The following is a 72089-nucleotide window of genomic DNA, read 5'->3' as shown; positions in this document are numbered from 1 at the left end:
ATTCCTTTTCATAGAACAGTTTTGAAACACTCTTTTTGTAGAATGTGTAAGTGAAAACTTGGAGTGCTTTGAGGTCTCTGGTGAAAAAGGAAATATCTTCCCTCAAAAACTTGACAGAATAATTCTCAGAAAGACCTTTGTGATGTGTGTACTCAACTCACAGAGTTGAACTTTCCTTCTCATAGATCAGATTGGAAACCCTCTTTTTGTGGACTCCACAAGTGCATATTTGGATAGCTTTGAGGATTTTGTTGGAAACGGGAATATCTTCCCAAAAAAACTAGACAGAATTATTCTCAGAAACTTGTTTGTGATGTGTGTACTCAACTAACAGAGTTGAACCTTTATTTTCATAGAGCAGTTTTGAAACACTCTTCTTGTGGAATCTGCAAGTGGATATTTGGATAGCTTTGAGGATTTCGTTGGAAACGGGAATATCTTCGTATAAAAAGTAGTCAGAAGCATTCTCAGAAACATCTTTGTGATTTCTGCATTCAAGTCACAGCGTTGAACATTCCCTTTCATAGAGCAGTTTTAAACACTCTTTTTGTAGTATCTGGAAGTGGACATTTATAGCGCTTGGTGGCCTATGGTGAAAAAGGAAATATCTTCCCATAAAAACTAGACAGAAGCATTCTCAGAAACTTGTTTGTGATGTGTGTACTCAACTAACAGATTTGAACTTTTCTTTTGATAGAACAGTTTTGAAACACTCTTTTTGTAGAACGTGCAAGTGGATATTTGGATAGCTTTGAGGATTTCGTTGGAAACGGGAATATCTTCATATAAAAAGTAGACAGAAGCATTCTCAGAAACTTCTTTGTGATGTTTGCATTGAAGTCACAGAGTTGAACATTCCCTTTCATAGAGCAGGTTTGAAACACTCTTTTTGTAGATTCTGGAGTTGGACACTTGGAACACATTGATTCGTATCGTGAAAAAGGAAATATCTTCCCATAAAATCTAGACAGAAGCATTCTCTGAAACTTCATTGTGCTGTGTGTACTCAACTCGCAGAGTTGAAGTTTTCTTCTCAAAGACCAGATTTGAAACCCTCTTTTTGTAAGGTCTGCAAGTGCATATTTGGATAGCGTTGAGGATTTTGTTGGAATCAGGAATATCTTCACATAAAAACTAGACAGAAGCATTCTCTGAAACTACTTTGTGATGTGTGTACTCAACTCACAGAGTTGATCTTTTCTTCTCATAGATCAGATTTGAAACCCTCTTTTTGTACAGTCTGCAAGTGCATATTTGGCTAGCTTTGAGGATTTCATTGGAAACGGGAATATCTTCCCATAAAAACTAGACAGAAATATTCTCAGAAACTTCTTTGTGATGCTTGCAGTCAACTCACAGAGTTGAACATTCCTTTTCATACAGCAGTTTTGAAACACTCTCTTTGTAGTATCTGGAAGTGGACACTTGCTGCGCTTTGAGGCCAATGGTGAAAAAGGAAATATCTTCACCTAAAAAGTAGACAGAAGCGTGCTCAGAAACTTATTTCTGCTGTGTGTACTCAACTCATAGAGTTGAAGCTTTCTTTAGATACAGCAGTTTTGTAACACTCTTTTTATAGAATCTGCACGTGGATATAAGGATAGCTTGATTCTTTCGTTGGAAACGGGAATATCTTCAAGTAACAACTAGACAGAAGCATTCTCAGAAACTTCTTTGTGATGCTTGCATTCAAGCCACAAAATTGAAAATTCCTTTTCATAGAACAGTTTTGAAACACTCTTTTTGTAGAATGTGTAAGTGAAAACTTGGAGTGCTTTGAGGTCTCTGGTGAAAAAGGAAATATCTTCCCTCAAAAACTTGACAGAATAATTCTCAGAAAGACCTTTGTGATGTGTGTACTCAACTCACAGAGTTGAACTTTCCTTCTCATAGATCAGATTGGAAACCCTCTTTTTGTGGACTCCACAAGTGCATATTTGGATAGCTTTGAGGATTTTGTTGGAAACGGGAATATCTTCCCAAAAAAACTAGACAGAATTATTCTCAGAAACTTGTTTGTGATGTGTGTACTCAACTAACAGAGTTGAACCTTTATTTTCATAGAGCAGTTTTGAAACACTCTTCTTGTGGAATCTGCAAGTGGATATTTGGATAGCTTTGAGGATTTCGTTGGAAACGGGAATATCTTCGTATAAAAAGTAGTCAGAAGCATTCTCAGAAACATCTTTGTGATTTCTGCATTCAAGTCACAGCGTTGAACATTCCCTTTCATAGAGCAGTTTTAAACACTCTTTTTGTAGTATCTGGAAGTGGACATTTATAGCGCTTTGTGGCCTATGGTGAAAAAGGAAATATCTTCCCATAAAAACTAGACAGAAGCATTCTCAGAAACTTGTTTGTGATGTGTGTACTCAACTAACAGATTTGAACTTTTCTTTTGATAGAACAGTTTTGAAACACTCTTTTTGTAGAACGTGCAAGTGGATATTTGGATAGCTTTGAGGATTTCGTTGGAAACGGGAATATCTTCATATAAAAAGTAGACAGAAGCATTCTCAGAAACTTCTTTGTGATGTTTGCATTGAAGTCACAGAGTTGAACATTCCCTTTCATAGAGCAGGTTTGAAACACTCTTTTTGTAGATTCTGGAGTTGGACACTTGGAACACATGGATTCGTATCGTGAAAAAGGAAATATCTTCCCATAAAATCTAGACAGAAGCATTCTCTGAAACTTCATTGTGCTGTGTGTACTCAACTCGCAGAGTTGAACTTTTCTTCTCAAAGACCAGATTTGAAACCCTCTTTTTGTAAGGTCTGCAAGTGCATATTTGGATAGCGTTGAGGATTTTGTTGGAATCAGGAATATCTTCACATAAAAACTAGACAGAAGCATTCTCTGAAACTACTTTGTGATGTGTGTACTCAACTCACAGAGTTGATCTTTTCTTCTCATAGATCAGATTTGAAACCCTCTTTTTGTACAGTCTGCAAGTGCATATTTGGCTAGCTTTGAGGATTTCATTGGAAACGGGAATATCTTCCCATAAAAACTAGACAGAAATATTCTCAGAAACTTCTTTGTGATGCTTGCAGTCAACTCACAGAGTTGAACATTCCTTTTCATACAGCAGTTTTGAAACACTCTCTTTGTAGTATCTGGAAGTGGACACTTGCTGCGCTTTGAGGCCAATGGTGAAAAAGGAAATATCTTCACCTAAAAAGTAGACAGAAGCGTGCTCAGAAACTTATTTCTGCTGTGTGTACTCAACTCATAGAGTTGAAGCTTTCTTTAGATACAGCAGTTTTGTAACACTCTTTTTATAGAATCTGCACGTGGATATAAGGATAGCTTGATTCTTTCGTTGGAAACGGGAATATCTTCAAGTAACAACTAGACAGAAGCATTCTCAGAAACTTCTTTGTGATGCTTGCATTCAAGCCACAAAATTGAAAATTCCTTTTCATAGAACAGTTTTGAAACACTCTTTTTGTAGAATGTGTAAGTGAAAACTTGGAGTGCTTTGAGGTCTCTGGTGAAAAAGGAAATATCTTCCCTCAAAAACTTGACAGAAGAATTCTCAGAAAGACCTTTGTGATGTGTGTACTCAACTCACAGAGTTGAACTTTCCTTCTCATAGATCAGATTGGAAACCCTCTTTTTGTGGACTCCACAAGTGCATATTTGGATAGCTTTGAGGATTTTGTTGGAAACGGGAATATCTTCCCAGAAAAACTAGACAGAATTATTAAACTTGTTTGTGATGTGTGTACTCAACTAACAGAGTTGAACCTTTATTTTCATAGAGCAGTTTTGAAACACTCTTTTTGTGGAATCTGCAAGTGGATATTTGGATAGCTTTGAGGATTTCGTTGGAAACGGGAATATCTTCGTATAAAAAGTAGTCAGAAGCATTCTCAGAAACATCTTTGTGATTTCTGCATTCAAGTCACAGCGTTGAACATTCCCTTTCATAGAGCAGTTTTAAACACTCTTTTTGTAGTATCTGGAAGTGGACATTTATAGCGCTTGGTGGCCTATGGTGAAAAAGGAAATATCTTCCCATAAAAACTAGACAGAAGCATTCTCAGAAACTTGTTTGTGATGTGTGTACTCAACTAACAGAGTTGAACTTTTCTTTTGATAGAGCAGTTTTGAAACACTCTTTTTGTAGAACGTGCAAGTGGATATTTGGATAGCTTTGAGGATTTCGTTGGAAACGGGAATATCTTCATATAAAAAGTAGACAGAAGCATTCTCAGAAACTTCTTTGTGATGTTTGCATTGAAGTCACAGAGTTGAACATTCCCTTTCATACAGCAGGTTTGAAACACTCTTTTTGTAGATTCTGGAGTTGGACACTTGGAACACATGGATTCGTATCGTGAAAAAGGAAATATCTTCCCATAAAATCTAGACAGAAGCATTCTCTGAAACTTCATTGTGCTGTGTGTACTCAACTCGCAGAGTTGAACTTTTCTTCTCAAAGACCAGATTTGAAACCCTCTTTTTGTAAGGTCTGCAAGTGCATATTTGGATAGCTTTGAGGATTTTGTTGGAATCAGGAATATCTTCACATAAAAACTAGACAGAAGCATTCTCTGAAACTACTTTGTGATGTGTGTACTCAACTCACAGAGTTGATCTTTTCTTCTCATAGATCAGATTTGAAACCCTCTTTTTGTACAGTCTGCAAGTGCATATTTGGCTAGCTTTGAGGATTTCATTGGAAACGGGAATATCTTCCCATAAAAACTAGACAGAAATATTCTCAGAAACTTCTTTGTGATGCTTGCAGTCAACTCACAGAGCTGAACATTCCTTTTCATACAGCAGTTTTGAAACACTCTCTTTGTAGTATCTGGAAGTGGACACTTGCTGCGCTTTGAGGCCAATGGTGAAAAAGGAAATATCTTCACCTAAAAAGTAGACAGAAGCGTGCTCAGAAACTTATTTCTGCTGTGTGTACTCAACTCATAGAGTTGAAGCTTTCTTTAGATACAGCAGTTTTGTCACACTCTTTTTATAGAATCTGCACGTGGATATATGGATAGCTTGATTCTTTCGTTGGAAACGGGAATATCTTCAAGTAACAACTAGACAGAAGCATTCTCAGAAACTTCTTTGTGATGCTTGCATTCAAGCCACAAAATTGAAAATTCCTTTTCATAGAACAGTTTTGAAACACTCTTTTTGTAGAATGTGTAAGTGAAAACTTGGAGTGCTTTGAGGTCTCTGGTGAAAAAGGAAATATCTTCCCTCAAAAACTTGACAGAAGAATTCTCAGAAAGACCTTTGTGATGTGTGTACTCAACTCACAGAGTTGAACTTTCCTTCTCATAGATCAGATTGGAAACCCTCTTTTTGTGGACTCCACAAGTGCATATTTGGATAGCTTTGAGGATTTTGTTGGAAACGGGAATATCTTCCCAAAAAAACTAGACAGAATTATTCTCAGAAACTTGTTTGTGATGTGTGTACTCAACTAACAGAGTTGAACCTTTATTTTCATACGGCAGCTTTGAAACACTCTTTTTGTGGAATCTGCAAGTGGATATTTGGATAGCTTTGAGGATTTCGTTGGAAACGGGAATATCTTCGTATAAAAAGTAGTCAGAAGCATTCTCAGAAACATCTTTGTGATTTCTGCATTCAAGTCACAGCGTTGAACATTCCCTTTCATAGAGCAGTTTGAAACACTCTTTTTGTAGTATCTGGAAGTGGACATTTATAGCGCTTTGTGGCCTATGGTGAAAAAGGAAATATCTTCCCATAAAAACTAGACAGAAGCATTCTCAGAAACTTGTTTGTGATGTGTGTACTCAACTAACAGAGTTGAACTTTTCTTTTGATAGAGCAGTTTTGAAACACTCTTTTTGTAGAACGTGCAAGTGGATATTTGGATAGCTTTGAGGATTTCGTTGGAAACGGGAATATCTTCATATAAAAAGTAGACAGAAGCATTCTCAGAAACTTCTTTGTGATGTTTGCATTGAAGTCACAGAGTTGAACATTCCCTTTCATAGAGCAGGTTTGAAACACTCTTTTTGTAGTTTCTGGAGTTGGACACTTGGAACACATTGATTCGTATCGTGAAAAAGGAAATATCTTCCCATAAAATCTAGACAGAAGCATTCTCTGAAACTTCATTGTGCTGTGTGTACTCAACTCGCAGAGTTGAACTTTTCTTCTCAGAGACCAGATTGGAAAACCTCTTTTTGTAAGGTCTGCAAGTGCATATTTGGATAGCTTTGAGGATTTTGTTGGAATCAGGAATATCTTCACATAAAAACTAGACAGAAGCGTTCTCGGAAACTACTTTGTGATGTGTGTACTCAACTCACAGAGTTGATCTTTTCTTCTCATAGATCAGATTTGAAACCCTCTTTTTGTACAGTCTGCAAGTGCATATTTGGCTAGCTTTGAGGATTTCATTGGAAACGGGAATATCTTCCCATAAAAACTAGACAGAAATATGCTCAGAAACTTCTTTGTGATGCTTGCAGTCAACTCACAGAGTTGAACATTCCTTTTCATACAGCAGTTTTGAAACACTCTCTTTGTAGTATCTGGAAGTGGACACTTGCTGCGCTTTGAGGCCAATGGTGAAAAAGGAAATATCTTCACCTAAAAAGTAGACAGAAGCGTGCTCAGAAACTTATTTCTACTGTGTGTACTCAACTCATAGAGCTGAAGCTTTCTTTAGATACAGCAGTTTTGTAACACTCTTTTTATAGAATCTGCACGTGGATATATGGATAGCTTGATTCTTTCGTTGGAAACGGGAATATCTTCAAGTAACAACTAGACAGAAGCATTCTCAGAAACTTCTTTGTGATGCTTGCATTCAAGCCACAAAATTGAAAATTCCTTTTCATAGAACAGTTTTGAAACACTCTTTTTGTAGAATGTGTAAGTGAAAACTTGGAGTGCTTTGAGGTCTCTGGTGAAAAAGGAAATATCTTCCCTCAAAAACTTGACAGAATAATTCTCAGAAAGACCTTTGTGATGTGTGTACTCAACTCACAGAGTTGAACTTTCCTTCTCATAGATCAGATTGGAAACCCTCTTTTTGTGGACTCCACAAGTGCATATTTGGATAGCTTTGAGGATTTTGTTGGAAACGGGAATATCTTCCCAAAAAAACTAGACAGAATTATTCTCAGAAACTTGTTTGTGATGTGTGTACTCAACTAACAGAGTTGAACCTTTATTTTCATACAGCAGCTTTGAAACACTCTTTTTGTGGAATCTGCAAGTGGATATTTGGATAGCTTTGAGGATTTCGTTGGAAACGGGAATATCTTCGTATAAAAAGTAGTCAGAAGCATTCTCAGAAACATCTTTGTGATTTCTGCATTCAAGTCACAGCGTTGAACATTCCCTTTCATAGAGCAGTTTGAAACACTCTTTTTGTAGTATCTGGAAGTGGACATTTATAGCGCTTTGTGGCCTATGGTGAAAAAGGAAATATCTTCCCATAAAAACTAGACAGAAGCATTCTCAGAAACTTGTTTGTGATGTGTGTACTCAACTAACAGAGTTGAGCTTTTCTTTTGATAGAGCAGTTTTGAAACACTCTTTTTGTAGAACGTGCAAGTGGATATTTGGATAGCTTTGAGGATTTCGTTGGAAACGGGAATATCTTCATATAAAAAGTAGACAGAAGCATTCTCAGAAACTTCTTTGTGATGTTTGCATTGAAGTCACAGAGTTGAACATTCCCTTTCATAGAGCAGGTTTGAAACACTCTTTTTGTAGTTTCTGGAGTTGGACACTTGGAACACATTGATTCGTATCGTGAAAAAGGAAATATCTTCCCATAAAATCTAGACAGAAGCATACTCTGAAACTTCATTGTGCTGTGTGTACTCAACTCGCAGAGTTGAAGTTTTCTTCTCAAAGACCAGATTTGAAACCCTCTTTTTGTAAGGTCTGCAAGTGCATATTTGGATAGCTTTGAGGATTTTGTTGGAATCGGGAATATCTTCACATAAAAACTAGATAGAAGCATTCTCTGAAACTACTTTGTGATGTGTGTACTCAACTCACAGAGTTGATCTTTTCTTCTCATAGATCAGATTTGAAACCCTCTTTTTGTACAGTCTGCAAGTGCATATTTGGCTAGCTTTGAGGATTTCATTGGAAACGGGAATATCTTCCCATAAAAACTAGACAGAAATATTCTCAGAAACTTCTTTGTGATGCTTGCAGTCAACTCACAGAGTTGAACATTCCTTTTCATACAGCAGTTTTGAAACACTCTCTTTGTAGTATCTGGAAGTGGACACTTGCTGCGCTTGGAGGCCAATGGTGAAAAAGGAAATATCTTCACCTAAAAAGTAGACAGAAGCGTGCTCAGAAACTTATTTCTGATGTGTGTACTCAACTCATAGAGTTGAAGCTTTCTTTAGATACAGCAGTTTTGTAACACTCTTTTTATAGAATCTGCACTTGGATATATGGATAGCTTGATTCATTCGTTGGAAACGGGAATATCTTCAAGTAACAACTAGACAGAAGCATTCTCAGAAACTTCTTTGTGATGCTTGCATTCAAGCCACAAAATTGAAAATTCCTTTTCATAGAACAGTTTTGAAACACTCTTTTTGTAGAATGTGTAAGTGAAAACTTGGAGTGCTTTGAGGTCTCTGGTGAAAAAGGAAATATCTTCCCTCAAAAACTTGACAGAATAATTCTCAGAAAGACCTTTGTGATGTGTGTACTCAACTCACAGAGTTGAACTTTCCTTCTCATAGATCAGATTGGAAACCCTCTTTTTGTGGACTCCACAAGTGCATATTTGGATAGCTTTGAGGATTTTGTTGGAAACGGGAATATCTTCCCAAAAAAACTAGACAGAATTATTCTCAGAAACTTGTTTGTGATGTGTGTACTCAACTAACAGAGTTGAACCTTTATTTTCATAGAGCAGTTTTGAAACACTCTTCTTGTGGAATCTGCAAGTGGATATTTGGATAGCTTTGAGGATTTCGTTGGAAACGGGAATATCTTCGTATAAAAAGTAGTCAGAAGCATTCTCAGAAACATCTTTGTGATTTCTGCATTCAAGTCACAGCGTTGAACATTCCCTTTCATAGAGCAGTTTTAAACACTCTTTTTGTAGTATCTGGAAGTGGACATTTATAGCGCTTGGTGGCCTATGGTGAAAAAGGAAATATCTTCCCATAAAAACTAGACAGAAGCATTCTCAGAAACTTGTTTGTGATGTGTGTACTCAACTAACAGATTTGAACTTTTCTTTTGATAGAACAGTTTTGAAACACTCTTTTTGTAGAACGTGCAAGTGGATATTTGGATAGCTTTGAGGATTTCGTTGGAAACGGGAATATCTTCATATAAAAAGTAGACAGAAGCATTCTCAGAAACTTCTTTGTGATGTTTGCATTGAAGTCACAGAGTTGAACATTCCCTTTCATAGAGCAGGTTTGAAACACTCTTTTTGTAGATTCTGGAGTTGGACACTTGGAACACATTGATTCGTATCGTGAAAAAGGAAATATCTTCCCATAAAATCTAGACAGAAGCATTCTCTGAAACTTCATTGTGCTGTGTGTACTCAACTCGCAGAGTTGAACTTTTCTTCTCAAAGACCAGATTTGAAACCCTCTTTTTGTAAGGTCTGCAAGTGCATATTTGGATAGCGTTGAGGATTTTGTTGGAATCAGGAATATCTTCACATAAAAACTAGACAGAAGCATTCTCTGAAACTACTTTGTGATGTGTGTACTCAACTCACAGAGTTGATCTTTTCTTCTCATAGATCAGATTTGAAACCCTCTTTTTGTACAGTCTGCAAGTGCATATTTGGCTAGCTTTGAGGATTTCATTGGAAACGGGAATATCTTCCCATAAAAACTAGACAGAAATATTCTCAGAAACTTCTTTGTGATGCTTGCAGTCAACTCACAGAGTTGAACATTCCTTTTCATACAGCAGTTTTGAAACACTCTCTTTGTAGTATCTGGAAGTGGACACTTGCTGCGCTTTGAGGCCAATGGTGAAAAAGGAAATATCTTCACCTAAAAAGTAGACAGAAGCGTGCTCAGAAACTTATTTCTGCTGTGTGTACTCAACTCATAGAGTTGAAGCTTTCTTTAGATACAGCAGTTTTGTAACACTCTTTTTATAGAATCTGCACGTGGATATAAGGATAGCTTGATTCTTTCGTTGGAAACGGGAATATCTTCAAGTAACAACTAGACAGAAGCATTCTCAGAAACTTCTTTGTGATGCTTGCATTCAAGCCACAAAATTGAAAATTCCTTTTCATAGAACAGTTTTGAAACACTCTTTTTGTAGAATGTGTAAGTGAAAACTTGGAGTGCTTTGAGGTCTCTGGTGAAAAAGGAAATATCTTCCCTCAAAAACTTGACAGAATAATTCTCAGAAAGACCTTTGTGATGTGTGTACTCAACTCACAGAGTTGAACTTTCCTTCTCATAGATCACATTGGAAACCCTCTTTTTGTGGACTCCACAAGTGCATATTTGGATAGCTTTGAGGATTTTGTTGGAAACGGGAATATCTTCCCAAAAAAACTAGACAGAATTATTCTCAGAAACTTGTTTGTGATGTGTGTACTCAACTAACAGAGTTGAACCTTTATTTTCATACAGCAGCTTTGAAACACTCTTTTTGTGGAATCTGCAAGTGGATATTTGGATAGCTTTGAGGATTTCGTTGGAAACGGGAATATCTTCGTATAAAAAGTAGTCAGAAGCATTCTCAGAAACATCTTTGTGATTTCTGCATTCAAGTCACAGCGTTGAACATTCCCTTTCATAGACCAGGTTTGAAACACTCTTTTTGTAGTATCTGGAAGTGGATATTTATAGCGCTTTGTGTCCTATGGTGAAAAAGGAAATATCTTCCCATAAAAACTAGACAGAAGCATTCTCAGAAACTTGTTTGTGATGTGTGTACTCAACTAACAGAGTTGAACTTTTCTTTTGATAGAGCAGTTTTGAAACACTCTTTTTGTAGAACGTGCAAGTGGATATTTGGAAAGCTTTGAGGATTTCGTTGGAAACGGGAATATCTTCATATAAAAAGTAGACAGAAGCATTCTCAGAAACTTCTTGGTGATGTTTGCATTGAAGTCACAGAGCTGAACATTCCCTTTCATAGAGCAGGTTTGAAACACTCTTTTTGTAGTTTCTGGAGTTGGACACTTGGAACACATTGATTCGTATCGTGAAAAAGGAAATATCTTCCCATAAAATCTAGACAGAAGCATTCTCTGAAACTTCATTGTGCTGTGTGTACTCAACTCGCAGAGTTGAAGTTTTCTTCTCAAAGACCAGATTTGAAACCCTCTTTTTGTAAGGTCTGCAAGTGCATATTTGGATAGCTTTCAGGATTTTGTTGGAATCGGGAATATCTTCCCATAAAAACTAGATAGAAGCATTCTCTGAAACTACTTTGTGATGTGTGTACTCAACTAACAGAGTTGAACCTTTATTTTCATAGATCAGATTTGAAACCCTCTTTTTGTACAGTCTGCAAGTGCATATTTGGATAGATTTGAGGATTTCGTTGGAAACGGGAATATCTGCGTATAAAAAGTAGTCAGAAGTATTCTCAGAAACACCTTTGTGATTTCTGCATTCAAGTCACAGCGTTGAACATTCCCTTTCATAGACCAGGTTTGAAACACTCTCTTTGTAGTATCTGGAAGTGGACATTTATAGCGCTTTGTGGCCTATGGTGAAAAAGGAAATATCTTCCCATAAAAACTAGACAGAAGCATTCTCAGAAACTTGTTTGTGATGTGTGTACTCAACTAACAGAGTTGAACTTTTCTTTTGATAGAGCAGTTTTGAAACACTCTTTTTGTAGAACGTGCAAGTGGATATTAGGATAGCTTTGAGGATTTCGTTGGAAACGGGAATATCTTCATATAAAAAGTAGACAGAAGCATTCTCAGAAACTTCTTTGTGATGTTTGCATTGAAGTCACAGAGTTGAACATTCCCTTTCATAGAGCAGGTTTGGAACACTCTTTTTGTAGTTTCTGGAGTTGGACACTTGGAACAAATTGATTCGTATCGTGAAAAAGGAAATATCTTCCCATAAAATCTAGACAGAAGCATTCTCTGAAACTTCATTGTGCTGTGTGTACTCAACTCGCAGAGTTGAACTTTTCTTCTCAAAGACCAGATTTGAAACCCTCTTTTTGTAAGGTCTGCAAGTGCATATTTGGATAGCTTTGAGGATTTTGTTGGAATCAGGAATATCTTCACATAAAAACTAGACAGAAGCATTCTCGGAAACTACTTTGTGATGTGTGTACTCAACTCACAGAGTTGATCTTTTCTTCTCATAGATCAGATTTGAAACCCTCTTTTTGTACAGTCTGCAAGTGCATACTTGGGTAGCTTTGAGGATTTCATTGGAAACGGGAATATCTTCCCATAAAAACTAGACAGAAATATTCTCAGAAACTTCTTTGTGATGCTTGCAGTCAACTCACAGAGTTGAACATTCCTTTTCATACAGCAGTTTTGAAACACTCTCTTTGTAGTATCTGGAAGTGGACACTTGCTGCGCTTTGAGGCCAATGGTGAAAAAGGAAATATCTTCACATAAAAAGTAGACAGAAGCGTGCTCAGAAACTTATTTCCGCTGTGTGTACTCAACTCATAGAGTTGAAGCTTTCTTTAGATACAGCAGTTTTGTAACACTCTTTTTATAGAATCTGCACGTGGATATATGGATAGCTTGATTCCTTCGTTGGAAACGGGAATATCTTCAAGTAACAACTAGACAGAAGCATTCTCAGAAACTTCTTTGTGATGCTTGCATTCAAGCCACAAAATTGAAAATTCCTTTTCATAGAACAGTTTTGAAACACTCTTTTTGTAGAATGTGTAAGTGAAAACTTGGAGTGCTTTGAGGTCTCTGGTGAAAAAGGAAATATCTTCCCTCAAAAACTTGACAGAATAATTCTCAGAAAGTACTTTGTGATGTGTGTACTCAACTCACAGAGTTGAACTTTCCTTCTCATAGATCAGATTGGAAACCCACTTTTTGTGGACTCCACAAGTGCATATTTGGATAGCTTTGAGGATTTTGTTGGAAACGGGAATATCTTCCTAAAAGAACTAGACAGAATTATTCTCAGAAACTTGTTTGTGATGTGTGTACTCAACTAACAGAGTTGAACCTTTATTTTCATAGAGCAGTTTTGAAACACTCTTTTTGTGGAATCTGCAAGTGGATATTTGGATAGCTTTGAGGATTTCGTTGGAAACAGGAATATCTTCGTATAAAAAGTAGTCAGAAGCATTCTCAGAAACATCTTTGTGATTTCTGCATTCAAGTCACAGCGTTGAACATTCCCTTTCATAGAGCAGTTTTAAACACTCTTTTTGTAGTATCTGGAAGTGGACATTTATAGCGCTTTGTGGCCTATGGTGAAAAAGGAAATATCTTCCCATAAAAACTAGACAGAAGCATTCTCAGAAACTTGTTTGTGATGTGTGTACTCAACTAACAGAGTTGAACTTTTCTTTTGATAGGGCAGTTTTGAAACACACTTTTTGTAGAACGTGCAAGTGGATATTTGGATAGCTTTGAGGATTTCGTTGGAAACGGGAATATCTTCATATAAAAAGTAGACAGAAGCATTCTCAGAAACTTCTTTGTGATGTTTGCATTGAAGTCACAGAGTTGAACATTCCCTTTCATAGAGCAGGTTTGAAACACTCTTTTTGTAGTTTCTGGAGTTGGACACTTGGAACACATTGATTCGTATCGTGAAAAAGGAAATATCTTCCCATAAAATCTAGACAGAAGCATTCTCTGAAACTTCATTGTGCTGTGTGTACTCAACTCGCAGAGTTGAACTTTTCTTCTCAAAGACCAGATTTGAAACCCTCTTTTTGTAAGGTCTGCAAGTGCATATTTGGATAGCTTTGAGGATTTTGTTGGAATCAGGAATATCTTCACATAAAAACTAGACAGAAGCATTCTCTGAAACTACTTGGTGATGTGTGTACTCAACTCACAGAGTTGATCTTTCCTTCTCATGGATCAGATTTGAAACCCTCTTTTTGTACAGTCTGCAAGTGCATATTTGGGTAGCTTTGAGGATTTCACTGGAAACGGGAATATCTTCCCATAAAAACTAGACAGAAATATTCTGAGAAACTTCTTTGTGATTCTTGCAGTCAACTCACAGAGTTGAACATTCCTTTTCATACAGCAGTTTTGAAACACACTCTTTGTAGTATCTGGAAGTGGACATTTGCTGCGCTTTGAGGCCAATGGTGAAAAAGGAAATATCTTCACCTAAAAAGTAGACAGAAGCGTGCTCAGAAACTTATTTCTGCTGTGCGTACTCAACTCATAGAGTTGAAGCTTACTTTAGATATAGCAGTTTTGTAACACTCTTTTTGTAGAATCTCCACGTGGATATATGGATAGCTTGATTCTTTCGTTGGAAACGAGAATATCTTCAAGTAACAACTAGACAGAAGCATTCTCAGAAACTTCTTTGTGATGCTTGCATTCAAGCCACAAAATTGAAAATTCCTTTTCATAGAACAGTTTTGAAACACTCTTTTTGTAGAATGTGTAAGTGAAAACTTGGAGTGCTTTGAGGTCTCTGGTGAAAAATGAAATATCTTCCCTCAAAAACTTGACAGAATATTTCTCAGAAAGACATTTGTGATGTGTGTACTCAACTCACAGAGTTGAACTTTCCTTCTCATAGATCAGATTGGAAACCCTCTTTTTGTGGACTCCACAAGTGCATATTTGGATAGCTTTGAGGATTTTGTTGGAAACGGGAATATCTTCCCAAAAAAACTAGACAGAATTATTCTCAGAAACTTGTTTGTGATGTGTGTACTCAACTAACAGAGTTGAACCTTTATTTTCATAGAGCAGTTTTGAAACACTCTTTTTGTGGAATCTGCAAGTGGATATTTGGATAGCTTTGAGGATTTCGTTGGAAACGGGAATATCTTCGTATAAAAAGTAGTCAGAAGCATTCTCAGAAACATCTTTGTGATTTCTGCATTCAAGTCACAGCGTTGAACATTCCCTTTCATAGACCAGGTTTGAAACACTCTTTTTGTAGTATCTGGAAGTGGACATTTATAGCGCTTTGTGGCCTATGGTGAAAAAGGAAATATCTTCCCATAAAAACTAGACAGAAGCATTCTCAGAAACTTGTTTGTGATGTGTGTACTCAACTAACAGAGTTGAACTTTTCTTTTGATAGAGCAGTTTTGAAACACTCTTTTTGTCGAACGTGCAAGTGGATATTTGGATAGCTTTGAGGATTTCGTTGGAAACGGGAATATCTTCATATAAAAAGTAGACAGAAGCATTCTCAGAAACTTCTTTGTGATGTTTGCATTGAAGTCACAGAGTTGAACATTCCCTTTCATAGAGCAGGTTTGAAACACTCTTTTTGTAGTTTCTGGAGTTGGACACTTGGAACACATTGATTCGTATCGTGAAAAAGGAAATATCTTCCCATAAAATCTAGACAGAAGCATTCTCTGAAACTTCATTGTGCTGTGTGTACTCAACTCGCAGAGTTGAACTTTTCTTCTCAAAGACCAGATTTGAAACCCTCTTTTTGTAAGGTCTGCAAGTGCATATTTGGATAGCTTTGAGGATCTTGTTGGAATCAGGAATATCTTCACATAAAAACTAGACAGAAGCATTCTCTGAAACTACTTTGTGATGTGTGTACTCAACTCACAGAGTTGATCTTTTCTTCTCATAGATCAGATTTGAAACCCTCTTTTTGTACAGTCTGCAAGTGCATATTTGGCTAGCTTTGAGGATTTCATTGGAAGCGGGAATATCTTCCCATAAAAACTAGACAGAAATATTCTCAGAAACTTCTTTGTGATGCTTGCAGTCAACTCACAGAGTTGAACATTCCTTTTCATACAGCAGTTTTGAAACACTCTCTTTGTAGTATCTGGAAGTGGACACTTGCTGCGCTTGGAGGCCAATGGTGAAAAAGGAAATATCTTCACCTAAAAAGTAGACAGAAGCGTGCTCAGAAACTTATTTCTGCTGTGTGTACTCAACTCATAGAGTTGAAGCTTTCTTTAGATACAGCAGTTTTGTAACACTCTTTTTATAGAATCTGCACGTGGATATATGGATAGCTTGATTCTTTCGTTGGAAACGGGAATATCTTCAAGTAACAACTAGACAGAAGCATTCTCAGAAACTTCTTTGTGATGCTTGCATTCAAGCCACAAAATTGAAAATTCCTTTTCATAGAACAGTTTTGAAACACTCTTTTTGTAGAATGTGTAAGTGAAAACTTGGAGTGCTTTGAGGTCTCTGGTGAAAAAGGAAATATCTTCCCTCAAAAACTTGACAGAATAATTCTCAGAAAGACCTTTGTGATGTGTGTACTGAACTCACAGAGTTGAACTTTCCTTCTCATAGATCAGATTGGAAACCCTCTTTTTGTGGACTCCACAAGTGCATATTTGGATAGCTTTGAGGGTTTTGTTGGAAACGGGAATATCTTCCCAAAAAAACTAGACAGAATTATTCTCAGAAACTTGTTTGTGATGTGTGTACTCAACTAACAGAGTTGAACCTTTATTTTCATAGAGCAGTTTTGAAACACTCTTTTTGTGGAATCTGCAAGTGGATATTTGGATAGCTTTGAGGATTTCGTTGGAAACGGGAATATCTTCGTATAAAAAGTAGTCAGAAGCATTCTCAGAAACATCTTTGTGATTTCTGCATTCAAGTCACAGCGTTGAACATTCCCTTTCATAGAGCAGTTTTAAACACTCTTTTTGTAGTATCTGGAAGTGGACATTTATAGCGCTTTGTGGCCTATGGTGAAAAAGGAAATATCTTCCCATGAAAACTAGACAGAAGCATTCTCAGAAACTTGTTTGTGATGTGTGTACTCAACTAACAGAGTTGAACTTTTCTTTTGATAGAGCAGTTTTGAAACACTCTTTTTGTAGAACGTGCAAGTGGATATTTGTATAGCTTTGAGGATTTCGTTGGAAACGGGAATATCTTCATATAAAAAGTAGACAGAAGCATTCTCAGAAACTTCTTTGTGATGTTTGCATTGAAGTCACAGAGTTGAACATTCCCTTTCATAGAGCAGGTTTGAAACACTCTTTTTGTAGTTTCTGGAGTTGGACACTTGGAACACATTGATTCGTATCGTGAAAAAGGAAATATCTTCCCATAAAATCTAGACAGAAGCATTCTCTGAAACTTCATTGTGCTGTGTGTACTCAACTCGCAGAGTTGAACTTTTCTTCTCAAAGACCAGATTTGAAACCCTCTTTTTGTAAGGTCTGCAAGTGCATATTTGGATAGCTTTGAGGATCTTGTTGGAATCAGGAATATCTTCACATAAAAACTAGACAGAAGCATTCTCTGAAACTACTTTGTGATGTGTGTACTCAACTCACAGAGTTGATCTTTTCTTCTCATAGATCAGATTTGAAACCCTCTTTTTGTACAGTCTGCAAGTGCATATTTGGCTAGCTTTGAGGATTTCATTGGAAACGGGAATATCTTCCCATAAAAACTAGACAGAAATATTCTCAGAAACTTCTTTGTGATGCTTGCAGTCAACTCACAGAGTTGAACATTCCTTTTCATACAGCAGTTTTGAAACACTCTCTTTGTAGTATCTGGAAGTGGACACTTGCTGCGCTTTGAGGCCAATGGTGAAAAAGGAAATATCTTCACCTAAAAAGTAGACAGAAGCGTGCTCAGAAACTTATTTCTGCTGTGTGTACTCAACTCATAGAGTTGAAGCTTTCTTTAGATACAGCAGTTTTGTAACACTCTTTTTATAGAATCTGCACGTGGATATATGGATAGCTTGATTCTTTTGTTGGAAACGGGAATATCTTCAAGTAACAACTAGACAGAAGCATTCTCAGAAACTTCTTTGTGATGCTTGCATTCAAGCCACAAAATTGAAAATTCCTTTTCATAGAACAGTTTTGAAACACTCTTTTTGTAGAATGTGTAAGTGAAACCTTGGAGTGCTTTGAGGTCTCTGGTGAAAAAGGAAATATCTTCCCTCAAAAACTTGACAGAATAATTCTCAGAAAGACCTTTGTGATGTGTGTACTCAACTCACAGAGTTGAACTTTCCTTCTCATAGATCAGATTGGAAACCCTCTTTTTGTGGACTCCACAAGTGCATATTTGGATAGCTTTGAGGATTTTGTTGGAAACGGGAATATCTTCCCAAAAAAACTAGACAGAATTATTCTCAGAAACTTGTTTGTGATGTGTGTACTCAACTAACAGAGTTGAACCTTTATTTTCATACAGCAGTTTTGAAACACTCCTTTTGTGGAATCTGCAAGTGGATATTTGGATAGCTTTGAGGATTTCGTTGGAAACGGGAATATCTTCGTATAAAAAGTAGTCAGAAGCATTCTCAGAAACATCTTTGTGATTTCTGCATTCAAGTCACAGCGTTGAACATTCCCTTTCATAGACCAGGTTTGAAACACTCTTTTTGTAGTATCTGGAAGTGGACATTTATAGCGCTTTGTGGCCTATGGTGAAAAAGGAAATATCTTCCCATAAAAACTAGACAGAAGCATTCTCAGAAACTTGTTTGTGATGTGTGTACTCAACTAACAGAGTTGAACTTTTCTTTTGATAGAGCAGTTTTGAAACACTCTTTTTGTAGAACGTGCAAGTGGATATTTGGATAGCTTTGAGGATTTCGTTGGAAACGGGAATATCTTCATATAAAAAGTAGACAGAAGCATTCTCAGAAACTTCTTTGTGATGTTTGCATTGAAGTCACAGAGTTGAACATTCCCTTTCATAGAGCAGGTTTGAAGCACTCTTTTTGTAGTTTCTGGAGTTGGACACTTGGAACACATTGATTCGTATCGTGAAAAAGGAAATATCTTCCCATAAAATCTAGACAGAAGCATTCTCTGAAACTTCATTGTGCTGTGTGTACTCAACTCGCAGAGTTGAACTTTTCTTCTCAAAGACCAGATTTGAAACCCTCTTTTTGTAAGGTCTGCAAGTGCATATTTGGATAGCTTTGAGGATCTTGTTGGAATCAGGAATATCTTCACATAAAAACTAGACAGAAGCATTCTCTGAAACTACTTTGTGATGTGTGTACTCAACTCACAGAGTTGATCTTTTCTTCTCATAGATCAGATTTGAAACCCTCTTTTTGTACAGTCTGCAAGTGCATATTTGGCTAGCTTTGAGGATTTCATTGGAAACGGGAATATCTTCCCATAAAAACTAGACAGAAATATTCTCAGAAACTTCTTTGTGATGCTTGCAGTCAACTCACAGAGTTGAACATTCCTTTTCATACAGCAGTTTTGAAACACTCTCTTTGTAGTATCTGGAAGTGGACACTTGCTGCGCTTTGAGGCCAATGGTGAAAAAGGAAATATCTTCACCTAAAAAGTAGACAGAAGCGTGCTCAGAAACTTATTTCTGCTGTGTGTACTCAACTCATAGAGTTGAAGCTTTCTTTAGATACAGCAGTTTTGTAACACTCTTTTTATAGAATCTGCACGTGGATATATGGATAGCTTGATTCTTTCGTTGGAAACGGGAATATCTTCAAGTAACAACTAGACAGAAGCATTCTCAGAAACTTCTTTGTGATGCTTGCATTCAAGCCACAAAATTGAAAATTCCTTTTCATAGAACAGTTTTGAAACACTCTTTTTGTAGAATGTGTAAGTGAAACCTTGGAGTGCTTTGAGGTCTCTGGTGAAAAAGGACATATCTTCCCTCAAAAACTTGACAGAATAATTCTCAGAAAGACCTTTGTGATGTGTGTACTCAACTCACAGAGTTGAACTTTCCTTCTCATAGATCAGATTGGAAACCCTCTTTTTGTGGACTCCACAAGTGCATATTTGGATAGCTTTGAGGATTTTGTTGGAAACGGGAATATCTTCCCAAAAAAACTAGACAGAATTATTCTCAGAAACTTGTTTGTGATGTGTGTACTCAACTAACAGAGTTGAAGCTTTATTTTCATACAGCAGCTTTGAAACACTCTTTTCGTGGAATCTGCAAGTGGATATTTGGATAGCTTTGAGGATTTCGTTGGAAACGGGAATATCTTCGTATAAAAAGTAGTCAGAAGCATTCTCAGAAACATCTTTGTGATTTCTGCATTCAAGTCACAGCGTTGAACATTCCCTTTCATAGACCAGGTTTGAAACACTCTTTTTGTAGTATCTGGAAGTGGACATTTATAGCGCTTTGTGGCCTATGGTGAAAAAGGAAATATCTTCCCATAAAAACTAGACAGAAGCATTCTCAGAAACTTGTTTGTGATGTGTGTACTCAACTAACAGAGTTGAACTTTTCTTTTGATAGAGCAGTTTTGAAACACTCTTTTTGTAGAACGTGCAAGTGGATATTTGGATAGCTTTGAGGATTTCGTTGGAAACGGGAATATCTTCATATAAAAAGTAGACAGAAGCATTCTCAGAAACTTCTTTGTGATGTTTGCATTGAAGTCACAGAGTTGAACATTCCCTTTCATAGAGCAGGTTTGAAGCACTCTTTTTGTAGTTTCTGGAGTTGGACACTTGGAACACATTGATTCGTATCGTGAAAAAGGAAATATCTTCCCATAAAATCTAGACAGAAGCATTCTCTGAAACTTCATTGTGCTGTGTGTACTCAACTCGCAGAGTTGAACTTTTCTTCTCAAAGACCAGATTTGAAACCCTCTTTTTGTAAGGTCTGCAAGTGCATATTTGGATAGCTTTGAGGATCTTGTTGGAATCAGGAATATCTTCACATAAAAACTAGACAGAAGCATTCTCTGAAACTACTTTGTGATGTGTGTACTCAACTCACAGAGTTGATCTTTTCTTCTCATAGATCAGATTTGAAACCCTCTTTTTGTACAGTCTGCAAGTGCATATTTGGCTAGCTTTGAGGATTTCATTGGAAACGGGAATATCTTCCCATAAAAACTAGACAGAAATATTCTCAGAAACTTCTTTGTGATGCTTGCAGTCAACTCACAGAGTTGAACATTCCTTTTCATACAGCAGTTTTGAAACACTCTCTTTGTAGTATCTGGAAGTGGACACTTGCTGCGCTTTGAGGCCAATGGTGAAAAAGGAAATATCTTCACCTAAAAAGTAGACAGAAGCGTGCTCAGAAACTTATTTCTGCTGTGTGTACTCAACTCATAGAGTTGAAGCTTTCTTTAGATACAGCAGTTTTGTAACACTCTTTTTATAGAATCTGCACGTGGATATATGGATAGCTTGATTCTTTCGTTGGAAACGGGAATATCTTCAAGTAACAACTAGACAGAAGCATTCTCAGAAACTTCTTTGTGATGCTTGCATTCAAGCCACAAAATTGAAAATTCCTTTTCATAGAACAGTTTTGAAACACTCTTTTTGTAGAATGTGTAAGTGAAACCTTGGAGTGCTTTGAGGTCTCTGGTGAAAAAGGACATATCTTCCCTCAAAAACTTGACAGAATAATTCTCAGAAAGACCTTTGTGATGTGTGTACTCAACTCACAGAGTTGAACTTTCCTTCTCATAGATCAGATTGGAAACCCTCTTTTTGTGGACTCCACAAGTGCATATTTGGATAGCTTTGAGGATTTTGTTGGAAACGGGAATATCTTCCCAAAAAAACTAGACAGAATTATTCTCAGAAACTTGTTTGTGATGTGTGTACTCAACTAACAGAGTTGAAGCTTTATTTTCATACAGCAGCTTTGAAACACTCTTTTCGTGGAATCTGCAAGTGGATATTTGGATAGCTTTGAGGATTTCGTTGGAAACGGGAATATCTTCGTATAAAAAGTAGTCAGAAGCATTCTCAGAAACATCTTTGTGATTTCTGCATTCAAGTCACAGCGTTGAACATTCCCTTTCATAGAGCAGTTTGAAACACTCTTTTTGTAGTATCTGGAAGTGGACATTTATAGCGCTTTGTGGCCTATGGTGAAAAAGGAAATATCTTCCCATAAAAACTAGACAGAAGCATTCTCAGAAACTTGTTTGTGATGTGTGTACTCAACTAACAGAGTTGAACTTTTCTTTTGATAGAGCAGTTTTGAAACACTCTTTTTGTAGAACGTGCAAGTGGATATTTGGATAGCTTTGAGGATTTCGTTGGAAACGGGAATATCTTCATATAAAAAGTAGACAGAAGCATTCTCAGAAACTTCTTTGTGATGTTTGCATTGAAGTCACAGAGTTGAACATTCCCTTTCATAGAGCAGGTTTGAAGCACTCTTTTTGTAGTTTCTGGAGTTGGACACTTGGAACACATTGATTCGTATCGTGAAAAAGGAAATATCTTCCCATAAAATCTAGACAGAAGCATTCTCTGAAACTTCATTGTGCTGTGTGTACTCAACTCGCAGAGTTGAACTTTTCTTCTCAAAGACCAGATTTGAAACCCTCTTTTTGTAAGGTCTGCAAGTGCATATTTGGATAGCTTTGAGGATCTTGTTGGAATCAGGAATATCTTCACATAAAAACTAGACAGAAGCATTCTCTGAAACTACTTTGTGATGTGTGTACTCAACTCACAGAGTTGATCTTTTCTTCTCATAGATCAGATTTGAAACCCTCTTTTTGTACAGTCTGCAAGTGCATATTTGGCTAGCTTTGAGGATTTCATTGGAAACGGGAATATCTTCCCATAAAAACTAGACAGAAATATTCTCAGAAACTTCTTTGTGATGCTTGCAGTCAACTCACAGAGTTGAACATTCCTTTTCATACAGCAGTTTTGAAACACTCTCTTTGTAGTATCTGGAAGTGGACACTTGCTGCGCTTTGAGGCCAATGGTGAAAAAGGAAATATCTTCACCTAAAAAGTAGACAGAAGCGTGCTCAGAAACTTATTTCTGCTGTGTGTACTCAACTCATAGAGTTGAAGCTTTCTTTAGATACAGCAGTTTTGTAACACTCTTTTTATAGAATCTGCACGTGGATATATGGATAGCTTGATTCTTTCGTTGGAAACGGGAATATCTTCAAGTAACAACTAGACAGAAGCATTCTCAGAAACTTCTTTGTGATGCTTGCATTCAAGCCACAAAATTGAAAATTCCTTTTCATAGAACAGTTTTGAAACACTCTTTTTGTAGAATGTGTAAGTGAAACCTTGGAGTGCTTTGAGGTCTCTGGTGAAAAAGGACATATCTTCCCTCAAAAACTTGACAGAATAATTCTCAGAAAGACCTTTGTGATGTGTGTACTCAACTCACAGAGTTGAACTTTCCTTCTCATAGATCAGATTGGAAACCCTCTTTTTGTGGACTCCACAAGTGCATATTTGGATAGCTTTGAGGATTTTGTTGGAAACGGGAATATCTTCCCAAAAAAACTAGACAGAATTATTCTCAGAAACTTGTTTGTGATGTGTGTACTCAACTAACAGAGTTGAAGCTTTATTTTCATACAGCAGCTTTGAAACACTCTTTTCGTGGAATCTGCAAGTGGATATTTGGATAGCTTTGAGGATTTCGTTGGAAACGGGAATATCTTCGTATAAAAAGTAGTCAGAAGCATTCTCAGAAACATCTTTGTGATTTCTGCATTCAAGTCACAGCGTTGAACATTCCCTTTCATAGAGCAGTTTGAAACACTCTTTTTGTAGTATCTGGAAGTGGACATTTATAGCGCTTTGTGGCCTATGGTGAAAAAGGAAATATCTTCCCATAAAAACTAGACAGAAGCATTCTCAGAAACTTGTTTGTGATGTGTGTACTCAACTAACAGAGTTGAACTTTTCTTTTGATAGAGCAGTTTTGAAACACTCTTTTTGTAGAACGTGCAAGTGGATATTTGGATAGCTTTGAGGATTTCGTTGGAAACGGGAATATCTTCATATAAAAAGTAGACAGAAGCATTCTCAGAAACTTCTTTGTGATGTTTGCATTGAAGTCACAGAGTTGAACATTCCCTTTCATAGAGCAGGTTTGAAGCACTCTTTTTGTAGTTTCTGGAGTTGGACACTTGGAACACATTGATTCGTATCGTGAAAAAGGAAATATCTTCCCATAAAATCTAGACAGAAGCATTCTCTGAAACTTCATTGTGCTGTGTGTACTCAACTCGCAGAGTTGAACTTTTCTTCTCAAAGACCAGATTTGAAACCCTCTTTTTGTAAGGTCTGCAAGTGCATATTTGGATAGCTTTGAGGATCTTGTTGGAATCAGGAATATCTTCACATAAAAACTAGACAGAAGCATTCTCTGAAACTACTTTGTGATGTGTGTACTCAACTCACAGAGTTGATCTTTTCTTCTCATAGATCAGATTTGAAACCCTCTTTTTGTACAGTCTGCAAGTGCATATTTGGCTAGCTTTGAGGATTTCATTGGAAACGGGAATATCTTCCCATAAAAACTAGACAGAAATATTCTCAGAAACTTCTTTGTGATGCTTGCAGTCAACTCACAGAGTTGAACATTCCTTTTCATACAGCAGTTTTGAAACACTCTCTTTGTAGTATCTGGAAGTGGACACTTGCTGCGCTTTGAGGCCAATGGTGAAAAAGGAAATATCTTCACCTAAAAAGTAGACAGAAGCGTGCTCAGAAACTTATTTCTGCTGTGTGTACTCAACTCATAGAGTTGAAGCTTTCTTTAGATACAGCAGTTTTGTAACACTCTTTTTATAGAATCTGCACGTGGATATATGGATAGCTTGATTCTTTCGTTGGAAACGGGAATATCTTCAAGTAACAACTAGACAGAAGCATTCTCAGAAACTTCTTTGTGATGCTTGCATTCAAGCCACAAAATTGAAAATTCCTTTTCATAGAACAGTTTTGAAACACTCTTTTTGTAGAATGTGTAAGTGAAACCTTGGAGTGCTTTGAGGTCTCTGGTGAAAAAGGACATATCTTCCCTCAAAAACTTGACAGAATAATTCTCAGAAAGACCTTTGTGATGTGTGTACTCAACTCACAGAGTTGAACTTTCCTTCTCATAGATCAGATTGGAAACCCTCTTTTTGTGGACTCCACAAGTGCATATTTGGATAGCTTTGAGGATTTTGTTGGAAACGGGAATATCTTCCCAAAAAAACTAGACAGAATTATTCTCAGAAACTTGTTTGTGATGTGTGTACTCAACTAACAGAGTTGAAGCTTTATTTTCATACAGCAGCTTTGAAACACTCTTTTCGTGGAATCTGCAAGTGGATATTTGGATAGCTTTGAGGATTTCGTTGGAAACGGGAATATCTTCGTATAAAAAGTAGTCAGAAGCATTCTCAGAAACATCTTTGTGATTTCTGCATTCAAGTCACAGCGTTGAACATTCCCTTTCATAGAGCAGTTTGAAACACTCTTTTTGTAGTATCTGGAAGTGGACATTTATAGCGCTTTGTGGCCTATGGTGAAAAAGGAAATATCTTCCCATAAAAACTAGACAGAAGCATTCTCAGAAACTTGTTTGTGATGTGTGTACTCAACTAACAGAGTTGAACTTTTCTTTTGATAGAGCAGTTTTGAAACACTCTTTTTGTAGAACGTGCAAGTGGATATTTGGATAGCTTTGAGGATTTCGTTGGAAACGGGAATATCTTCATATAAAAAGTAGACAGAAGCATTCTCAGAAACTTCTTTGTGATGTTTGCATTGAAGTCACAGAGTTGAACATTCCCTTTCATAGAGCAGGTTTGAAGCACTCTTTTTGTAGTTTCTGGAGTTGGACACTTGGAACACATTGATTCGTATCGTGAAAAAGGAAATATCTTCCCATAAAATCTAGACAGAAGCATTCTCTGAAACTTCATTGTGCTGTGTGTACTCAACTCGCAGAGTTGAACTTTTCTTCTCAAAGACCAGATTTGAAACCCTCTTTTTGTAAGGTCTGCAAGTGCATATTTGGATAGCTTTGAGGATCTTGTTGGAATCAGGAATATCTTCACATAAAAACTAGACAGAAGCATTCTCTGAAACTACTTTGTGATGTGTGTACTCAACTCACAGAGTTGATCTTTTCTTCTCATAGATCAGATTTGAAACCCTCTTTTTGTACAGTCTGCAAGTGCATATTTGGCTAGCTTTGAGGATTTCATTGGAAACGGGAATATCTTCCCATAAAAACTAGACAGAAATATTCTCAGAAACTTCTTTGTGATGCTTGCAGTCAACTCACAGAGTTGAACATTCCTTTTCATACAGCAGTTTTGAAACACTCTCTTTGTAGTATCTGGAAGTGGACACTTGCTGCGCTTTGAGGCCAATGGTGAAAAAGGAAATATCTTCACCTAAAAAGTAGACAGAAGCGTGCTCAGAAACTTATTTCTGCTGTGTGTACTCAACTCATAGAGTTGAAGCTTTCTTTAGATACAGCAGTTTTGTAACACTATTTTTATAGAATCTGCACGTGGATATATGGATAGCTTGATTCTTTCGTTGGAAACGGGAATATCTTCAAGTAACAACTAGACAGAAGCATTCTCAGAAACTTCTTTGTGATGCTTGCATTCAAGCCACAAAATTGAAAATTCCTTTTCATAGAACAGTTTTGAAACACTCTTTTTGTAGAATGTGTAAGTGAAACCTTGGAGTGCTTTGAGGTCTCTGGTGAAAAAGGACATATCTTCCCTCAAAAACTTGACAGAATAATTCTCAGAAAGACCTTTGTGATGTGTGTACTCAACTCACAGAGTTGAACTTTCCTTCTCATAGATCAGATTGGAAACCCTCTTTTTGTGGACTCCACAAGTGCATATTTGGATAGCTTTGAGGATTTTGTTGGAAACGGGAATATCTTCCCAAAAAAACTAGACAGAATTATTCTCAGAAACTTGTTTGTGATGTGTGTACTCAACTAACAGAGTTGAAGCTTTATTTTCATACAGCAGCTTTGAAACACTCTTTTCGTGGAATCTGCAAGTGGATATTTGGATAGCTTTGAGGATTTCGTTGGAAACGGGAATATCTTCGTATAAAAAGTAGTCAGAAGCATTCTCAGAAACATCTTTGTGATTTCTGCATTCAAGTCACAGCGTTGAACATTCCCTTTCATAGAGCAGTTTGAAACACTCTTTTTGTAGTATCTGGAAGTGGACATTTATAGCGCTTTGTGGCCTATGGTGAAAAAGGAAATATCTTCCCATAAAAACTAGACAGAAGCATTCTCAGAAACTTGTTTGTGATGTGTGTACTCAACTAACAGAGTTGAACTTTTCTTTTGATAGAGCAGTTTTGAAACACTCTTTTTGTAGAACGTGCAAGTGGATATTTGGATAGCTTTGAGGATTTCGTTGGAAACGGGAATATCTTCATATAAAAAGTAGACAGAAGCATTCTCAGAAACTTCTTTGTGATGTTTGCATTGAAGTCACAGAGTTGAACATTCCCTTTCATAGAGCAGGTTTGAAGCACTCTTTTTGTAGTTTCTGGAGTTGGACACTTGGAACACATTGATTCGTATCGTGAAAAAGGAAATATCTTCCCATAAAATCTAGACAGAAGCATTCTCTGAAACTTCATTGTGCTGTGTGTACTCAACTCGCAGAGTTGAACTTTTCTTCTCAAAGACCAGATTTGAAACCCTCTTTTTGTAAGGTCTGCAAGTGCATATTTGGATAGCTTTGAGGATCTTGTTGGAATCAGGAATATCTTCACATAAAAACTAGACAGAAGCATTCTCTGAAACTACTTTGTGATGTGTGTACTCAACTCACAGAGTTGATCTTTTCTTCTCATAGATCAGATTTGAAACCCTCTTTTTGTACAGTCTGCAAGTGCATATTTGGCTAGCTTTGAGGATTTCATTGGAAACGGGAATATCTTCCCATAAAAACTAGACAGAAATATTCTCAGAAACTTCTTTGTGATGCTTGCAGTCAACTCACAGAGTTGAACATTCCTTTTCATACAGCAGTTTTGAAACACTCTCTTTGTAGTATCTGGAAGTGGACACTTGCTGCGCTTTGAGGCCAATGGTGAAAAAGGAAATATCTTCACCTAAAAAGTAGACAGAAGCGTGCTCAGAAACTTATTTCTGCTGTGTGTACTCAACTCATAGAGTTGAAGCTTTCTTTAGATACAGCAGTTTTGTAACACTCTTTTTATAGAATCTGCACGTGGATATATGGATAGCTTGATTCTTTCGTTGGAAACGGGAATATCTTCAAGTAACAACTAGACAGAAGCATTCTCAGAAACTTCTTTGTGATGCTTGCATTCAAGCCACAAAATTGAAAATTCCTTTTCATAGAACAGTTTTGAAACACTCTTTTTGTAGAATGTGTAAGTGAAACCTTGGAGTGCTTTGAGGTCTCTGGTGAAAAAGGACATATCTTCCCTCAAAAACTTGACAGAATAATTCTCAGAAAGACCTTTGTGATGTGTGTACTCAACTCACAGAGTTGAACTTTCCTTCTCATAGATCAGATTGGAAACCCTCTTTTTGTGGACTCCACAAGTGCATATTTGGATAGCTTTGAGGATTTTGTTGGAAACGGGAATATCTTCCCAAAAAAACTAGACAGAATTATTCTCAGAAACTTGTTTGTGATGTGTGTACTCAACTAACAGAGTTGAAGCTTTATTTTCATACAGCAGCTTTGAAACACTCTTTTCGTGGAATCTGCAAGTGGATATTTGGATAGCTTTGAGGATTTCGTTGGAAACGGGAATATCTTCGTATAAAAAGTAGTCAGAAGCATTCTCAGAAACATCTTTGTGATTTCTGCATTCAAGTCACAGCGTTGAACATTCCCTTTCATAGAGCAGTTTGAAACACTCTTTTTGTAGTATCTGGAAGTGGACATTTATAGCGCTTTGTGGCCTATGGTGAAAAAGGAAATATCTTCCCATAAAAACTAGACAGAAGCATTCTCAGAAACTTGTTTGTGATGTGTGTACTCAACTAACAGAGTTGAACTTTTCTTTTGATAGAGCAGTTTTGAAACACTCTTTTTGTAGAACGTGCAAGTGGATATTTGGATAGCTTTGAGGATTTCGTTGGAAACGGGAATATCTTCATATAAAAAGTAGACAGAAGCATTCTCAGAAACTTCTTTGTGATGTTTGCATTGAAGTCACAGAGTTGAACATTCCCTTTCATAGAGCAGGTTTGAAGCACTCTTTTTGTAGTTTCTGGAGTTGGACACTTGGAACACATTGATTCGTATCGTGAAAAAGGAAATATCTTCCCATAAAATCTAGACAGAAGCATTCTCTGAAACTTCATTGTGCTGTGTGTACTCAACTCGCAGAGTTGAACTTTTCTTCTCAAAGACCAGATTTGAAACCCTCTTTTTGTAAGGTCTGCAAGTGCATATTTGGATAGCTTTGAGGATCTTGTTGGAATCAGGAATATCTTCACATAAAAACTAGACAGAAGCATTCTCTGAAACTACTTTGTGATGTGTGTACTCAACTCACAGAGTTGATCTTTTCTTCTCATAGATCAGATTTGAAACCCTCTTTTTGTACAGTCTGCAAGTGCATATTTGGCTAGCTTTGAGGATTTCATTGGAAACGGGAATATCTTCCCATAAAAACTAGACAGAAATATTCTCAGAAACTTCTTTGTGATGCTTGCAGTCAACTCACAGAGTTGAACATTCCTTTTCATACAGCAGTTTTGAAACACTCTCTTTGTAGTATCTGGAAGTGGACACTTGCTGCGCTTTGAGGCCAATGGTGAAAAAGGAAATATCTTCACCTAAAAAGTAGACAGAAGCGTGCTCAGAAACTTATTTCTGCTGTGTGTACTCAACTCATAGAGTTGAAGCTTTCTTTAGATACAGCAGTTTTGTAACACTCTTTTTATAGAATCTGCACGTGGATATATGGATAGCTTGATTCTTTCGTTGGAAACGGGAATATCTTCAAGTAACAACTAGACAGAAGCATTCTCAGAAACTTCTTTGTGATGCTTGCATTCAAGCCACAAAATTGAAAATTCCTTTTCATAGAACAGTTTTGAAACACTCTTTTTGTAGAATGTGTAAGTGAAACCTTGGAGTGCTTTGAGGTCTCTGGTGAAAAAGGACATATCTTCCCTCAAAAACTTGACAGAATAATTCTCAGAAAGACCTTTGTGATGTGTGTACTCAACTCACAGAGTTGAACTTTCCTTCTCATAGATCAGATTGGAAACCCTCTTTTTGTGGACTCCACAAGTGCATATTTGGATAGCTTTGAGGATTTTGTTGGAAACGGGAATATCTTCCCAAAAAAACTAGACAGAATTATTCTCAGAAACTTGTTTGTGATGTGTGTACTCAACTAACAGAGTTGAAGCTTTATTTTCATACAGCAGCTTTGAAACACTCTTTTCGTGGAATCTGCAAGTGGATATTTGGATAGCTTTGAGGATTTCGTTGGAAACGGGAATATCTTCGTATAAAAAGTAGTCAGAAGCATTCTCAGAAACATCTTTGTGATTTCTGCATTCAAGTCACAGCGTTGAACATTCCCTTTCATAGAGCAGTTTGAAACACTCTTTTTGTAGTATCTGGAAGTGGACATTTATAGCGCTTTGTGGCCTATGGTGAAAAAGGAAATATCTTCCCATAAAAACTAGACAGAAGCATTCTCAGAAACTTGTTTGTGATGTGTGTACTCAACTAACAGAGTTGAACTTTTCTTTTGATAGAGCAGTTTTGAAACACTCTTTTTGTAGAACGTGCAAGTGGATATTTGGATAGCTTTGAGGATTTCGTTGGAAACGGGAATATCTTCATATAAAAAGTAGACAGAAGCATTCTCAGAAACTTCTTTGTGATGTTTGCATTGAAGTCACAGAGTTGAACATTCCCTTTCATAGAGCAGGTTTGAAGCACTCTTTTTGTAGTTTCTGGAGTTGGACACTTGGAACACATTGATTCGTATCGTGAAAAAGGAAATATCTTCCCATAAAATCTAGACAGAAGCATTCTCTGAAACTTCATTGTGCTGTGTGTACTCAACTCGCAGAGTTGAACTTTTCTTCTCAAAGACCAGATTTGAAACCCTCTTTTTGTAAGGTCTGCAAGTGCATATTTGGATAGCTTTGAGGATCTTGTTGGAATCAGGAATATCTTCACATAAAAACTAGACAGAAGCATTCTCTGAAACTACTTTGTGATGTGTGTACTCAACTCACAGAGTTGATCTTTTCTTCTCATAGATCAGATTTGAAACCCTCTTTTTGTACAGTCTGCAAGTGCATATTTGGCTAGCTTTGAGGATTTCATTGGAAACGGGAATATCTTCCCATAAAAACTAGACAGAAATATTCTCAGAAACTTCTTTGTGATGCTTGCAGTCAACTCACAGAGTTGAACATTCCTTTTCATACAGCAGTTTTGAAACACTCTCTTTGTAGTATCTGGAAGTGGACACTTGCTGCGCTTTGAGGCCAATGGTGAAAAAGGAAATATCTTCACCTAAAAAGTAGACAGAAGCGTGCTCAGAAACTTATTTCTGCTGTGTGTACTCAACTCATAGAGTTGAAGCTTTCTTTAGATACAGCAGTTTTGTAACACTCTTTTTATAGAATCTGCACGTGGATATATGGATAGCTTGATTCTTTCGTTGGAAACGGGAATATCTTCAAGTAACAACTAGACAGAAGCATTCTCAGAAACTTCTTTGTGATGCTTGCATTCAAGCCACAAAATTGAAAATTCCTTTTCATAGAACAGTTTTGAAACACTCTTTTTGTAGAATGTGTAAGTGAAACCTTGGAGTGCTTTGAGGTCTCTGGTGAAAAAGGACATATCTTCCCTCAAAAACTTGACAGAATAATTCTCAGAAAGACCTTTGTGATGTGTGTACTCAACTCACAGAGTTGAACTTTCCTTCTCATAGATCAGATTGGAAACCCTCTTTTTGTGGACTCCACAAGTGCATATTTGGATAGCTTTGAGGATTTTGTTGGAAACGGGAATATCTTCCCAAAAAAACTAGACAGAATTATTCTCAGAAACTTGTTTGTGATGTGTGTACTCAACTAACAGAGTTGAAGCTTTATTTTCATACAGCAGCTTTGAAACACTCTTTTCGTGGAATCTGCAAGTGGATATTTGGATAGCTTTGAGGATTTCGTTGGAAACGGGAATATCTTCGTATAAAAAGTAGTCAGAAGCATTCTCAGAAACATCTTTGTGATTTCTGCATTCAAGTCACAGCGTTGAACATTCCCTTTCATAGAGCAGTTTGAAACACTCTTTTTGTAGTATCTGGAAGTGGACATTTATAGCGCTTTGTGGCCTATGGTGAAAAAGGAAATATCTTCCCATAAAAACTAGACAGAAGCATTCTCAGAAACTTGTTTGTGATGTGTGTACTCAACTAACAGAGTTGAACTTTTCTTTTGATAGAGCAGTTTTGAAACACTCTTTTTGTAGAACGTGCAAGTGGATATTTGGATAGCTTTGAGGATTTCGTTGGAAACGGGAATATCTTCATATAAAAAGTAGACAGAAGCATTCTCAGAAACTTCTTTGTGATGTTTGCATTGAAGTCACAGAGTTGAACATTCCCTTTCATAGAGCAGGTTTGAAGCACTCTTTTTGTAGTTTCTGGAGTTGGACACTTGGAACACATTGATTCGTATCGTGAAAAAGGAAATATCTTCCCATAAAATCTAGACAGAAGCATTCTCTGAAACTTCATTGTGCTGTGTGTACTCAACTCGCAGAGTTGAACTTTTCTTCTCAAAGACCAGATTTGAAACCCTCTTTTTGTAAGGTCTGCAAGTGCATATTTGGATAGCTTTGAGGATCTTGTTGGAATCAGGAATATCTTCACATAAAAACTAGACAGAAGCATTCTCTGAAACTACTTTGTGATGTGTGTACTCAACTCACAGAGTTGATCTTTTCTTCTCATAGATCAGATTTGAAACCCTCTTTTTGTACAGTCTGCAAGTGCATATTTGGCTAGCTTTGAGGATTTCATTGGAAACGGGAATATCTTCCCATAAAAACTAGACAGAAATATTCTCAGAAACTTCTTTGTGATGCTTGCAGTCAACTCACAGAGTTGAACATTCCTTTTCATACAGCAGTTTTGAAACACTCTCTTTGTAGTATCTGGAAGTGGACACTTGCTGCGCTTTGAGGCCAATGGTGAAAAAGGAAATATCTTCACCTAAAAAGTAGACAGAAGCGTGCTCAGAAACTTATTTCTGCTGTGTGTACTCAACTCATAGAGTTGAAGCTTTCTTTAGATACAGCAGTTTTGTAACACTCTTTTTATAGAATCTGCACGTGGATATATGGATAGCTTGATTCTTTCGTTGGAAACGGGAATATCTTCAAGTAACAACTAGACAGAAGCATTCTCAGAAACTTCTTTGTGATGCTTGCATTCAAGCCACAAAATTGAAAATTCCTTTTCATAGAACAGTTTTGAAACACTCTTTTTGTAGAATGTGTAAGTGAAACCTTGGAGTGCTTTGAGGTCTCTGGTGAAAAAGGACATATCTTCCCTCAAAAACTTGACAGAATAATTCTCAGAAAGACCTTTGTGATGTGTGTACTCAACTCACAGAGTTGAACTTTCCTTCTCATAGATCAGATTGGAAACCCTCTTTTTGTGGACTCCACAAGTGCATATTTGGATAGCTTTGAGGATTTTGTTGGAAACGGGAATATCTTCCCAAAAAAACTAGACAGAATTATTCTCAGAAACTTGTTTGTGATGTGTGTACTCAACTAACAGAGTTGAAGCTTTATTTTCATACAGCAGCTTTGAAACACTCTTTTCGTGGAATCTGCAAGTGGATATTTGGATAGCTTTGAGGATTTCGTTGGAAACGGGAATATCTTCGTATAAAAAGTAGTCAGAAGCATTCTCAGAAACATCTTTGTGATTTCTGCATTCAAGTCACAGCGTTGAACATTCCCTTTCATAGAGCAGTTTGAAACACTCTTTTTGTAGTATCTGGAAGTGGACATTTATAGCGCTTTGTGGCCTATGGTGAAAAAGGAAATATCTTCCCATAAAAACTAGACAGAAGCATTCTCAGAAACTTGTTTGTGATGTGTGTACTCAACTAACAGAGTTGAACTTTTCTTTTGATAGAGCAGTTTTGAAACACTCTTTTTGTAGAACGTGCAAGTGGATATTTGGATAGCTTTGAGGATTTCGTTGGAAACGGGAATATCTTCATATAAAAAGTAGACAGAAGCATTCTCAGAAACTTCTTTGTGATGTTTGCATTGAAGTCACAGAGTTGAACATTCCCTTTCATAGAGCAGGTTTGAAGCACTCTTTTTGTAGTTTCTGGAGTTGGACACTTGGAACACATTGATTCGTATCGTGAAAAAGGAAATATCTTCCCATAAAATCTAGACAGAAGCATTCTCTGAAACTTCATTGTGCTGTGTGTACTCAACTCGCAGAGTTGAACTTTTCTTCTCAAAGACCAGATTTGAAACCCTCTTTTTGTAAGGTCTGCAAGTGCATATTTGGATAGCTTTGAGGATCTTGTTGGAATCAGGAATATCTTCACATAAAAACTAGACAGAAGCATTCTCTGAAACTACTTTGTGATGTGTGTACTCAACTCACAGAGTTGATCTTTTCTTCTCATAGATCAGATTTGAAACCCTCTTTTTGTACAGTCTGCAAGTGCATATTTGGCTAGCTTTGAGGATTTCATTGGAAACGGGAATATCTTCCCATAAAAACTAGACAGAAATATTCTCAGAAACTTCTTTGTGATGCTTGCAGTCAACTCACAGAGTTGAACATTCCTTTTCATACAGCAGTTTTGAAACACTCTCTTTGTAGTATCTGGAAGTGGACACTTGCTGCGCTTTGAGGCCAATGGTGAAAAAGGAAATATCTTCAGCTAAAAAGTAGACAGAAGCGTGCTCAGAAACTTATTTCTGCTGTGTGTACTCAACTCATAGAGTTGAAGCTTTCTTTAGATACAGCAGTTTTGTAACACTCTTTTTATAGAATCTGCACGTGGATATATGGATAGCTTGATTCTTTCGTTGGAAACGGGAATATCTTCAAGTAACAACTAGACAGAAGCATTCTCAGAAACTTCTTTGTGATGCTTGCATTCAAGCCACAAAATTGAAAATTCCTTTTCATAGAACAGTTTTGAAACACTCTTTTTGTAGGATGTGTAAGTGAAACCTTGGAGTGCTTTGAGGTCTCTGGTGAAAAAGGACATATCTTCCCTCAAAAACTTGACAGAATAATTCTCAGAAAGACCTTTGTGATGTGTGTACTCAACTCACAGAGTTGAACTTTCCTTCTCATAGATCAGATTGGAAACCCTCTTTTTGTGGACTCCACAAGTGCATATTTGGATAGCTTTGAGGATTTTGTTGGAAACGGGAATATCTTCCCAAAAAAACTAGACAGAATTATTCTCAGAAACTTGTTTGTGATGTGTGTACTCAACTAACAGAGTTGAAGCTTTATTTTCATACAGCAGCTTTGAAACACTCTTTTCGTGGAATCTGCAAGTGGATATTTGGATAGCTTTGAGGATTTCGTTGGAAACGGGAATATCTTCGTATAAAAAGTAGTCAGAAGCATTCTCAGAAACATCTTTGTGATTTCTGCATTCAAGTCACAGCGTTGAACATTCCCTTTCATAGAGCAGTTTGAAACACTCTTTTTGTAGTATCTGGAAGTGGACATTTATAGCGCTTTGTGGCCTATGGTGAAAAAGGAAATATCTTCCCATAAAAACTAGACAGAAGCATTCTCAGAAACTTGTTTGTGATGTGTGTACTCAACTAACAGAGTTGAACTTTTCTTTTGATAGAGCAGTTTTGAAACACTCTTTTTGTAGAACGTGCAAGTGGATATTTGGATAGCTTTGAGGATTTCGTTGGAAACGGGAATATCTTCATATAAAAAGTAGACAGAAGCATTCTCAGAAACTTCTTTGTGATGTTTGCATTGAAGTCACAGAGTTGAACATTCCCTTTCATAGAGCAGGTTTGAAACACTCTTTTTGTAGTTTCTGGAGTTGGACACTTGGAACACATTGATTCGTATCGTGAAAAAGGAAATATCTTCCCATAAAATCTAGACAGAAGCATTCTCTGAAACTTCATTGTGCTGTGTGTACTCAACTCGCAGAGTTGAACTTTTCTTCTCAAAGACCAGATTTGAAACCCTCTTTTTGTAAGGTCTGCAAGTGCATATTTGGATAGCTTTGAGGATCTTGTTGGAATCAGGAATATCTTCACATAAAAACTAGACAGAAGCATTCTCTGAAACTACTTTGTGATGTGTGTACTCAACTCACAGAGTTGATCTTTTCTTCTCATAGATCAGATTTGAAACCCTCTTTTTGTACAGTCTGCAAGTGCATATTTGGCTAGCTTTGAGGATTTCATTGGAAACGGGAATATCTTCCCAAAAAAACTAGACAGAAATATTCTCAGAAACTTCTTTGTGATGCTTGCAGTCAACTCACAGAGTTGAACATTCCTTTTCATACAGCAGTTTTGAAACACTCTCTTTGTAGTATCTGGAAGTGGACACTTGCTGCGCTTTGAGGCCAATGGTGAAAAAGGAAATATCTTCACCTAAAAAGTAGACAGAAGCGTGCTCAGAAACTTATTTCTGCTGTGTGTACTCAACTCATAGAGTTGAAGCTTTCTTTAGATACAGCAGTTTTGTAACACTCTTTTTATAGAATCTGCACGTGGATATATGGATAGCTTGATTCTTTCGTTGGAAACGGAAATATCTTCAAGTAACAACTAGACAGAAGCATTCTCAGAAACTTCTTTGTGATGCTTGCATTCAAGCCACAAAATTGAAAATTCCTTTTCATAGAACAGTTTTGAAACACTCTTTTTGTAGGATGTGTAAGTGAAACCTTGGAGTGCTTTGAGGTCTCTGGTGAAAAAGGAAATATCTTCCCTCAAAAACTTGACAGAATAATTCTCAGAAAGACCTTTGTGATGTGTGTACTCAACTCACAGAGTTGAACTTTCCTTCTCATAGATCAGATTGGAAACCCTCTTTTTGTGGACTCCACAAGTGCATATTTGGATAGCTTTGAGGATTTTGTTGGAAACGGGAATATCTTCCCAAAAAAACTAGACAGAATTATTCTCAGAAACTTGTTTGTGATGTGTGTACTCAACTAACAGAGTTGAAGCTTTATTTTCATACAGCAGCTTTGAAACACTCTTTTCGTGGAATCTGCAAGTGGATATTTGGATAGCTTTGAGGATTTCGTTGGAAACGGGAATATCTTCGTATAAAAAGTAGTCAGAAGCATTCTCAGAAACATCTTTGTGATTTCTGCATTCAAGTCACAGCGTTGAACATTCCCTTTCATAGAGCAGTTTGAAACACTCTTTTTGTAGTATCTGGAAGTGGACATTTATAGCGCTTTGTGGCCTATGGTGAAAAAGGAAATATCTTCCCATAAAAACTAGACAGAAGCATTCTCAGAAACTTGTTTGTGATGTGTGTACTCAACTAACAGAGTTGAACTTTTCTTTTGATAGAGCAGTTTTGAAACACTCTTTTTGTAGAACGTGCAAGTGGATATTTGGATAGCTTTGAGGATTTCGTTGGAAACGGGAATATCTTCATATAAAAAGTAGACAGAAGCATTCTCAGAAACTTCTTTGTGATGTTTGCATTGAAGTCACAGAGTTGAACATTCCCTTTCATAGAGCAGGTTTGAAGCACTCTTTTTGTAGTTTCTGGAGTTGGACACTTGGAACACATTGATTCGTATCGTGAAAAAGGAAATATCTTCCCATAAAATCTAGACAGAAGCATTCTCTGAAACTTCATTGTGCTGTGTGTACTCAACTCGCAGAGTTGAACTTTTCTTCTCAAAGACCAGATTTGAAACCCTCTTTTTGTAAGGTCTGCAAGTGCATATTTGGATAGCTTTGAGGATCTTGTTGGAATCAGGAATATCTTCACATAAAAACTAGACAGAAGCATTCTCTGAAACTACTTTGTGATGTGTGTACTCAACTCACAGAGTTGATCTTTTCTTCTCATAGATCAGATTTGAAACCCTCTTTTTGTACAGTCTGCAAGTGCATATTTGGCTAGCTTTGAGGATTTCATTGGAAACGGGAATATCTTCCCATAAAAACTAGACAGAAATATTCTCAGAAACTTCTTTGTGATGCTTGCAGTCAACTCACAGAGTTGAACATTCCTTTTCATACAGCAGTTTTGAAACACTCTCTTTGTAGTATCTGGAAGTGGACACTTGCTGCGCTTTGAGGCCAATGGTGAAAAAGGAAATATCTTCACCTAAAAAGTAGACAGAAGCGTGCTCAGAAACTTATTTCTGCTGTGTGTACTCAACTCATAGAGTTGAAGCTTTCTTTAGATACAGCAGTTTTGTAACACTCTTTTTATAGAATCTGCACGTGGATATATGGATAGCTTGATTCTTTCGTTGGAAACGGGAATATCTTCAAGTAACAACTAGACAGAAGCATTCTCAGAAACTTCTTTGTGATGCTTGCATTCAAGCCACAAAATTGAAAATTCCTTTTCATAGAACAGTTTTGAAACACTCTTTTTGTAGAATGTGTAAGTGAAAACTTGGAGTGCTTTGAGGTCTCTGGTGAAAAAGGAAATATCTTCCCTCAAAAACTTGACAGAATAATTCTCAGAAAGACCTTTGTGATGTGTGTACTCAACTCACAGAGTTGAACTTTCCTTCTCATAGATCAGATTGGAAACCCTCTTTTTGTGGACTCCACAAGTGCATATTTGGATAGCTTTGAGGATTTTGTTGGAAACGGGAATATCTTCCCAAAAAAACTAGACAGAATTATTCTCAGAAACTTGTTTGTGATGTGTGTACTCAACTAACAGAGTTGAAGCTTTATTTTCATACAGCAGCTTTGAAACACTCTTTTCGTGGAATCTGCAAGTGGATATTTGGATAGCTTTGAGGATTTCGTTGGAAACGGGAATATCTTCGTATAAAAAGTAGTCAGAAGCATTCTCAGAAACATCTTTGTGATTTCTGCATTCAAGTCACAGCGTTGAACATTCCCTTTCATAGAGCAGTTTGAAACACTCTTTTTGTAGTATCTGGAAGTGGACATTTATAGCGCTTTGTGGCCTATGGTGAAAAAGGAAATATCTTCCCATAAAAACTAGACAGAAGCATTCTCAGAAACTTGTTTGTGATGTGTGTACTCAACTAACAGAGTTGAACTTTTCTTTTGATAGAGCAGTTTTGAAACACTCTTTTTGTAGAACGTGCAAGTGGATATTTGGATAGCTTTGAGGATTTCGTTGGAAACGGGAATATCTTCATATAAAAAGTAGACAGAAGCATTCTCAGAAACTTCTTTGTGATGTTTGCATTGAAGTCACAGAGTTGAACATTCCCTTTCATAGAGCAGGTTTGAAGCACTCTTTTTGTAGTTTCTGGAGTTGGACACTTGGAACACATTGATTCGTATCGTGAAAAAGGAAATATCTTCCCATAAAATCTAGACAGAAGCATTCTCTGAAACTTCATTGTGCTGTGTGTACTCAACTCGCAGAGTTGAACTTTTCTTCTCAAAGACCAGATTTGAAACCCTCTTTTTGTAAGGTCTGCAAGTGCATATTTGGATAGCTTTGAGGATCTTGTTGGAATCAGGAATATCTTCACATAAAAACTAGACAGAAGCATTCTCTGAAACTACTTTGTGATGTGTGTACTCAACTCACAGAGTTGATCTTTTCTTCTCATAGATCAGATTTGAAACCCTCTTTTTGTACAGTCTGCAAGTGCATATTTGGCTAGCTTTGAGGATTTCATTGGAAACGGGAATATCTTCCCATAAAAACTAGACAGAAATATTCTCAGAAACTTCTTTGTGATGCTTGCAGTCAACTCACAGAGTTGAACATTCCTTTTCATACAGCAGTTTTGAAACACTCTCTTTGTAGTATCTGGAAGTGGACACTTGCTGCGCTTTGAGGCCAATGGTGAAAAAGGAAATATCTTCACCTAAAAAGTAGACAGAAGCGTGCTCAGAAACTTATTTCTGCTGTGTGTACTCAACTCATAGAGTTGAAGCTTTCTTTAGATACAGCAGTTTTGTAACACTCTTTTTATAGAATCTGCACGTGGATATATGGATAGCTTGATTCTTTCGTTGGAAACGGGAATATCTTCAAGTAACAACTAGACAGAAGCATTCTCAGAAACTTCTTTGTGATGCTTGCATTCAAGCCACAAAATTGAAAATTCCTTTTCATAGAACAGTTTTGAAACACTCTTTTTGTAGAATGTGTAAGTGAAACCTTGGAGTGCTTTGAGGTCTCTGGTGAAAAAGGACATATCTTCCCTCAAAAACTTGACAGAATAATTCTCAGAAAGACCTTTGTGATGTGTGTACTCAACTCACAGAGTTGAACTTTCCTTCTCATAGATCAGATTGGAAACCCTCTTTTTGTGGACTCCACAAGTGCATATTTGGATAGCTTTGAGGATTTTGTTGGAAACGGGAATATCTTCCCAAAAAAACTAGACAGAATTATTCTCAGAAACTTGTTTGTGATGTGTGTACTCAACTAACAGAGTTGAAGCTTTATTTTCATACAGCAGCTTTGAAACACTCTTTTCGTGGAATCTGCAAGTGGATATTTGGATAGCTTTGAGGATTTCGTTGGAAACGGGAATATCTTCGTATAAAAAGTAGTCAGAAGCATTCTCAGAAACATCTTTGTGATTTCTGCATTCAAGTCACAGCGTTGAACATTCCCTTTCATAGAGCAGTTTGAAACACTCTTTTTGTAGTATCTGGAAGTGGACATTTATAGCGCTTTGTGGCCTATGGTGAAAAAGGAAATATCTTCCCATAAAAACTAGACAGAAGCATTCTCAGAAACTTGTTTGTGATGTGTGTACTCAACTAACAGAGTTGAACTTTTCTTTTGATAGAGCAGTTTTGAAACACTCTTTTTGTAGAACGTGCAAGTGGATATTTGGATAGCTTTGAGGATTTCGTTGGAAACGGGAATATCTTCATATAAAAAGTAGACAGAAGCATTCTCAGAAACTTCTTTGTGATGTTTGCATTGAAGTCACAGAGTTGAACATTCCCTTTCATAGAGCAGGTTTGAAGCACTCTTTTTGTAGTTTCTGGAGTTGGACACTTGGAACACATTGATTCGTATCGTGAAAAAGGAAATATCTTCCCATAAAATCTAGACAGAAGCATTCTCTGAAACTTCATTGTGCTGTGTGTACTCAACTCGCAGAGTTGAACTTTTCTTCTCAAAGACCAGATTTGAAACCCTCTTTTTGTAAGGTCTGCAAGTGCATATTTGGATAGCTTTGAGGATCTTGTTGGAATCAGGAATATCTTCACATAAAAACTAGACAGAAGCATTCTCTGAAACTACTTTGTGATGTGTGTACTCAACTCACAGAGTTGATCTTTTCTTCTCATAGATCAGATTTGAAACCCTCTTTTTGTACAGTCTGCAAGTGCATATTTGGCTAGCTTTGAGGATTTCATTGGAAACGGGAATATCTTCCCATAAAAACTAGACAGAAATATTCTCAGAAACTTCTTTGTGATGCTTGCAGTCAACTCACAGAGTTGAACATTCCTTTTCATACAGCAGTTTTGAAACACTCTCTTTGTAGTATCTGGAAGTGGACACTTGCTGCGCTTTGAGGCCAATGGTGAAAAAGGAAATATCTTCAGCTAAAAAGTAGACAGAAGCGTGCTCAGAAACTTATTTCTGCTGTGTGTACTCAACTCATAGAGTTGAAGCTTTCTTTAGATACAGCAGTTTTGTAACACTCTTTTTATAGAATCTGCACGTGGATATATGGATAGCTTGATTCTTTCGTTGGAAACGGGAATATCTTCAAGTAACAACTAGACAGAAGCATTCTCAGAAACTTCTTTGTGATGCTTGCATTCAAGCCACAAAATTGAAAATTCCTTTTCATAGAACAGTTTTGAAACACTCTTTTTGTAGGATGTGTAAGTGAAACCTTGGAGTGCTTTGAGGTCTCTGGTGAAAAAGGACATATCTTCCCTCAAAAACTTGACAGAATAATTCTCAGAAAGACCTTTGTGATGTGTGTACTCAACTCACAGAGTTGAACTTTCCTTCTCATAGATCAGATTGGAAACCCTCTTTTTGTGGACTCCACAAGTGCATATTTGGATAGCTTTGAGGATTTTGTTGGAAACGGGAATATCTTCCCAAAAAAACTAGACAGAATTATTCTCAGAAACTTGTTTGTGATGTGTGTACTCAACTAACAGAGTTGAAGCTTTATTTTCATACAGCAGCTTTGAAACACTCTTTTCGTGGAATCTGCAAGTGGATATTTGGATAGCTTTGAGGATTTCGTTGGAAACGGGAATATCTTCGTATAAAAAGTAGTCAGAAGCATTCTCAGAAACATCTTTGTGATTTCTGCATTCAAGTCACAGCGTTGAACATTCCCTTTCATAGAGCAGTTTGAAACACTCTTTTTGTAGTATCTGGAAGTGGACATTTATAGCGCTTTGTGGCCTATGGTGAAAAAGGAAATATCTTCCCATAAAAACTAGACAGAAGCATTCTCAGAAACTTGTTTGTGATGTGTGTACTCAACTAACAGAGTTGAACTTTTCTTTTGATAGAGCAGTTTTGAAACACTCTTTTTGTAGAACGTGCAAGTGGATATTTGGATAGCTTTGAGGATTTCGTTGGAAACGGGAATATCTTCATATAAAAAGTAGACAGAAGCATTCTCAGAAACTTCTTTGTGATGTTTGCATTGAAGTCACAGAGTTGAACATTCCCTTTCATAGAGCAGGTTTGAAACACTCTTTTTGTAGTTTCTGGAGTTGGACACTTGGAACACATTGATTCGTATCGTGAAAAAGGAAATATCTTCCCATAAAATCTAGACAGAAGCATTCTCTGAAACTTCATTGTGCTGTGTGTACTCAACTCGCAGAGTTGAACTTTTCTTCTCAAAGACCAGATTTGAAACCCTCTTTTTGTAAGGTCTGCAAGTGCATATTTGGATAGCTTTGAGGATTTTGTTGGAATCAGGAATATCTTCACATAAAAACTAGACAGAAGCATTCTCTGAAACTACTTTGTGATGTGTGTACTCAACTCACAGAGTTGATCTTTTCTTCTCATAGATCAGATTTGAAACCCTCTTTTTGTACAGTCTGCAAGTGCATATTTGGCTAGCTTTGAGGATTTCATTGGAAACGGGAATATCTTCCCAAAAAAACTAGACAGAAATATTCTCAGAAACTTCTTTGTGATGCTTGCAGTCAACTCACAGAGTTGAACATTCCTTTTCATACAGCAGTTTTGAAACACTCTCTTTGTAGTATCTGGAAGTGGACACTTGCTGCGCTTTGAGGCCAATGGTGAAAAAGGAAATATCTTCACCTAAAAAGTAGACAGAAGCGTGCTCAGAAACTTATTTCTGCTGTGTGTACTCAACTCATAGAGTTGAAGCTTTCTTTAGATACAGCAGTTTTGTAACACTCTTTTTATAGAATCTGCACGTGGATATATGGATAGCTTGATTCTTTCGTTGGAAACGGAAATATCTTCAAGTAACAACTAGACAGAAGCATTCTCAGAAACTTCTTTGTGATGCTTGCATTCAAGCCACAAAATTGAAAATTCCTTTTCATAGAACAGTTTTGAAACACTCTTTTTGTAGGATGTGTAAGTGAAACCTTGGAGTGCTTTGAGGTCTCTGGTGAAAAAGGAAATATCTTCCCTCAAAAACTTGACAGAATAATTCTCAGAAAGACCTTTGTGATGTGTGTACTCAACTCACAGAGTTGAACTTTCCTTCTCATAGATCAGATTGGAAACCCTCTTTTTGTGGACTCCACAAGTGCATATTTGGATAGCTTTGAGGATTTTGTTGGAAACGGGAATATCTTCCCAAAAAAACTAGACAGAATTATTCTCAGAAACTTGTTTGTGATGTGTGTACTCAACTAACAGAGTTGAAGCTTTATTTTCATACAGCAGCTTTGAAACACTCTTTTCGTGGAATCTGCAAGTGGATATTTGGATAGCTTTGAGGATTTCGTTGGAAACGGGAATATCTTCGTATAAAAAGTAGTCAGAAGCATTCTCAGAAACATCTTTGTGATTTCTGCATTCAAGTCACAGCGTTGAACATTCCCTTTCATAGAGCAGTTTGAAACACTCTTTTTGTAGTATCTGGAAGTGGACATTTATAGCGCTTTGTGGCCTATGGTGAAAAAGGAAATATCTTCCCATAAAAACTAGACAGAAGCATTCTCAGAAACTTGTTTGTGATGTGTGTACTCAACTAACAGAGTTGAACTTTTCTTTTGATAGAGCAGTTTTGAAACACTCTTTTTGTAGAACGTGCAAGTGGATATTTGGATAGCTTTGAGGATTTCGTTGGAAACGGGAATATCTTCATATAAAAAGTAGACAGAAGCATTCTCAGAAACTTCTTTGTGATGTTTGCATTGAAGTCACAGAGTTGAACATTCCCTTTCATAGAGCAGGTTTGAAGCACTCTTTTTGTAGTTTCTGGAGTTGGACACTTGGAACACATTGATTCGTATCGTGAAAAAGGAAATATCTTCCCATAAAATCTAGACAGAAGCATTCTCTGAAACTTCATTGTGCTGTGTGTACTCAACTCGCAGAGTTGAACTTTTCTTCTCAAAGACCAGATTTGAAACCCTCTTTTTGTAAGGTCTGCAAGTGCATATTTGGATAGCTTTGAGGATCTTGTTGGAATCAGGAATATCTTCACATAAAAACTAGACAGAAGCATTCTCTGAAACTACTTTGTGATGTGTGTACTCAACTCACAGAGTTGATCTTTTCTTCTCATAGATCAGATTTGAAACCCTCTTTTTGTACAGTCTGCAAGTGCATATTTGGCTAGCTTTGAGGATTTCATTGGAAACGGGAATATCTTCCCATAAAAACTAGACAGAAATATTCTCAGAAACTTCTTTGTGATGCTTGCAGTCAACTCACAGAGTTGAACATTCCTTTTCATACAGCAGTTTTGAAACACTCTCTTTGTAGTATCTGGAAGTGGACACTTGCTGCGCTTTGAGGCCAATGGTGAAAAAGGAAATATCTTCACCTAAAAAGTAGACAGAAGCGTGCTCAGAAACTTATTTCTGCTGTGTGTACTCAACTCATAGAGTTGAAGCTTTCTTTAGATACAGCAGTTTTGTAACACTCTTTTTATAGAATCTGCACGTGGATATATGGATAGCTTGATTCTTTCGTTGGAAACGGGAATATCTTCAAGTAACAACTAGACAGAAGCATTCTCAGAAACTTCTTTGTGATGCTTGCATTCAAGCCACAAAATTGAAAATTCCTTTTCATAGAACAGTTTTGAAACACTCTTTTTGTAGAATGTGTAAGTGAAAACTTGGAGTGCTTTGAGGTCTCTGGTGAAAAAGGAAATATCTTCCCTCAAAAACTTGACAGAATAATTCTCAGAAAGACCTTTGTGATGTGTGTACTCAACTCACAGAGTTGAACTTTCCTTCTCATAGATCAGATTGGAAACCCTCTTTTTGTGGACTCCACAAGTGCATATTTGGATAGCTTTGAGGATTTTGTTGGAAACGGGAATATCTTCCCAAAAAAACTAGACAGAATTATTCTCAGAAACTTGTTTGTGATGTGTGTACTCAACTAACAGAGTTGAAGCTTTATTTTCATACAGCAGCTTTGAAACACTCTTTTTGTGGAATCTGCAAGTGGATATTTGGATAGCTTTGAGGATTTCGTTGGAAACGGGAATATCTTCGTATAAAAAGTAGTCAGAAGCATTCTCAGAAACATCTTCGTGATTTCTGCATTCAAGTCACAGCGTTGAACATTCCCTTTCATAGAGCAGTTTGAAACACTCTTTTTGTAGTATCTGGAAGTGGACATTTATAGCGCTTTGTGGCCTATGGTGAAAAAGGAAATATCTTCCCATGAAAACTAGACAGAAGCATTCTCAGAAACTTGTTTGTGATGTGTGTACTCAACTAACAGAGTTGAACTTTTCTTTTGATAGAGCAGTTTTGAAACACTCTTTTTGTAGAACGTGCAAGTGGATATTTGGATAGCTTTGAGGATTTCGTTGGAAACGGGAATATCTTCATATAAAAAGTAGACAGAAGCATTCTCAGAAACTTCTTTGTGATGTTTGCATTGAAGTCACAGAGTTGAACATTCCCTTTCATAGAGCAGGTTTGAAACACTCTTTTTGTAGTTTCTGGATTTGGACACTTGGAACACATTGATTCGTATCGTGAAAAAGGAAATATCTTCCCATAAAATCTAGACAGAAGCATTCTCTGAAACTTCATTGTGCTGTGTGTACTCAACTCGCAGAGTTGAACTTTTCTTCTCAAAGACCAGATTTGAAACCCTCTTTTTGTAAGGTCTGCAAGTGCATATTTGGATAGCTTTGAGGATTTTGTTGGAATCAGGAATATCTTCACATAAAAACTAGACAGAAGCATTCTCTGAAACTACTTTGTGATGTGTGTACTCAACTCACAGAGTTGATCTTTTCTTCTCATAGATCAGATTTGAAACCCTCTTTTTGTACAGTCTGCAAGTGCATATTTGGCTAGCTTTGAGGATTTCATTGGAAACGGGAATATCTTCCCATAAAAACTAGACAGAAATATTCTCAGAAACTTCTTTGTGATGCTTGCAGTCAACTCACAGAGTTGAACATTCCTTTTCATACAGCAGTTTTGAAACACTCTCTTTGTAGTATCTGGAAGTGGACACTTGCTGCGCTTTGAGGCCAATGGTGAAAAAGGAAATATCTTCACCTAAAAAGTAGACAGAAGCGTGCTCAGAAACTTATTTCTGCTGTGCGTACTCAACTCATAGAGTTGAAGCTTTCTTTAGATACAGCAGTTTTGTAACACTCTTTTTATAGAATCTGCACGTGGATATATGGATAGCTTGATTCTTTCGTTGGAAACGGGAATATCTTCAAGTAACAACTAGACAGAAGCATTCTCAGAAACTTCTTTGTGATGCTTGCATTCAAGCCACAAAATTGAAAATTCCTTTTCATAGAACAGTTTTGAAACACTCTTTTTGTAGAATGTGTAAGTGAAAACTTGGAGTGCTTTGAGGTCTCTGGTGAAAAAGGAAATATCTTCCCTCAAAAACTTGACAGAATAATTCTCAGAAAGACCTTTGTGATGTGTGTACTCAACTCACAGAGTTGAACTTTCCTTCTCATAGATCAGATTGGAAACCCTCTTTTTGTGGACTCCACAAGTGCATATTTGGATAGCTTTGAGGATTTTGTTGGAAACGGGAATATCTTCCCAAAAAAACTAGACAGAATTATTCTCAGAAACTTGTTTGTGATGTGTGTACTCAACTAACAGAGTTGAACCTTTATTTTCATAGAGCAGTTTTGAAACACTCTTTTTGTGGAATCTGCAAGTGGATATTTGGATAGCTTTGAGGATTTCGTTGGAAACGGGAATATCTTCGTATAAAAAGTAGTCAGAAGCATTCTCAGAAACATCTTTGTGATTTCTGCATTCAAGTCACAGCGTTGAACATTCCCTTTCATAGAGCAGTTTGAAACACTCTTTTTGTAGTATCTGGAAGTGGACATTTATAGCGCTTGGTGGCCTATGGTGAAAAAGGAAATATCTTCCCATAAAAACTAGACAGAAGCATTCTCAGAAACTTGTTTGTGATGTGTGTACTCAACTAACAGAGTTGAACTTTTCTTTTGATAGAGCAGTTTTGAAACACTCTTTTTGTAGAACGTGCAAGTGGATATTTGGATAGCTTTGAGGATTTCGTTGGAAACGGGAATATCTTCATATAAAAAGTAGACAGAAGCATTCTCAGAAACTTCTTTGTGATGTTTGCATTGAAGTCACGGAGTTGAACATTCCCTTTCATAGAGCAGGTTGGAAACACTCTTTTTGTAGTTTCTGGAGTTGGACACTTGGAACACATTGATTCGTATCGTGAAAAAGGAAATATCTTCCCATAAAATCTAGACAGAAGCATTCTCTGAAACTTCATTGTGCTGTGTGTACTCAACTCGCAGAGTTGAAGTTTTCTTCTCAAAGACCAGATTTGAAACCCTCTTTTTGTAAGGTCTGCAAGTGCATATTTGGATAGCTTTGAGGATTTTGTTGGAATCAGGAATATCTTCACATAAAAACTAGACAGAAGCATTCTCTGAAACTACTTTGTGATGTGTGTACTCAACTCACAGAGTTGATCTTTTCTTCTCATAGATCAGATTTGAAACCCTCTTTTTGTACAGTCTGCAAGTGCATATTTGGCTAGCTTTGAGGATTTCATTGGAAACGGGAATATCTTCCCATAAAAACTAGACAGAAATATTCTCAGAAACTTCTTTGTGATGCTTGCAGTCAACTCACAGAGTTGAACATTCCTTTTCATACAGCAGTTTTGAAACACTCTCTTTGTAGTATCTGGAAGTGGACACTTGCTGCGCTTTGAGGCCAATGGTGAAAAAGGAAATATCTTCACCTAAAAAGTAGACAGAAGCGTGCTCAGAAACTTATTTCTGCTGTGTGTACTCAACTCATAGAGTTGAAGCTTTCTTTAGATACAGCAGTTTTGTAACACTCTTTTTATAGAATCTGCACGTGGATATATGGATAGCTTGATTCTTTCGTTGGAAACGGGAATATCTTCAAGTAACAACTAGACAGAAGCATTCTCAGAAACTTCTTTGTGATGCTTGCATTCAAGCCACAAAATTGAAAATTCCTTTTCATAGAACAGTTTTGAAACACTCTTTTTGTAGAATGTGGAAGTGAAAACTTGGAGTGCTTTGAGGTCTCTGGTGAAAAAGGAAATATCTTCCCTCAAAAACTTGGCAGAATAATTCTCAGAAAGACCTTTGTGATGTGTGTACTCAACTCACAAAGTTGAACTTTCCTTCTCATAGATCAGATTGGAAACCCTCTTTTTGTGGACTCCACAAGTGCATATTTGGATAGCTTTGAGGATTTTGTTGGAAACGGGAATATCTTCCCAAAAAAACTAGACAGAATTATTCTCAGAAACTTGTTTGTGATGTGTGTACTCAACTAACAGAGTTGAACCTTTATTTTCATACAGCAGTTTTGAAACACTCTTTTTGTGGAATCTGCAAGTGGATATTTGGATAGCTTTGAGGATTTCGTTGGAAACGGGAATATCTTCGTATAAAAAGTAGTCAGAAGCATTCTCAGAAACATCTTTGTGATTTCTGCATTCAAGTCACAGCGTTGAACATTCCCTTTCATAGAGCAGGTTTGAAACACTCTTTTTGTAGTATCTGGAAGTGGACATTTATAGCGCTTTGTGGCCTATGGTGAAAAAGGAAATATCTTCCCATAAAAACTAGACAGAAGCATTCTCAGAAACTTGTTTGTGATGTGTGTACTCAACTAACAGAGTTGAACTTTTCTTTTGATAGAGCAGTTTTGAAACACTCTTTTTGTAGAACGTGCAAGTGGATATTTGGATAGCTTTGAGGATTTCGTTGGAAACGGGAATATCTTCATATAAAAAGTAGACAGAAGCATTCTCAGAAACTTCTTTGTGATGTTTGCATTGAAGTCACGGAGTTGAACATTCCCTTTCATAGAGCAGGTTGGAAACACTCTTTTTGTAGTTTCTGGAGTTGGACACTTGGAACACATTGATTCGTATCGTGAAAAAGGAAATATCTTCCCATAAAATCTAGACAGAAGCATTCTCTGAAACTTCATTGTGCTGTGTGTACTCAACTCGCAGAGTTGAAGTTTTCTTCTCAAAGACCAGATTTGAAACCCTCTTTTTGTAAGGTCTGCAAGTGCATATTTGGATAGCTTTGAGGATTTTGTTGGAATCAGGAATATCTTCACATAAAAACTAGACAGAAGCATTCTCTGAAACTACTTTGTGATGTGTGTACTCAACTCACAGAGTTGATCTTTTCTTCTCATAGATCAGATTTGAAACCCTCTTTTTGTACAGTCTGCAAGTGCATATTTGGCTAGCTTTGAGGATTTCATTGGAAACGGGAATATCTTCCCATAAAAACTAGACAGAAATATTCTCAGAAACTTCTTTGTGATGCTTGCAGTCAACTCACAGAGTTGAACATTCCTTTTCATACAGCAGTTTTGAAACACTCTCTTTGTAGTATCTGGAAGTGGACACTTGCTGCGCTTTGAGGCCAATGGTGAAAAAGGAAATATCTTCACCTAAAAAGTAGACAGAAGCGTGCTCAGAAACTTATTTCTGCTGTGTGTACTCAACTCATAGAGTTGAAGCTTTCTTTAGATACAGCAGTTTTGTAACACTCTTTTTATAGAATCTGCACGTGGATATATGGATAGATTGATTCTTTCGTTGGAAACGGGAATATCTTCAAGTAACAACTAGACAGAAGCATTCTCAGAAACTTCTTTGTGATGCTTGCATTCAAGCCACAAAATTGAAAATTCCTTTTCATAGAACAGTTTTGAAACACTCTTTTTGTAGAATGTGGAAGTGAAAACTTGGAGTGCTTTGAGGTCTCTGGTGAAAAAGGAAATATCTTCCCTCAAAAACTTGGCAGAATAATTCTCAGAAAGACCTTTGTGATGTGTGTACTCAACTCACAAAGTTGAACTTTCCTTCTCATAGATCAGATTGGAAACCCTCTTTTTGTGGACTCCACAAGTGCATATTTGGATAGCTTTGAGGATTTTGTTGGAAACGGGAATATCTTCCCAAAAAAACTAGACAGAATTATTCTCAGAAACTTGTTTGTGATGTGTGTACTCAACTAACAGAGTTGAACCTTTATTTTCATACAGCAGTTTTGAAACACTCTTTTTGTGGAATCTGCAAGTGGATATTTGGATAGCTTTGAGGATTTCGTTGGAAACGGGAATATCTTCGTATAAAAAGTAGTCAGAAGCATTCTCAGAAACATCTTTGTGATTTCTGCATTCAAGTCACAGCGTTGAACATTCCCTTTCATAGAGCAGGTTTGAAACACTCTTTTTGTAGTATCTGGAAGTGGACATTTATAGCGCTTTGTGGCCTATGGTGAAAAAGGAAATATCTTCCCATAAAAACTAGACAGAAGCATTCTCAGAAACTTGTTTGTGATGTGTGTACTCAACTAACAGAGTTGAACTTTTCTTTTGATAGAGCAGTTTTGAAACACTCTTTTTGTAGAACGTGCAAGTGGATATTTGGATAGCTTTGAGGATTTCGTTGGAAACGGGAATATCTTCATATAAAAAGTAGACAGAAGCATTCTCAGAAACTTCTTTGTGATGTTTGCATTGAAGTCACGGAGTTGAACATTCCCTTTAACAGAGCAGGTTGGAAACACTCTTTTTGTAGTTTCTGGAGTTGGACACTTGGAACACATTGATTCGTATCGTGAAAAAGGAAATATCTTCCCTTAAAATCTAGACAGAAGCATTCTCTGAAACTTCATTGTGCTGTGTGTACTCAACTCGCAGAGTTGAAGTTTTCTTCTCAAAGACCAGATTTGAAACCCTCTTTTTGTAAGGTCTGCAAGTGCATATTTGGATAGCTTTGAGGATTTTGTTGGAATCAGGAATATCTTCACATAAAAACTAGACAGAAGCATTCTCTGAAACTACTTTGTGATGTGTGTACTCAACTCACAGAGTTGATCTTTTCTTCTCATAGATCAGATTTGAAACCCTCTTTTTGTACAGTCTGCAAGTGCATATTTGGCTAGCTTTGAGGATTTCATTGGAAACGGGAATATCTTCCCATAAAAACTAGACAGAAATATTCTCAGAAACTTCTTTGTGATGCTTGCAGTCAACTCACAGAGTTGAACATTCCTTTTCATACAGCAGTTTTGAAACACTCTCTTTGTAGTATCTGGAAGTGGACACTTGCTGCGCTTTGAGGCCAATGGTGAAAAAGGAAATATCTTCACCTAAAAAGTAGACAGAAGCGTGCTCAGAAACTTATTTCTGCTGTGTGTACTCAACTCATAGAGTTGAAGCTTTCTTTAGATACAGCAGTTTTGTAACACTCTTTTTATAGAATCTGCACGTGGATATATGGATAGCTTGATTCTTTCGTTGGAAACGGGAATATCTTCAAGTAACAACTAGACAGAAGCATTCTCAGAAACTTCTTTGTGATGCTTGCATTCAAGCCACAAAATTGAAAATTCCTTTTCATAGAACAGTTTTGAAACACTCTTTTTGTAGAATGTGTAAGTGAAAACTTGGAGTGCTTTGAGGTCTCTGGTGAAAAAGGAAATATCTTCCCTCAAAAACTTGACAGAATAATACTCAGAAAGACCTTTGTGATGTGTGTACTCAACTCACAGAGTTGAACTTTCCTTCTCATAGATCAGATTGGAAACCCTCTTTTTGTGGACTCCACAAGTGCATATTTGGATAGCTTTGAGGATTTTGTTGGAAACGGGAATATCTTCCCAAAAAAACTAGACAGAATTATTCTCAGAAACTTGTTTGTGATGTGTGTACTCAACTAACAGAGTTGAACCTTTATTTTCATAGAGCAGTTTTGAAACACTCTTTTTGTGGAATCTGCAAGTGGATATTTGGATAGCTTTGAGGATTTCGTTGGAAACGGGAATATCTTCGTATAAAAAGTAGTCAGAAGCATTCTCAGAAACATCTTTGTGATTTCTGCATTCAAGTCACAGCGTTGAACATTCCCTTTCATAGAGCAGTTTTAAACACTCTTTTTGTAGTATCTGGAAGTGGACATTTATAGCGCTTTGTGGCCTATGGTGAAAAAGGAAATATCTTCCCATAAAAACTAGACAGAAGCATTCTCAGAAACTTGTTTGTGATGTGTGTACTCAACTAACAGAGTTGAACTTTTCTTTTGATAGAGCAGTTTTGAAACACTCTTTTTGTAGAACGTGCAAGTGGATATTTGGATAGCTTTGAGGATTTCGTTGGAAACGGGAATATCTTCATATAAAAAGTAGACAGAAGCATTCTCAGAAACTTCTTTGTGATGTTTGCGTTGAAGTCACGGAGTTGAACATTCCCTTTCATAGAGCAGGTTTGAAACACTCTTTTTGTAGTTTCTGGAGTTGGACACTTGGAACACATTGATTCGTATCGTGAAAAAGGAAATATCTTCCCATAAAATCTAGACAGAAGCATTCTCTGAAACTTCATTGTGCTGTGTGTACTCAACTCGCAGAGTTGAAGTTTACTTCTAAAAGACCAGATTTGAAACCCTCTTTTTGTAAGGTCTGCAAGTGCATATTTGGATAGCTTTGAGGATTTTGTTGGAATCAGGAATATCTTCACATAAAAACTAGACAGAAGCATTCTCGGAAACTACTTTGTGATGTGTGTACTCAACTCACAGAGTTGATCTTTTCTTCTCATAGATCCGATTTGAAACCCTCTTTTTGTACAGTCAGCAAGTGCATATTTGGCTAGCTTTGAGGATTTCATTGGAAACGGGAGTATCTTCCCATAAAAACTAGACAGAAATATTCTCAGAAACTTCTTTGTGATGCTTGCAGTCAACTCACAGAGTTGAACATTCCTTTTCATACAGCAGTTTTGAAACACTCTCTTTGTAGTATCTGGAAGTGGACACTTGCTGCGCTTTGAGGCCAATGGTGAAAAAGGAAATATCTTCACCTAAAAAGTAGACAGAAGCGTGCTCAGAAACTTATTTCTGCTGTGTGTACTGAACTCATAGAGTTGAAGCTTTCTTTAGATACAGCAGTTTTGTAACACTCTTTTTATAGAATCTGCACGTGGATATATGGATAGCTTGATTCTTTCGTTGGAAACGGGAATATCTTCAAGTAACAACTAGACAGAAGCATTCTCAGAAACTTCTTTGTGATGCTTGCATTCAAGCCACAAAATTGAAAATTCCTTTTCATAGAACAGTTTTGAAACACTCTTTTTGTAGAATGTGTAAGTGAAAACTTGGAGTGCTTTGAGGTCTCTGGTGAAAAAGGAAATATCTTCCCTCAAAAACTTGACAGAATAATTCTCAGAAAGACCTTTGTGATGTGTGTACTCAACTCACAGAGTTGAACTTTCCTTCTCATAGATCAGATTGGAAACCCTCTTTTTGTGGACTCCACAAGTGCATATTTGGATAGCTTTGAGGATTTTGTTGGAAACGGGAATATCTTCCCAAAAAAACTAGACAGAATTATTCTCAGAAACTTGTTTGTGATGTGTGTACTCAACTAACAGAGTTGAACCTTTATTTTCATAGAGCAGTTTTGAAACACTCTTTTTGTGGAATCTGCAAGTGGATATTTGGATAGCTTTGAGGATTTCGTTGGAAACGGGAATATCTTCGTATAAAAAGTAGTCAGAAGCATTCTCAGAAACATCTTTGTGATTTCTGCATTCAAGTCACAGCGTTGAACATTCCCTTTCATAGAGCAGTTTTAAACACTCTTTTTGTAGTATCTGGAAGTGGACATTTATAGCGCTTTGTGGCCAATGGTGAAAAAGGAAATATCTTCCCATAAAAACTAGACAGAAGCATTCTCAGAAACTTGTTTGTGATGTGTGTACTCAACTAACAGAGTTGAACTTTTCTTTTGATAGAGCAGTTTTGAAACACTCTTTTTGTAGAACGTGCAAGTGGATATTTGGATAGCTTTGAGGATTTCGTTGGAAACGGGAATATCTTCATATAAAAATTAGACAGAAGCATTCTCAGAAACTTCTTTGTGATGTTTGCATTGAAGTCACAGAGTTGAACATTCCCTTTCATAGAGCAGGTTTGAAGCACTCTTTTTGTAGTTTCTGGAGTTGGACACTTGGAACACATTGATTCGTATCGTGAAAAAGGAAATATCTTCCCATAAATTCTAGACAGAAGCATTCTCTGAAACTTCATTGTGCTGTGTGTACTCAACTCGCAGAGTTGAACTTTTCTTCTCAAAGACCAGATTTGAAACCCTCTTTTTGTAAGGTCTGCAAGTGCATATTTGGATAGCTTTGAGGATTTTGTTGGAATCAGGAATATCTTCACATAAAAACTAGACAGAAGCATTCTCTGAAACTACTTTGTGATGTGTGTACTCAACTCACAGAGTTGATCTTTTCTTCTCATAGATCAGATTTGAAACCCTCTTTTTGTACAGTCTGCAAGTGCATATTTGGCTAGCTTTGAGGATTTCATTGGAAACGGGAATATCTTCCCATAAAAACTAGACAGAAATATTCTCAGAAACTTCTTTGTGATGCTTGCAGTCAACTCACAGAGTTGAACATTCCTTTTCATACAGCAGTTTTGAAACACTCTCTTTGTAGTATCTGGAAGTGGACACTTGCTGCGCTTTGAGGCCAATGGTGAAAAAGGAAATATCTTCACCTAAAAAGTAGACAGAAGCGTGCTCAGAAACTTATTTCTGCTGTGTGTACTCAACTCATAGAGTTGAAGCTTTCTTTAGATACAGCAGTTTTGTAACACTCTTTTTATAGAATCTGCACGTGGATATATGGATAGCTTGATTCTTTCGTTGGAAACGGGAATATCTTCAAGTAACAACTAGACAGAAGCATTCTCAGAAACTTCTTAGTGATGCTTGCATTCAAGCCACAAAATTGAAAATTCCTTTTCATAGAACAGTTTTGAAACACTCTTTTTGTAGAATGTGTAAGTGAAACCTTGGAGTGCTTTGAGGTCTCTGGTGAAAAAGGAAATATCTTCCCTCAAAAACTTGACAGAATAATTCTCAGAAAGACCTTTGTGATGTGTGTACTCAACTCACAGAGTTGAACTTTCCTTCTCATAGATCAGATTGGAAACCCTCTTTTTGTGGACTCCACAAGTGCATATTTGGATAGCTTTGAGGATTTTGTTGGAAACGGGAATATCTTCCCAAAAAAACTAGACAGAATTATTCTCAGAAACTTGTTTGTGATGTGTGTACTCAACTAACAGAGTTGAACCTTTATTTTCATACAGCAGTTTTGAAACAATCTTTTTGTGGAATCTGCAAGTGGATATTTGGATAGCTTTGAGGATTTCGTTGGAAACGGGAATATCTTCGTATAAAAAGTAGTCAGAAGCATTCTCAGAAACATCTTTGTGATTTCTGCATTCAAGTCACAGCGTTGAACATTCCCTTTCATAGAGCAGTTTTAAACACTCTTTTTGTAGTATCTGGAAGTGGACATTTATAGCGCTTTGTGGCCTATGGTGAAAAAGGAAATATCTTCCCATAAAAACTAGACAGAAGCATTCTCAGAAACTTGTTTGTGATGTGTGTACTCAACTAACAGAGTTGAACTTTTCTTTTGATAGAGCAGTTTTGAAACACTCTTTTTGTAGAACGTGCAAGTGGATATTTGGATATCTTTGAGGATTTCGTTGGAAACGGGAATATCTTCATATGAAAAGTAGACAGAAGCATTCTCAGAAACTTCTTTGTGATGTTTGCATTGAAGTCACAGAGTTGAACATTCCCTTTCATAGAGCAGGTTTGAAGCACTCTTTTTGTAGTATCTGGAGTTGGACTCTTGGAACACATTGATTCGTATCGTGAAAAAGGAAATATCTTCCGATAAAATCTAGACAGAAGCATTCTCTGAAACTTCATTGTGCTGTGTGTACTCAACTCGCAGAGTTGAACTTTTCTTCTCAAAGACCAGATTTGAAACCCTCTTTTTGTAAGGTCTGCAAGTGCATATTTGGATAGCTTTGAGGATTTTGTTGGAATCAGGAATATCTTCACATAAAAACTAGACAGAAGCATTCTCTGAAACTACTTTGTGATGTGTGTACTCAACTCACAGAGTTGATCTTTTCTTCTCATAGATCAGATTTGAAACCCTCTTTTTGTACAGTCTGCAAGTGCATATTTGGCTAGCTTTGAGGATTTCATTGGAAACGGGAATATCTTCCCATAAAAACTAGACAGAAATATTCTCAGAAACTTCTTTGTGATGCTTGCAGTCAACTCACAGAGTTGAACATTCCTTTTCATACAGCAGTTTTGAAACACTCTCTTTGTAGTATCTGGAAGTGGACACTTGCTGCGCTTTGAGGCCAATGGTGAAAAAGGAAATATCTTCACCTAAAAAGTAGACAGAAGCGTGCTCAGAAACTTATTTCTGCTGTGTGTACTCAACTCATAGAGTTGAAGCTTTCTTTAGATACAGCAGTTTTGTAACACTCTTTTTATAGAATCTGCACGTGGATATATGGATAGCTTGATTCTTTCGTTGGAAACGGGAATATCTTCAAGTAACAACTAGACAGAAGCATTCTCAGAAACTTCTTTGTGATGCTTGCATTCAAGCCACAAAATTGAAAATTCCTTTTCATAGAACAGTTTTGAAACACTCTTTTTGTAGAATGTGTAAGTGAAAACTTGGAGTGCTTTGAGGTCTCTGGTGAAAAAGGAAATATCTTCCCTCAAAAACTTGACAGAATAATTCTCAGAAAGACCTTTGTGATGTGTGTACTCAACTCACAGAGTTGAACTTTCCTTCTCATAGATCAGATTGGAAACCCTCTTTTTGTGGACTCCACAAGTGCATATTTGGATAGCTTTGAGGATTTTGTTGGAAACGGGAATATCTTCCCAAAAAAACTAGACAGAATTATTCTCAGAAACTTGTTTGTGATGTGTGTACTCAACTAACAGAGTTGAACCTTTATTTTCATACAGCAGTTTTGAAACACTCCTTTTGTGGAATCTGCAAGTGGATATTTGGATAGCTTTGAGGATTTCGTTGGAAACGGGAATATCTTCGTATAAAAAGTAGTCAGAAGCATTCTCAGAAACATCTTTGTGATTTCTGCATTCAAGTCACAGCGTTGAACATTCCCTTTCATAGAGCAGTTTGAAACACTCTTTTTGTAGTATCTGGAAGTGGACATTTATAGCGCTTTGTGGCCTATGGTGAAAAAGGAAATATCTTCCCATAAAAACTAGACAGAAGCATTCTCAGAAACTTGTTTGTGATGTGTGTACTCAACTAACAGAGTTGAACTTTTCTTTTGATAGAGCAGTTTTGAAACACTCTTTTTGTAGAACGTGCAAGTGGATATTTGGATAGCTTTGAGGATTTCGTTGGAAACGGGAATATCTTCATATAAAAATTAGACAGAAGCATTCTCAGAAACTTCTTTGTGATGTTTGCATTGAAGTCAGAGTTGAACATTCCCTTTCATAGAGCAGGTTTGAAGCACTCTTTTTGTAGTTTCTGGAGTTGGACACTTGGAACACATTGATTCGTATCGTGAAAAAGGAAATATCTTCCCATAAAATCTAGACAGAAGCATTCTCTGAAACTTCATTGTGCTGTGTGTACTCAACTCGCAGAGTTGAACTTTTCTTCTCAAAGACCAGATTTGAAACCCTCTTTTTGTAAGGTCTGCAAGTGCATATTTGGATAGCTTTGAGGATTTTGTTGGAATCAGGAATATCTTCACATAAAAACTAGACAGAAGCATTCTCGGAAACTACTTTGTGATGTGTGTACTCAACTCACAGAGTTGATCTTTTCTTCTCATAGATCAGATTTGAAACCCTCTTTTTGTACAGTCTGCAAGTGCATATTTGGCTAGCTTTGAGGATTTCATTGGAAACGGGAATATCTTCCCATAAAAACCAGACAGAAATATTCTCAGAAACTTCTTTGTGATGCTTGCAGTCAACTCACAGAGTTGAACATTCCTTTTCATACAGCAGTTTTGAAACACTCTCTTTGTAGTATCTGGAAGTGGACACTTGCTGCGCTTTGAGGCCAATGGTGAAAAAGGAAATATCTTCACCTAAAAAGTAGACAGAAGCGTGCTCAGAAACTTATTTCTGCTGTGTGTACTCAACTCATAGAGTTGAAGCTTTCTTTAGATACAGCAGTTTTGTAACACTCTTTTTATAGAATCTGCACGTGGATATATGGATAGCTTGATTCTTTCGTTGGAAACGGGAATATCTTCAAGTAATAACTAGACAGAAGCATTCTCAGAAACTTCTTTGTGATGCTTGCATTCAAGCCACAAAATTGAAAATTCCTTTTCATAGAACAGTTTTGAAACACTCTTTTTGTAGAATGTGTAAGTGAAACCTTGGAGTGCTTTGAGGTCTCTGGTGAAAAAGGAAATATCTTCCCTCAAAAACTTGACAGAATAATTCTCAGAAAGACCTTTGTGATGTGTGTACTCAACTCACAGAGTTGAACTTTCCTTCTCATAGATCAGATTGGAAACCCTCTTTTTGTGGACTCCACAAGTGCATATTTGGATAGCTTTGAGGATTTTGTTGGAAACGGGAATATCTTCCCAAAAAAACTAGACAGAATTATTCTCAGAAACTTGTTTGTGATGTGTGTACTCAACTAACAGAGTTGAACCTTTATTTTCATAGAGCAGTTTTGAAACACTCTTTTTGTGGAATCTGCAAGTGGATATTTGGATAGCTTTGAGGATTTCGTTGGAAACGGGGATATCTTCGTATAAAAAGTAGTCAGAAGCATTCTCAGAAACATCTTTGTGATTTCTGCATTCAAGTCACAGCGTTGAACATTCCCTTTCATAGAGCAGTTTAAAACACTCTTTTTGTAGTATCGGGAAGTGGACATTTATAGCGCTTTGTGGCCTATGGTGAAAAAGGAAATATCTTCCCATAAAAACTAGACAGAAGCATTCTCAGAAACTTGTTTGTGATGTGTGTACTCAACTAACAGAGTTGAACTTTTCTTTTGATAGAGCAGTTTTGAAACACTCTTTTTGTAGAACGTGCAAGTGGATATTTGGATAGCTTTGAGGATTTCGTTGGAAACGGGAATATCTTTATATAAAAAGTAGACAGAAGCATTCTCAGAAACTTCTTTGTGATGTTTGCATTGAAGTCACAGAGTTGAACATTCCCTTTCATAGAGCAGGTTTGAAGCCCTCTTTTTGTAGTTTCTGGTGTTGGACACTTGGAACACATTGATTCATATCGTGAAAAAGGAAATATCTTCCCATAAAATCTAAACAGAAGCATTCTCTGAAACTTCATTGTGCTGTGTGTACTCAACTCGCAGAGTTGAACTTTTCTTCTCAAAGACCAGATTTGAAACCCTCTTTTTGTAAGGTCTGCAAGTGCATATTTAGGTAGCTTTGAGGATTTTGTTGGAATCAGGAATATCTTCACATAAAAACTAGACAGAAGCATTCTCTGAAACTACTTTGTGTTGTGTGTACTCAACTCACAGAGTTGATCTTTTCTTCTCATAGATCAGATTTTAAACCCTCTTTTTGTACAGTCTGCAAGTGCATACTTGGGTAGCTTTGAGGATTTCATTGGAAACGGGAATATCTTCCCATAAAAACTAGACAGAAATATTCTCAGAAACTTCTTTGTGATGCTTGCAGTCAACTCACAGAGTTGAACATTCCTTTTCATACAGCAGTTTTGAAACACTCTCTTTGTAGTATCTGGAAGTGGACACTTGCTGCGCTTTGAGGCCAATGGTGAAAAAGGAAATATCTTCACCTAAAAAGTAGACAGAAGCGTGCTCAGAAACTTATTTCTGCTGTGTGTACTCAACTCATAGAGTTGAAGCTTTCTTTAGATACAGCAGTTTTGTAACACTCTTTTTATAGAATCTGCACGTGGATATATGGATAGCTTGATTCTTTCGTTGGAAACGGGAATATCTTCAAGTAACAACTAGACAGAAGCATTCTCAGAAACTTCTTTGTGATGCTTGCATTCAAGCCACAAAATTGAAAATTCCTTTTCATAGAACAGTTTTGAAACACTCTTTTTGTAGAATGTGTAAGTGAAACCTTGGAGTGCTTTGAGGTCTCTGGTGAAAAAGGAAATATCTTCCCTCAAAAACTTGACAGAATAATTCTCAGAAAGACCTTTGTGATGTGTGTACTCAACTCACAGAGTTGAACTTTCCTTCTCATAGATCAGATTGGAAACCCTCTTTTTGTGGACTCCACAAGTGCATATTTGGATAGCTTTGAGGATTTTGTTGGAAACGGGAATATCTTCCCAAAAAAACTAGACAGAATTATTCTCAGAAACTTGTTTGTGATGTGTGTACTCAACTAACAGAGTTGAACCTTTATTTTCATAGAGCAGTTTTGAAACACTCTTTTTGTGGAATCTGCAAGTGGATATTTGGATAGCTTTGAGGATTTCGTTGGAAACGGGAATATCTTCGTATAAAAAGTAGTCAGAAGCATTCTCAGAAACATCTTTGTGATTTCTGCATTCAAGTCACAGCGTTGAACATTCCCTTTCATAGAGCAGTTTTAAACACGCTTTTTGTAGTATCTGGAAGTGGACATTTATAGCGCTTTGTGGCCTATGGTGAAAAAGGAAATATCTTCCCATGAAAACTAGACAGAAGCATTCTCAGAAACTTGTTTGTGATGTGTGTACTCAACTAACAGAGTTGAACTTTTCTTTTGATAGAGCAGTTTTGAAACACTCTTTTTGTAGAACGTGCAAATGGATATTTGGATAGCTTTGAGGATTTCGTTGGAAACGGGAATATCTTTATATAAAAAGTAGACAGAAGCATTCTCAGAAACTTCTTTGTGATGTTTGCATTGAAGTCACAGAGTTGAACATTCCCTTTCATAGAGCAGGTTTGAAGCCCTCTTTTTGTAGTTTCTGGTGTTGGACACTTGGAACACATTGATTCGTATCGTGAAAAAGGAAATATCTTCCCATAAAATCTAGACAGAAGCATTCTCTGAAACTTCATTGTGCTGTGTGTACTCAACTCGCAGAGTTGAACTTTTCTTCTCAAAGACCAGATTTGAAACCCTCTTTTTGTAAGGTCTGCAAGTGCATATTTGGGTAGCTTTGAGGATTTTGTTGGAATCAGGAATATCTTCACATAAAAACTAGACAGAAGCATTCTCTGAAACTACTTTGAGTTGTGTGTACTCAACTCACAGAGTTGATCTTTTCTTCTCATAGATCAGATTTTAAACCCTCTTTTTGTACAGTCTGCAAGTGCATACTTGGGTAGCTTTGAGGATTTCATTGGAAACGGGAATAACTTCCCATAAAAACTAGACAGAAATATTCTCAGAAACTTCTTGTGATGCTTGCAGTCAACTCACAGAGTTGAACATTCCTTTTCATACAGCAGTTTTGAAACACTCTCTTTGTAGTATCTGGAAGTGGACACTTGCTGCGCTTTGAGGCCAATGGTGAAAAAGGAAATATCTTCACCTAAAAAGTAGACAGAAGCGTGCTCAGAAACTTATTTCTGCTGTGTGTACTCAACTCATAGAGTTGAAGCTTTCTTTAGATACAGCAGTTTTGTAACACTCTTTTTATAGAATCTGCACGTGGATATATGGATAGCTTGATTCTTTCGTTGGAAACGGGAATATCTTCAAGTAACAACTAGACAGAAGCATTCTCAGAAACTTCTTTGTGATGCTTGCATTCAAGCCACAAAATTGAAAATTCCTTTTCATAGAACAGTTTTGAAACACTCTTTTTGTAGAATGTGTAAGTGAAACCTTGGAGTGCTTTGAGGTCTCTGGTGAAAAAGGAAATATCTTCCCTCAAAAACTTGACAGAATAATTCTCAGAAAGACCTTTGTGATGTGTGTACTCAACTCACAGAGTTGAACTTTCCTTCTCATAGATCAGATTGGAAACCCTCTTTTTGTGGACTCCACAAGTGCATATTTGGATAGCTTTGAGGATTTTGTTGGAAACGGGAATATCTTCCCAAAAAAACTAGACAGAATTATTCTCAGAAACTTGTTTGTGATGTGTGTACTCAACTAACAGAGTTGAACCTTTATTTTCATAGAGCAGTTTTGAAACACTCTTTTTGTGGAATCTGCAAGTGGATATTTGGATAGCTTTGAGGATTTCGTTGGAAACGGGAATATCTTCGTATAAAAAGTAGTCAGAAGCATTCTCAGAAACATCTTTGTGATTTCTGCATTCAAGTCACAGCGTTGAACATTCCCTTTCATAGAGCAGTTTTAAACACGCTTTTTGTAGTATCTGGAATTGGACATTTATAGCGCTTTGTGGCCTATGGTGAAAAAGGAAATATCTTCCCATAAAAACTAGACAGAAGCATTCTCAGAAACTTGTTTGTGATGTGTGTACTCAACTAACAGAGTTGAACTTTTCTTTTGATAGAGCAGTTTTGAAACACTCTTTTTGTAGAACGTGCAAGTGGATATTTGGATAGCTTTGAGGATTTCGTTGGAAACGGGAATATCTTCATATAAAAAGTAGACAGAAGCATTCTCAGAGACTTCTTTGTGATGTTTGCATTGAAGTCACAGAGTTGAACATTCCCTTTCATAGAGCAGGTTTGAAGCACTCTTTTTGTAGTTTCTGGTGTTGGACACTTGGAACACATTGATTCGTATCGTGAAAAAGGAAATATCTTCCCATAAAATCTAGACAGAAGCATTCTCTGAAACTTCATTGTGCTGTGTGTACTCAACTCGCAGAGTTGAACTTTTCTTCTCAAAGACCAGATTTGAAACCCTCTTTTTGTAAGGTCTGCAAGTGCATATTTGGATAGCTTTGAGGATTTTGTTGGAATCAGGAATATCTTCACATAAAAACTAGACAGAAGCATTCTCTAAAACTACTTTGTGATGTGTGTACTCAACTCACAGAGTTGATCTTTTCTTCTCATAGATCAGATTTGAAACCCTCTTTTTGTACAGTCTGCAAGTGCATACTTGGTTAGCTTTGAGGATTTCATTGGAAACGGGAATATCTTCCCATAAAAACTAGACAGAAATATTCTCAGAAACTTCTTTGTGATGCTTGCAGTCAACTCACAGAGTTGAACATTCCTTTTCATACAGCAGTTTTGAAACACTCTCTTTGTAGTATCTGGAAGTGGACACTTGCTGCGCTTTGAGGCCAATGGTGAAAAAGGAAATATCTTCACCTAAAAAGTAGACAGAAGCGTGCTCAGAAACTTATTTCTGCTGTGTGTACTCAACTCATAGAGTTGAAGCTTTCTTTAGATACAGCAGTTTTGTAACACTCTTTTTATAGAATCTGCACGTGGATATATGGATAGCTTGATTCTTTCATTGGAAACGGGAATATCTTCAAGTAACAACTAGACAGAAGCATTCTCAGAAACTTCTTTGTGATGTTTGCATTCAAGCCACAAAATTGAAAATTCCTTTTCATAGAACATTTTTGAAACACTCTTTTTGTAGAATGTGTAAGTGAAAACTTGGAGTGCTTTGAGGTCTCTGGTGAAAAAGGAAATATCTTCCCTCAAAAACTTGACAGAAGAATTCTCAGAAAGACCTTTGTGATGTGTGTACTCAACTCACAGAGTTGAACTTTCCTTCTCATAGATCAGATTGGAAACCCTCTTTTTGTGGACTCCACAAGTGCATATTTGGATAGCTTTGAGGATTTTGTTGGAAACGGGAATATCTTCCCAAAAAAACTAGACAGAATTATTCTCAGAAACTTGTTTGTGATGTGTGTACTCAACTAACGGAGTTGAACCTTTATTTTCATAGAGCAGTTTTGAAACACTCTTTTTGTGGAATCTGCAAGTGGATATTTGGATAGCTTTGAGGATTTCGTTGGAAACGGGAATATCTTCGTATAAAAAGTAGTCAGAAGCATTCTCAGAAACATCTTTGTGATTTCTGCATTCAAGTCACAGCGTTGAACATTCCCTTTCATAGACCAGGTTTGAAACACTCTTTTTGTAGTATCTGGAAGTGGACATTTATAGCGCTTTGTGGCCTATGGTGAAAAAGGAAATATCTTCCCATAAAAACTAGACAGAAGCATTCTCAGAAACTTGTTTGTGATGTGTGTACTCAACTAACAGAGTTGAACTTTTCTTTTGATAGAGCAGTTTTGAAACACTCTTTTTGTAGAACGTGCAAGTGGATATTTGGATAGCTTTGAGGATTTCGTTGGAAACGGGAATATCTTCATATAAAAAGTAGACAGAAGCATTCTCAGAAACTTCTTTGTGATGTTTGCATTGAAGTCACAGAGTTGAACATTCCCTTTCATAGAGCAGGTTTGAAACACTCTTTTTGTAGTTTCTGGAGTTGGACACTTGGAACACATTGATTCGTATCGTGAAAAAGGAAATATCTTCCCATAAAATCTAGACAGAAGCATTCTCTGAAACTTCATTGTGCTGTGTGTACTCAACTCGCAGAGTTGAACTTTTCTTCTCAAAGACCAGATTTGAAACCCTCTTTTTGTAAGGTCTGCAAGTGCATATTTGGATAGCTTTGAGGATTTTGTTGGAATCAGGAATATCTTCACATAAAAACTAGACAGAAGCATTCTCGGAAACTACTTTGTGATGTGTGTACTCAACTCACAGAGTTGATCTTTTCTTCTCATAGATCAGATTTGAAACCCTCTTTTTGTACAGTCTGCAAGTGCATCCTTGGGTAGCTTTGAGGATTTCATTGGAAACGGGAATATCTTCCCATAAAAACTAGACAGAAATATTCTCAGAAACTTCTTTGTGATGCTTGCAGTCAACTCACAGAGTTGAACATTCCTTTTCATACAGCAGTTTTGAAACACTCTCTTTGTAGTATCTGGAAGTGGACATTTGCTGCGCTTTGAGGCCAATGGTGAAAAAGGAAATATCTTCACCTAAAAAGTAGACAGAAGCGTGCTCAGAAACTTATTTCTGCTGTGTGTACTCAACTCATAGAGTTGAAGCTTTCTTTAGATACAGCAGTTTTGTAACACTCTTTTTATAGAATCTGCACGTGGATATATGGATAGCTTGATTCCTTCGATGGAAACGGGAATATCTTCAAGTAACAGCTAGACAGAAGCATCCTCAGAGACTTCTTTGTGATGCTTGCATTCAAGCCACAAATTTGAAAATTCCTTTTCATAGAGCAGTTTTGAAACACTCTTTTTGTAGAATGTGTAAGTGAAAACTTGGAGTGCTTTGAGGTCTCTGGTGAAAAAGGAAATATCTTCCCTCAAAAACTTGACAGAATAATTCTCAGAAAGACCTTTGTGATGTGTGTACTCAACTCACAGAGTTGAACTTTCCTTCTCATAGATCAGATTGGAAACCCTCTTTTTGTGGACTCCACAAGTGCATATTTGGATAGCTTTGAGGATTTTGTTGGAAACGGGAATATCTTCCCAAGAAAACTAGACAGAATTATTCTCAGAAACTTGTTTGTGATGTGTGTACTCAACTAACAGAGTTGAACCTTTATTTTCATAGAGCAGTTTTGAAACACTCTTTTTGTGGAATCTGCAAGTGGATATTTGGATAGCTTTGAGGATTTCGTTGGAAACGGGAATATCTTCGTATAAAAAGTAGTCAGAAGCATTCTCAGAAACATCTTTGTGATTTCTGCATTCAAGTCACAGCGTTGAACATTCCCTTTCATAGACCAGGTTTGAAACACTCTTTTTGTAGTATCTGGAAGTGGACATTTATAGCGCTTTGTGGCCTATGGTGAAAAAGGAAATATCTTCCCATAAAAACTAGACAGAAGCATTCTCAGAAACTTGTTTGTGATGTGTGTACTCAACTAACAGAGTTGAACTTTTCTTTTGATAGAGCAGTTTTGAAACACTCTTTTTGTAGAACGTGCAAGTGGATATTTGGATAGCTTTGAGGATTTCGTTGGAAACGGGAATATCTTCATATAAAAAGTAGACAGAAGCATTCTCAGAAACTTCTTTGTGATGTTTGCATTGAAGTCACAGAGTTGAACATTCCCTTTCATAGAGCAGGTTTGAAACACTCTTTTTGTAGTTTCTGGAGTTGGACACTTGGAACACATTGATTCGTATCGTGAAAAAGGAAATATCTTCCCATAAAATCTAGACAGAAGCATTCTCTGAAACTTCATTGTGCTGTGTGTACTCAACTCGCAGAGTTGAACTTTTCTTCTCAAAGACCAGATTTGAAACCCTCTTTTTGTAAGGTCTGCAAGTGCATATTTGGATAGCTTTGAGGATTTTGTTGGAATCAGGAATATCTTCACATAAAAACTAGACAGAAGCATTCTCGGAAACTACTTTGTGATGTGTGTACTCAACTCACAGAGTTGATCTTTTCTTCTCATAGATCAGATTTGAAACCCTCTTTTTGTACAGTCTGCAAGTGCATCCTTGGGTAGCTTTGAGGATTTCATTGGAAACGGGAATATCTTCCCATAAAAACTAGACAGAAATATTCTCAGAAACTTCTTTGTGATGCTTGCAGTCAACTCACAGAGTTGAACATTCCTTTTCATACAGCAGTTTTGAAACACTCTCTTTGTAGTATCTGGAAGTGGACATTTGCTGCGCTTTGAGGCCAATGGTGAAAAAGGAAATATCTTCACCTAAAAAGTAGACAGAAGCGTGCTCAGAAACTTATTTCTGCTGTGTGTACTCAACTCATAGAGTTGAAGCTTTCTTTAGATACAGCAGTTTTGTAACACTCTTTTTATAGAATCTGCACGTGGATATATGGATAGCTTGATTCCTTCGATGGAAACGGGAATATCTTCAAGTAACAGCTAGACAGAAGCATCCTCAGAGACTTCTTTGTGATGCTTGCATTCAAGCCACAAATTTGAAAATTCCTTTTCATAGAGCAGTTTTGAAACACTCTTTTTGTAGAATGTGTAAGTGAAAACTTGGAGTGCTTTGAGGTCTCTGGTGAAAAAGGAAATATCTTCCCTCAAAAACTTGACAGAATAATTCTCAGAAAGACCTTTGTGATGTGTGTACTCAACTCACAGAGTTGAACTTTCCTTCTCATAGATCAGATTGGAAACCCTCTTTTTGTGGACTCCACAAGTGCATATTTGGATAGCTTTGAGGATTTTGTTGGAAACGGGAATATCTTCCCAAGAAAACTAGACAGAATTATTCTCAGAAACTTGTTTGTGATGTGTGTACTCAACTAACAGAGTTGAACCTTTATTTTCATAGAGCAGTTTTGAAACACTCTTTTTGTGGAATCTGCAAGTGGATATTTGGATAGCTTTGAGGATTTCGTTGGAAACGGGAATATCTTCGTATAAAAAGTAGTCAGAAGCATTCTCAGAAACATCTTTGTGATTTCTGCATTCAAGTCACAGCGTTGAACATTCCCTTTCATAGACCAGGTTTGAAACACTCTTTTTGTAGTATCTGGAAGTGGACATTTATAGCGCTTTGTGGCCTATGGTGAAAAAGGAAATATCTTCCCATAAAAACTAGACAGAAGCATTCTCAGAAACTTGTTTGTGATGTGTGTACTCAACTAACAGAGTTGAACTTTTCTTTTGATAGAGCAGTTTTGAAACACTCTTTTTGTAGAACGTGCAAGTGGATATTTGGATAGCTTTGAGGATTTCGTTGGAAACGGGAATATCTTCATATAAAAAGTAGACAGAAGCATTCTCAGAAACTTCTTTGTGATGTTTGCATTGAAGTCACAGAGTTGAACATTCCCTTTCATAGAGCAGGTTTGAAACACTCTTTTTGTAGTTTCTGGAGTTGGACACTTGGAACACATTGATTCGTATCGTGAAAAAGGAAATATCTTCCCATAAAATCTAGACAGAAGCATTCTCTGAAACTTCATTGTGCTGTGTGTACTCAACTCGCAGAGTTGAACTTTTCTTCTCAAAGACCAGATTTGAAACCCTCTTTTTGTAAGGTCTGCAAGTGCATATTTGGATAGCTTTGAGGATTTTGTTGGAATCAGGAATATCTTCACATAAAAACTAGACAGAAGCATTCTCGGAAACTACTTTGTGATGTGTGTACTCAACTCACAGAGTTGATCTTTTCTTCTCATAGATCAGATTTGAAACCCTCTTTTTGTACAGTCTGCAAGTGCATCCTTGGGTAGCTTTGAGGATTTCATTGGAAACGGGAATATCTTCCCATAAAAACTAGACAGAAATATTCTCAGAAACTTCTTTGTGATGCTTGCAGTCAACTCACAGAGTTGAACATTCCTTTTCATACAGCAGTTTTGAAACACTCTCTTTGTAGTATCTGGAAGTGGACATTTGCTGCGCTTTGAGGCCAATGGTGAAAAAGGAAATATCTTCACCTAAAAAGTAGACAGAAGCGTGCTCAGAAACTTATTTCTGCTGTGTGTACTCAACTCATAGAGTTGAAGCTTTCTTTAGATACAGCAGTTTTGTAACACTCTTTTTATAGAATCTGCACGTGGATATATGGATAGCTTGATTCCTTCGATGGAAACGGGAATATCTTCAAGTAACAGCTAGACAGAAGCATCCTCAGAGACTTCTTTGTGATGCTTGCATTCAAGCCACAAATTTGAAAATTCCTTTTCATAGAGCAGTTTTGAAACACTCTTTTTGTAGAATGTGTAAGTGAAAACTTGGAGTGCTTTGAGGTCTCTGGTGAAAAAGGAAATATCTTCCCTCAAAAACTTGACAGAATAATTCTCAGAAAGACCTTTGTGATGTGTGTACTCAACTCACAGAGTTGAACTTTCCTTCTCATAGATCAGATTGGAAACCCTCTTTTTGTGGACTCCACAAGTGCATATTTGGATAGCTTTGAGGATTTTGTTGGAAACGGGAATATCTTCCCAAGAAAACTAGACAGAATTATTCTCAGAAACTTGTTTGTGATGTGTGTACTCAACTAACAGAGTTGAACCTTTATTTTCATAGAGCAGTTTTGAAACACTCTTTTTGTGGAATCTGCAAGTGGATATTTGGATAGCTTTGAGGATTTCGTTGGAAACGGGAATATCTTCGTATAAAAAGTAGTCAGAAGCATTCTCAGAAACATCTTTGTGATTTCTGCATTCAAGTCACAGCGTTGAACATTCCCTTTCATAGACCAGGTTTGAAACACTCTTTTTGTAGTATCTGGAAGTGGACATTTATAGCGCTTTGTGGCCTATGGTGAAAAAGGAAATATCTTCCCATAAAAACTAGACAGAAGCATTCTCAGAAACTTGTTTGTGATGTGTGTACTCAACTAACAGAGTTGAACTTTTCTTTTGATAGAGCAGTTTTGAAACACTCTTTTTGTAGAACGTGCAAGTGGATATTTGGATAGCTTTGAGGATTTCGTTGGAAACGGGAATATCTTCATATAAAAAGTAGACAGAAGCATTCTCAGAAACTTCTTTGTGATGTTTGCATTGAAGTCACAGAGTTGAACATTCCCTTTCATAGAGCAGGTTTGAAACACTCTTTTTGTAGTTTCTGGAGTTGGACACTTGGAACACATTGATTCGTATCGTGAAAAAGGAAATATCTTCCCATAAAATCTAGACAGAAGCATTCTCTGAAACTTCATTGTGCTGTGTGTACTCAACTCGCAGAGTTGAACTTTTCTTCTCAAAGACCAGATTTGAAACCCTCTTTTTGTAAGGTCTGCAAGTGCATATTTGGATAGCTTTGAGGATTTTGTTGGAATCAGGAATATCTTCACATAAAAACTAGACAGAAGCATTCTCGGAAACTACTTTGTGATGTGTGTACTCAACTCACAGAGTTGATCTTTTCTTCTCATAGATCAGATTTGAAACCCTCTTTTTGTACAGTCTGCAAGTGCATCCTTGGGTAGCTTTGAGGATTTCATTGGAAACGGGAATATCTTCCCATAAAAACTAGACAGAAATATTCTCAGAAACTTCTTTGTGATGCTTGCAGTCAACTCACAGAGTTGAACATTCCTTTTCATACAGCAGTTTTGAAACACTCTCTTTGTAGTATCTGGAAGTGGACATTTGCTGCGCTTTGAGGCCAATGGTGAAAAAGGAAATATCTTCACCTAAAAAGTAGACAGAAGCGTGCTCAGAAACTTATTTCTGCTGTGTGTACTCAACTCATAGAGTTGAAGCTTTCTTTAGATACAGCAGTTTTGTAACACTCTTTTTATAGAATCTGCACTTGGATATATGGATAGCTTGATTCTTTCGTTGGAAACGGGAATATCTTCAAGTATCAACTAGACAGAAGCATTCTCAGAAACTTCTTTGTGATGCTTGCATTCAAGTCACAAAATTGAAAATTCCTTTTCATAGAGCAGTTCTGAAACACACTTTTTGTAGAATGTGTAAGTGAAAACTTGGAGTGCTTTGAGGTTTCTGGTGAAAAAGGAAATATCTTCCCTCAAAAACTTGACAGAATAATTCTCAGAAAGTACTTTGTGATGAGTGTACTCAACTCACAGAGTTGAACTTTCCTTCTCATAGATCAGATTGGAAACCCTCTTTTTGTGGACTCCACAAGTGCATATTTGGATAGCTTTGAGGATTTTGTTGGAAACGGGAATATCTTCCCAAAAAAACTAGACAGAATTATTCTCAGAAACTTGTTTGTGATGTGTGTACTCAACTAACAGAGTTGAACCTTTATTTTCATAGAGCAGTTTTGAAACACTCTTTTTGTGGAATCTGCAAGTGGATATTTGGATAGCTTTGAGGATTTCGTTGGAAACGGGAATATCTTCGTAGAAAAAGTAGTCAGAAGCATTCTCAGAAACATCTTTGTGATTTCTGCATTCAAGTCACAGCGTTGAACATTCCCTTTCATAGAGCAGTTTTAAACACTCTTTTTGTAGTACTGGAAGTGGACATTTATAGCGCTTTGTGGCCTATGGTGAAAAAGGAAATATCTTCCCATAAAAACTAGACAGAAGCATTCTCAGAAACTTGTTTGTGATGTGTGTACTCAACTAACAGAGTTGAACTTTTCTTTTGATAGAGCAGTTTTGAAACACTCTTTTTGTAGAACGTGCAAGTGGATATTTGGATAGCTTTGAGGATTTCGTTGGAAACGGGAATATCTTCATATAAAAAGTAGACAGAAGCATTCTCAGAGACTTCTTTGTGATGTTTGCATTGAAGTCACAGAGCTGAACATTCCCTTTCATAGAGCAGGTTTGAAACACTCTTTTTGTAGTTTCTGGAGTTGGACACTTGGAACACATTGATTCGTATCGTGAAAAAGGAAATATCTTCCCATAAAATCTAGACAGAAGCATTCTCTGAAACTTCATTGTGCTGTGTGTACTCAACTCGCAGAGTTGAACTTTTCTTCTCAAAGACCAGATTTGAAACCCTCTTTTTGTAAGGTCTGCAAGTGCATATTTGGATAGCTTTGAGGATTTTGTTGGAATCAGGAATATCTTCACATAAAAACTAGACAGAAGCATTCTCGGAAACTACTTTGTGATGTGTGTACTCAACTCACAGAGTTGATCTTTTCTTCT

This window comes from Pan paniscus, chromosome 15 (assembly GCF_029289425.2).
Source record: "Pan paniscus chromosome 15, NHGRI_mPanPan1-v2.0_pri, whole genome shotgun sequence".
NCBI classification, from domain to species: Eukaryota; Metazoa; Chordata; class Mammalia; order Primates; family Hominidae; genus Pan; species Pan paniscus.
The sequence above is the reverse complement of the archived record's forward strand: the minus strand, read 5'-3'. Positions refer to the sequence as shown.